The 72,089-nt window shown below is 40.1% G+C and overlaps 1 protein-coding gene, 1 long non-coding RNA gene and 2 pseudogenes across 2 annotated transcripts; 1 reads left to right on the plus strand and 3 right to left on the minus strand.

The window, feature by feature from the left end:
- Window positions 1-22,399: 22,399 nt before the first annotated feature.
- Window positions 22,400-23,995, minus strand: LOC126593150 (uncharacterized; annotated as a pseudogene).
- Window positions 23,996-28,302: 4,307 nt separating this feature from the next.
- LOC126593153 (RING-H2 finger protein ATL70-like) lies at window positions 28,303-29,209 on the plus strand (annotated as a pseudogene).
- A 15,402-nt stretch (window positions 29,210-44,611) lies between these two features.
- LOC126593152 (uncharacterized) lies at window positions 44,612-55,770 on the minus strand. Its single transcript, XM_050259060.1, has 2 exons — window positions 55,512-55,770; window positions 44,612-45,567 (listed from the first exon to the last, which is right to left on the minus strand). Exons 1-2 carry the CDS (start codon window positions 55,768-55,770, stop codon window positions 45,104-45,106), a joined length of 723 nt encoding a protein of 240 aa, XP_050115017.1. The 3' UTR covers window positions 44,612-45,103.
- Window positions 55,771-63,670: 7,900 nt separating this feature from the next.
- On the minus strand, window positions 63,671-64,494 carry LOC126593156 (uncharacterized). Its single transcript, XR_007612888.1, has 3 exons — window positions 64,200-64,494; window positions 63,998-64,101; window positions 63,671-63,900 (listed from the first exon to the last, which is right to left on the minus strand). It is a non-coding gene; the product is annotated as an uncharacterized LOC126593156 (long non-coding RNA).
- Between the last annotated feature and the right edge of the window lie 7,595 nt (window positions 64,495-72,089).

A 72,089-nucleotide genomic window follows, 5' to 3' on the forward strand; every position in this document is an offset into this window, starting at 1 on the left:
ATCTACTTGCACAAAGTTTGATTCAAACTTCTTATGACATGAATGATATTCAGTTACAACCTTTGAGGGAGCACGGCAAACACGAGACTAATGGTCATCTGAACCACAATGGTAGCATGTGTTTGTATCCATGGTATCAGGTGCTTTGTCCTTATTCTTGAAGTTCGGGGCTTTGTGAGTAAGGTTAGGGTGATTCTATAACAACCCGTTCCTAAAAATTTCAGTTTTCATAATTTTAATAAGTGAATTTATGAAAATGCCCTTCTAGGCAAAGTGTTGACTGTCATTTCGTGTCACGTAAGACTCATTTTCTTGGAATATCCTAGTAGTACTTGTTGCTACGAACGCGTGGACGCAAATGGAATGTAATTTGGAGTTATAATGAAGGAGTTATTAACGATTGAAGTTGAGGGCAAAATTGTAAAATTCTTATTTTCTGCGATGCTTCAGATTTTTGGAGCATTATCTGGTTATGCCACATGTGTGGTTGTGATGGGAAGGAAATGAGGATAAGGAGGGGTGCATGCCAATCAATGAAAGGGGGAGAAAGAAGGACCAATGAAAAGGCAGAGCAAGGAGAGAAATGAGGGAAGTGAGAAGCACCAAACGAGAATTTTATTTCCCTTTGACCCATTTATCCCGTCAAATCCGACCCGTGCCATGGGTTTTTCGATGATTTCCAGTCAATTTTCTGGCGATCCAAACCTTGTTACCACCTGAAAATTGGCCATCATCCTTCCTTCTTCTATTTTCACCGAAACTCCACTGAGTATAACCTTGATTTCGTGAAGAATCGAAACCTAGGGAGCCACGGCTATGGCGAAGACTTTTGGCCGAAATCCTCCAAATCTAAAATGGTTTCATTTAATTACCACCACCATTAGACTCCCCTCAACCTCATGAACAAAGCCCAAGCAGTGGTGGAAGTGTCGGAGTGAGTATGGAGGTCGAATCGAAGTACACCATATTTAGGGTTTCAGGAGGGTTTTTGTGAAATTAGGGTTTTTTTTGGCCAAATTGGCCTAAATCACAGGTATGAAAGTTGCTCCACGCATTGAGATCTACTTTCCTGTAAAATTTGGTAATTTTTAGAAATAGTTGAATTTTCCTGTGAGTCGGGGTGGCTGACCGCCACCGGAGGCATGCGTGTGGCGACGCATGGCTAGTGGGCCGCCGATGCTATTTTATGCTAAATCGATATATTGATCTCAGATTTGATATCTGTATGATATGGTTTGATTGGTTTGAATCTCGTTTGATTAAGGTGCGTTACTTGATAATTATATGAATCGACGATCTGACCATTGGATTGTCACCAAAATTCAATACATTATGGTATGTAATATTTGAGGGTCATAAGAACTTATGGGTCGGGAATCCGAAGTATGGATCTTCCCAAATTGGATTTGTAAGTTCATAGGATAAAACGTTAACCGCCACTTGAATTTGCAATTGGCAGAGATCCATCTGTTGGATCGTAATGAAACTAAGTATGATGTTTTAGAAGTATAATGTGGATCTTTGAAAGTTAAGGATCGGAGATCTGAGATGTGGATCTTCCAAATCGAATTACGTAGGGTTGTGGACCCTGCTGTTGATCTTTGATCGACGGTCGACTTTTGGTTAATAGGTCTCAAATCATTCTAGAACGTCCTTGGAGATGTATTTTATGTAAGTTACGTGTTCTATTGATAAGGATTTTGAGATGTGGTTTGATAATTGTTCTAGGCACCGATCGTTTGTGAAGCCTCGATGCTTATGCTAAAGAGTTGTAGCGCAGATTCTAGGTGAGTGGGCTTTTGGTTTTCTATATATATATATATATGCTTTACATTTTTCCTAAAAACTGTTTTAAATAGAATTACGTTTTTTTATGCCATAACAATTGCATTACATTTTAGTATATGCATTAGTATAGATATGCATAATATTCATTGATGTTGCGAAAGTGTAGGTAAGCTTCAGGTGAGTACTTATTGGTGATAGTGATTACATTATGTATGGTTGTGATTCGATGCATCTAGTGCTCATTATCTTGCACCCCGGTGTTAGTGCTTCGCCCGAGGCCAGGGCCTAGCCTTCACGAGATCGTTCACCTCCCGCACCAGACGCTCACCTTGGATCCAAGGCAGGTGCCAGCCTGTCGTACAGACCACATTAGGTGGTTTCAACTTGTAGGTGACTTGCGATACTTCGCACAACCTTCACGTGATCGTAGCACTTGAGCGTACTTATTTACACCTAGCCTGTCGTACATACCAGATTAGGTGGTTCTGACTCGTGTCCAGAAGTTGATAGATGAGCTATAGGTTCAGCCGTACAGGTCATATTAGATGACTACGGCTGACATATCATTTTGTATTGATTTTATCACCTGGCTTACACATTTACTGCTGAGATGGTTGACATGGCATATACTTGATTTCCATTGTTCTTGAATATGATTTCTATATACGTATGTAGTATTATTTTCTGGGAAATTATACGGGTTTTAAGGTGAGGGGTTGTTACATTTTAAAAAGAAAGATGCTTTCAAAAACTTTGTTTTTGCCCACTCACGTTTTCTGTTTTTCACCCTTCCAAGTTTTAGCTACTAAAAGTTCATATCGACGAGGATTCCTGGCGAATTGCAGTATAGATGGCTACCTCTGAAGGTATGATCCTTACCCACATTACTGTACTTTACTTATGCTCTAAGGTCGCGTGTAAAATGGGTTCATTCCCGCTCACAGCGCTCTTTTGTCTTTAGGCACTTTTAGGTTTAAATTTATTCACATTTTCCACATCACTATATTTTATGGCTTCGTCACCTTCCAGGTGTCGGCCAGCACATCTTAATTTGGAGTCTTAGTGGACATTCTGAGTCGGGATGTGTAAGTTTGGTATCAGAGCATATGTTGGGCAGTATTGCATTCATCACACGCATGATGTAAGCATTCTTGATTCTTGAGCCTAATGTTCGAATCTTGCCACATCGTCGAATAGGAAAAATGTGTTAGCTTTTCTTGAGTTTTTGGTAGTTTTGTCGACTTGTTGATATTTAGAAAGTCGTTTTGGCGAACGCTTTTAGACTTAAAGCGAAGAACTTCCCTACCAAGGAAACATGTAGATTTGGGACAAGTTGATGGCTTTAAAGCAGGGCTAATGTATCGATATTGGTGGATCACCAGGGAACTGTAAATCAATCCCATCATTATTTTGACGCCATCATTATCAACATTTTTGAGATAGGAAACCAGAATTGATTTTGATTCCTTGGCAATACCAGTTAGCATACCATTTATTGGAATTCCTACGAAGTTTACTTCGTCAAGAGTCCAAAATTGTCTTGAGCGACACTTGGTGCTAAAGTGGTAGCACTCGACAAAAGAAACATCTGGGGGAACTGTCACTTTGGTCCTCGATGGTACTTGCCTTCTCAAACACATTGGTTATCATTTTGGATCTTCAGAAGAAAGATCGACTTCTGTTTAAACCCATTCTAAAGTACATTATTAGTAAATTCATTTTTTCCGGCTTTAGGACATCTTAACCAATACTAGTTTCCAAATTTCTTTTGGTGATATACTCGTCATTTCGACGAGTATATGTACCGAAGTACGAGTTGTTATACCTATTATTAGTATAAAATCTCTGTGGTAATGAGTTTTTCTCCTAGAATTATGAAACCACCTCACATGACTAGTTCCTTATCAGTCGTCCAAAACTACCCACTCGAGCAGGCTCTAGTCTGTAATCAATCCATGGTGGCGCTACTAATTGACGATATTGTCCGATATCCAGAAATTGCTAACCAGTATTCAGCAGTATGATTTTTAATACCGGACACAGGTGCTGGTATCTGGGAGTGATACCTTTATACCAAAATGTTTGTTCACAGTTTCAAGATAACAAATAATATCAAAATATCATAAATATATTAATTAGCGCGTGAATAATAGACTAATCAACAGTGACTGCTGGAGCCGAAGAAACTAAATCTCGAAACGTTAGAAGCATGCTTTGTATTAGGATAGTAAACTCATAGTTGTTTTTACCTTATCACCTATCTAGGTAAACATAACCTCTCTGACTAGCCACCTTTTCGATCACCTTCACAGGTAGACAGTAAAATCGAAGTACAAGTTAATTTCTCACTGTTAGAGTGAATTAAGTATCGAGGAAGCAGTGAAGATCTATTAGCATATGGCATAGTGAAAAGAAGTACTATGGTACGTTCTAAGGACGTACATTCAGGCGTCACATTCCAAGGTCTTACCTTAGATATTATCATCGATCCACTTTCTCATACTACATTAGCTTCCTTGCGCCTTTATGAACAACTCCTACCATTTGGAAGAACTTAGTTACTAAAGCTTACCGATTAGGAATTTATTTAACCAAGCCCGTTATTCTCTACTTCGAGCTGATGATCTAATCGACCAACCTTTGTAACTAGAGTTTGCCTCCATGGTCTGATGAATTCATAGTGGTCTTATCGACTACCTTCTTATCTACCTCGGCAATGAGACCAAATCCTCTGAACTCTGTTAGTCAGCTTTATACCAGATTCCTCGACTGTAAACTTTGATTAAATTGATACTCTTTTTGGGAGACGTGATCTCAGTGAACGAGATTCTTTTCTTTTTCCTAAAAGATTGTAGTGGAAGAAAGTGGGAATTCTTACAAGATACTGTGAATTTCGAGATATCTTTAGACGATTGGTTAGCGATTTTCAACTATAGTGTTTTTCCTCACTCACAACCGAGGAAAGTTAATTTAGTTGTGATGTTGGTATGAATAAAGTTCTAACAACTGAATTATTGTCTCAGTCTACCTTTGTGTTACGCCTTTCGAGGACATTGATTATTTTGGAAATGCATGATGATGTGTTCTTTGGATGTTCGACTGTACAGAGATAACTTGACAGAGTATCGCTTGTATAATTTTCAACGGTTGGAACCGTATGAAGTGAACTACCTTATCCATGACCCAGAGTCAATTGTTATCATCTTCATTTGGAAAATCAAATGACATTTCTCTAAGGAGAAGCATGTTTAAACCCCTTACCAACCTTAGATTTCTCAAATACATCTTCATTAGAGATAAACTAAAATTTCTAATAGCAACGTTGGAAGTACCAAATCAACGCCTACGATTACACTATCGTGTATTACCCTGTTGGTGCAAACGTAGTTATTGAGCACCTTTAGCTTGTCTTATCCCACTTCAATTGGAACTCAAAAGTATTGTTTTAACGTTACTCGTGAGATATCAATAAATTGTTTGGATGGTTATAATCATTTCCTGTACTTGTATAAAGATGAGAAATATCAATATAAGCTTATGGTATGAGGTATCTTGTACATATGGAGATTATGATGATGTTTCAATGGTTATAGATCGATTTGACAAGTCAACCCATTTTTTTATTGGTCAAGAGGGACTACATTTTAGACCACTTGGTAAAATTACCCATTCTTGAATTTATCAGATTTTCTGGCATTGTGATCATCATTTTTTTTATTGTGGCTCCATAGTCACTCCTTTCTGCTGGAAAGACATTTTAGTCAACTTTGGGTACGTGTCTACTCTACTGCAGTTTGTGTTATTTCGAAGACATGTAGACTGTTTAGAAGAATTGCTTGGATATTGAAATTTAGTTGTGATTATTAATTCTTCAATCATCTGTCAAATACTTTGTTAGATGGATCGTTACCGTTGGTGATTGAATATTCTGGAAGTTGTTTTGTAGTGTGATGGCAGGCAATCAATCTAGATATCTTGAGCTTCAAATTTGATGAACTTGTTTTGACTCTCAAATTCTTGAGTATTCTTTTAGCCTTCCCGACATGGTTTCTCGCTCAATCAGTCAGGAATTCATGATAGGTCGACTTGGCGGATGTGTGCGCTAGTTTCATATCGATGATAGCAGGAACCATTGGAGTATAATCTTCTTGCGACTAGACTTACCCAGGAAAAATTCCAAGCAGCTCTGAAGATTAAGCAATATTTCAGCATGGTATTGGTGAAGGTATAAAGCTCGACAATTGTGGCATCAATCTCCATATGTGGCTCGAAACTGCAATTGTCATTCGAAGAATGTCGTCAGAGATATGGGTTCTCTAATTCAGGATTTCAGAGGTTATACCCCTTGATTTGGTGAATAACATTAGTGATTAGTCACGAAGGAAATATTTTACGATATGTGTTCGTTTCTACGTATCTTTTCATTACATCACTCTAGAACTTATTGGTTCGAGTGAACATGGATTTCGAAGCACTTCTAATAGCTAAATTGGTGTGCTCTGGAATATTACGGCGCCGCGATTGAGGCATGAATAAGACTATCTAGGCATATTCGCACATGAGGATGAAAAATGATATTTTGGCATCCTCGGGAACTTCTCACTAGTTTATTGAGACAACAATGGGTTATCGGCGTTACAGGCTGCAGACTGCAATATCAATGGCTTAATTGTTGAGTTCACTAAGCAAGTGGGCGAGACGCATCATTTACGGCAACACTCACTAGCTAACTATGGTTCAGACTTATTCTCGAAGTTCATGACATGACGAATGTTTGTTGAAGTCCATTTTCATTTTGAGTTTTGATTTTTCGTGCAAATATATTTCTACTACGTTATTTTATTTATATGGGTATTTCTGCCATTACAAAATTTGGAAGAGTTATTTCCACCTTTAATTTCAAACTTGGTATCAGTATTCAAATCGTACGTTTTTGCATATCTAATTTTTGTCATCGTATTTCCGAATTTATATTTTATACAAGTATTACACTACTATATTATCAAGGAAGGAAGAAGGTAAAAACTTGGAGGCATGAAAGAGGAATAATTGCAATCTGATCTTGACGGAATGGCATTCTCTTTTATGCAGCCGCTCGAACTCAATTTCTTCCTTGTATATGTATCTATATACATATCATCTCCCTATTTTCAAGTATTTTACAAGTTATCTTAAATTTTGGGGACAAAATTTTTTTAGGGGGGAAGATTGTGACGACCCATTCCTAAAAATTTCAGTTTTCATAATTTTAATAAGTGAATTTATGAAATGCCATTCGAGCCAAAGTGTTGACTTTTGTTGACTGCCATGTCGTGTCACACAAAACTTATTTTCTTGGCATATCCTCGTAGTACTCATCACTATGAACGTGTGGATGCAAACGAAACGTAATTTGGAGTTATAATGAATGGGTTATTAACGATTGAAGTTGAGGGCAAAATTGTAAAATTCTTATTTTCTGGAATGCTTCAATTTTTTGGAGCATTATTTGGTTATGCCATGTGTGTGGCTCTGATGGGAATGAAAGGAGGATAAGGAAGGGTGTGGACCAATTAGTGAAATGGGGAGAAAGAACGACCAATGAGAAGGCAGAGCAAGAAGAGAAATGAGGGAAGTGAGAAGCACCAAACGGGAATTTTATTTCCCCTTGACCCATTTATCCCATCGGATCCGATCCGTGCCGTGGATTTTCTGACGCTTTTTCGTCGATTTTCCAGTGATCCAAACCTTGTCACCACCTGTAAACTGGCCATCATCCTTCCCTCTTCCATTTTCACCCAAACTCCATTGAGTATAACCTTGATTTCGTGAAGAACCGAAACCAAGGGAGCCGCGGGTGCAGCGAAGACTCTTGGCCGAAATCCTCTAAATATAAAATGATTTCATTCAATTACCACCACTATTAGACTCCCCTCAACCTCATGAACAAAGCCCAAGCAGTGGTGGAGGCGTCAGAGTGATTATAGAGGTCGAATCGAAGCACACCCTCTTTAGGGTTTCCGGGGGTTTTCACGAAATTAGGGATTTTTCAGGCCAAATTGGCCTTAGTCACAGGTATGAAAGTTGCTTCACTCACTGAGATCTACTTTCTTGTGAAATTTGGTAATTTTTAGAAATAGTTGAATTTTCCGACGAATCGGGGCGGCAGATCGCAACCGGCGACGTGCATGTGGCGGCGCGTGGCCAGTGGGCAGCCGACATTATTTTATGCTAAATCGATATATTGATCTCAGATTTGATGTCCGTATGATGTGATTTGATTGGTGTGAATCTAGTTTGATTAACTTGCGTTACTTGATAATTGTATGAATCGACGATCTGACCGTTGGATTGTCACCAAAATTCAATACGTTATGGTATGTAATATTTGAGGATCGTAGGAACTTATGGGTTGGGAATCCGACATACAGATCTTCTCAAATTGGATTTGTAACTTCATAGAATAAAACGTTAACCGCCACTTGAATTTGCAATTCGCGGAGATCCAATCGTTGGATCGTAATGAAACTTTAGTATGATGTTTTATAAGCGTAATGTGGATCTTTGGAATTTACGGATCAGAAATCTAAGATGTGGATCTTCTGAATTGAATTACGTAGGGTTGTGGACCCTACCGTCGATCTTTGACCGAAGGTCAAATTTTGGTCAATGTGTCTCAAATCATTATAGAACGTCCTTAGGGATGTATTTTATGTAAGTTACATGTTCTATTGATAAAGATTATGAGATGTGGTTTTATAATTGCTTTAAGCGCCGATCGTTCGTGACGCCTCGATGTTTATGCTAGGGAGTTGTAGCATAGACTCCAGGTGAATGGGCTTTTGGTTTTCTATATATATATATATATATATATATATATATATATATATATATATATATATATATATGCTTTACATTTTTCCCAGAAACTATTTTAAATGGAATTACGTTTTGTTATGTCATGTCAATTGCATTACATTTTAGTATATACATTAGTATAGATATGCATAATATTCATTGATGTTGCGGAAGTCCAGGTAGGCTTCAGGTGAGTACTTATTGGTGATAGTGATTGCATTATGTATGGTTGTGATTCAATGCATCTAGTGCTTATTATCCTGCACCCCGGTGTTAGTGCTCCGCCGAGGCCAGGGTCTAGCTTTCACGTGATCGTTCACCTCCCGCACCATACGCTCACCTTGGATCCAAGGCAGGTGCCAGCCTGTCGTACAGACCACATTAGGTGGTTTTGACTTGTAGGTGACTTGCGATACTTCGCACAGCCTTCACGTGATCGTAGCACTTGAGTGTACTTATTTACACCTGGCCTGTCGTACAGACCACATTAGGTAGTTCTGACTCGTGTGCAGAAGTTGATAGATGAGCTATAGGTTCAGCCGTACAGGTCTGTGAACATGGAAAATTCCTGAAACGAAAGAGACAAGAACAACGTGCACAAAATAATATTTGTGTTTGATGATTTTGGGTTACAATCTCTCTCAAATTTGATCCTCTGATTCGATCTCCGTAAGGTGTTGATTTGTGGATGTTTCGTTGATCCAAGGGCCGTCGAGGCTTGATCTTGGATGAACTGTTGGAAGTTTCTTCAAGGGGCCGTGGGCTTGATCTTTGAAGGTGGATTTGAGCGGATCTTCAAGGAGCCGTTGGGGCTTGATCTTGAGGATGAGTGTTTCTTCAAGGGCCGTTAAGGTTTGATCTTGAATAATGGTGATGAACGGATCTTCAAGGGTTTTTGGGCTTGATCTTGAAGAACGGTTGGATGTGTGGATTTGTTGATGTTGTTGATCCAAGGGCCGTCGGGGCTTGATCTTGGATGAACAGATGATGAACGATGGTGCTTTCTTCAAGGGCCATCGGGGCTTGATCTTGAATTGGTGGAAGTTCTTCAAGGGCCGTTGGGGTTTGATCTTGAATTGGTGGATGGTTGATCCAAGGGCCGTCGGGGATTGATCTTGGAAGAATGATGAACGAGGAACGAAGAACACTTTCTTCAAGGGCCGTCGGGGCTTGATCTTGAATTGGTGGATGATTGTTGATCCAAAGGGCCGTCGAGGCTTGATCTTGGGATGAACAGTTGTGTGGATTTATTGATGTTGTTGATCCAAAAGGCCGTTGAGGCTTGATCTTAGGATGAACAGTTGTGTGGATTTGTTGATGTTGTTGATCCAAAGGGCCGTTGGGGCTTGATCTTAGGATGAACAATTATGTGGATTTGGTGATGTTGTTGATCCAAAAGGGCCGTCAGGGCTTGATCTTAGGATGAACAGTTGTGTGGATTTGTTGATGTTATTGATCCAAAGGGCCGTTGGGGCTTGATCTTAGGATGAAAAATTATGTGGATTTATTGATGTTGTTGATCCAAAGGGCCGTTGGGGCTTGATCTTAGGATGAACAGTTATGTGGATTTGGTGATGTTGTTGATCCAAAAGGGCCGTCGGGGCTTGATCTTAGGATGAACAATTGTGTGGATTTGTTGATGTTGTTGATCCAAAGGGCCGTTGGGGCTTGATCTTAGGATGAACAGTTATGTGGATTTGGTGATGTTGTTGATCCAAAAGGGCCGTCGGGGCTTGATCTTAGGATGAACAGTTGTGTGGATTTGTTGAACACTTTCTTCAAGGGCCGTTGGGGCTTGATCTTGAAGGAGAAATTTGACGAAGAACGAAGAGGGCTTTCTTGATCCTTCGGGATTTGCTTGAATTTGGGAGGTTGGATGCTTGAAAGCTTTAGAGTTTCAAAGCTTCAAGGATTTTGGATGTGTGGGGAGTATTCTCTTCCATTTTGGGAGTAGAGAGATGTATTTGTGAATTGGTTCATGATACCTTGATGTAGAAGCCTATTTATAGGCTTTGAGAATGAATCACCACCACAAAATATTTTTTTCTTTTCCAAGCACCATTGCCTAATTTCCCACTTAATACAATTTTAAACTTGAAGTGGTAATTTTATGGCCTAATTTTCCACTTAATATCATTTTAAACTTGATATGTGCATGCTTTGTCATTGCCCAAAATGAGAAGAAAACCTTGTTTTGATCTTCAATGGATTGAAATGTGCTTGCCTTGTCATTGCCCAAAATGAGAAGAAAAACTTGTGTAATCCTCCAAGGGTATTTCTTTTTATTTTGTTGAGTCACACACCATGTGTACAATTTGTATGACACGTGGCATATGCCATGTATGCCTTGACACGTCAAAATTTTAATGCGTTGGTGAACATTTATTTCACCGCAATTTCGATGTCTACAAGGTCACATTAGGTGACTCCGACTAACATATCATTTTGTATTGATTTTATCACCTGGCTTACACATTTGTTGCTGAGATGGTTGACATGGCATATACTTGATTTCCATTGTTCTTGAATATGATTTGTATATATGTATGTAGTATTATTTTCTGGGAAATTATACGGGTTTTACGGTGAGGAGTTAGTACATTTTAAAGAGAAAGATGTTTTCAAAAACTTTGTTTTTGCCTACTCACGTTTTCTGTTTCTCGCCCCTATAGGTTTTAGTTGCTGAGAGTTCGTATCGACAAGGATTCCTGGCGAATTACAGTATAGGTGGCTACCTCTGAGGGTATGATCCTTACCCACACTACTGTATTTTACTTATGCTTTGACGTTGCGTGTGAAATGGGTTCATTCCCGCTCACAGCGCTCTTTTGTCTTTAGGCACTTTTAGGTTTAAATTTATTTACATTTTCCACATCATTATACTTTATGGCTTTGTCACTTTCCAGGTGTTGCCAGAACAGTTCGATTCGGAGTCATATTGGACATTTCGGGTCGAGGTGTGTCAGCTTCTAGGTTTGGTTTCCTCTTTTAGATGGGCCTTGTCTTTGTTGAACTTGACGGGGTATTGGTGTTTTAGGTATTAGTTTGTGCTATAATGTGCTTCAAGAACAACAGTCGCCCCAGTAGGTCGAGCTTGGTGATTATTCATCAATAACTGATTATACTTTTCAGTGAGAAGTAAAACATAGATCAAATCTGAAAACTTAGTGAACTTCTGAGCCCTATATTGTTGATGCAGAATAACATTGGTAGCAGAGAAGGTTGAATAGGTTTTCTCTAGGAGATCCTCCTTGGTCAAGTTCTAGTTATAGAACTTGAGAAGTGATCGGATTCGACAAACTTCATAATTATATTCATTCACAGATTTAAAGTCTTGGAAGCGCAGATGCTGCCAGTCGTGTTTTGCTTCAGGCAAGAAGATGTCATTTTGGTGATCGAAGTGATCAGCCAAAGCGACCCAAAGTGCCCGTGGTCTTCTTCAGAAAGGTACTCGGTTTGCGTGCATCATGAATGTGTCTTCAGATGCTAACCAGTTTATCCGTCTCATCTTCAATGGTGGGCGCAAATTCTTGACGGTGAGATGGAGCTTCACATCTGAAGATCCACTTGAGGTAGTTTCTTCTAAAGACCTCTAAAGCGGTGAAGTAGAGTTTGTTCAAATTCAACATGTCTCTATCACAAAATAAATGGACATGAATATGGTTAGTGTAATGGAGAAAAATCAATCCATTCACATAGGAGTAGAACATTCATATTCTAATAGACATTTATTGGTTTAAAGTTACATAAAAAAACTTTGGGTTTTCATGGGTGATGTTTTTTTTAATGAAAACTTCAGGTTTTCAAACAAGGCATGTTTCTAGAAACTTCGGGTTTCAAAAGAATTATGAACTTCAGGTTCATATGTTCCTGCAGACAAACACAAATATATATACAGAAATATGGAACAATAAAATATGCAAATAGATCTTCATGTCTAAAATTATAATTGAATTGATTATTTGGACTTCGGGCCAAATTTAAAGTGTGGGTGAAAAAAATTATAAAACCCAAAGAGTGCCTAAAAAAATAGGCAATTAAAAACTCAAGGCTCACAGGTAGACTGAGTAATTTAAGGTAATGGGGGTCCAGGCCCAGAAATGTGTTGGAATAGGCATGGTTGGGCTGCAGGCTCAATAGACCAAATGCTCAGATTGGCATGGATCAAGTGTGGGTGGGAACACGTAGGCCCTAGATATGGGGCTTGTTCCAGTGCGGCGTAGACACAGGCACCAACAGAAGGCTAGGATTGTGTGTGGCGCGGTGCATGAGAGAAAGAATAAGCCCAGAACGTCTCAATTGGCTATCGGGCCAATAATCACCAAAGCCCAAAGGGTTGGTGATGTGGGTCAAGGTGATAAGCACAAGTAGGCCCAAAAAATAAGGGTGTTGTCCAATATGGACCAAAGGAAATTGTGGCCCCTTAGGGCTCGGGTTGGATTTGCAGGCTACCCCAGCGACGCTGGGTGTGGGAATCTACTGGAAATGGTCAACGGCACCACTTCAGGCTGTTTTCTATGGTCGAAGCAGGCCATGGTTCATCAGAGAACCAAGTTTTTTGGCGACAGAGGTAAAGTCTCAACGTTGTAGATGTGAGAACCGAAGGGATTCGAGGGGATCCCATGAAAAACTCAAGAAATTCTTCTAGAATTTTTGAAAATCGTTGTTGAAAACGATGAGTTTTGTCCTAAGCACACAATTGCCAATCGTGGTTTCGTCGAAATAATCAACGGGAAAGGCCTTAGCTTCAGGTCGGGTATGGATTAAGGATGGTGGTGCTGGAATGCACGTTTGGGTTCTTTGGGCTTGCAGCCTTGGGATTGGGTTGGGCTCACCAAGCCGATGCAGGTTGCTACCCTACTTACACGGTGGCACTACTTAAAACGGGCATTGCTAGGGTTTCACGAAAACCCTAATTTATTTCTTTAATTTTTTTTTTCGTTTCTAGATTATAAATTAATTCAATTTCATGCATATTCAACATATAATTTAATGCATGGACAAATATTTGATGCAATTCATGGCAATATCAATTCACATAATTCAACGATTATGGATGTAATGCATACACAATTTATGTAGAATCTAAAATTTGCAAAACGTAAAGTTGGATCATGCATTATGGTGAATGTTCATGCTATCAAGGCTGCAAAAATATTGAGTTAAAAACCATTTTTTGGAAGAACTTGATTGCGTGATGATATTGATGAACTGGTTTAATGCAGAAAACTTTCACGTCAGATTCCTAAGCACAGCAGTAGGAGCGTGCTGACAAGGAGAGAGGGAGGTATGTCAGCAGAAAGAGTAGGGAGAGAGATGCATTTGTATGATTGTGTAGAATATGTGTTATTTCCTCTACGCAGTGACTTTATTTATAGTAATAAGGGAGGGAAGAATCCTTTTCCTCCAAGGAATACAAGTCCTAATAGAGAAGAATAACTAGTATTAAATCTAATATAGGATTTACACAATCACACTTAAATACAATGTTTATAACATCATGAAGTTATTTTTTTGGAGTGAAAGTGCGATATTCATTGATAACGAAGGAATAAGTACATAACAAGGGGGTAAGGTGCTTACAATGGGCCTCGATAAAAGCCTTGCTGGTGATTTCAACCCAGACCAAGGGAAAAAGAGCATCCCACACCAATTAATTGACTAATATAACTCTCCTCAAATAGTAGATCCGAAATTACATCGGGGGGATTCTCAAGCCAAACGCCCGGATTAACTGAGACTATACCCATTCTCGCCAACCAATGAACCATTTGTTTTTTTTTTTAGCAAACCCAACCAATGAACCACTTTATTCGATTCTCTTGGACCATATTCGAACTTCCAATGGGGAAATGTCTGCAGCAAGAGATGAATATCACATAAATCATGAAGTTAATTATGGTTTATTATTTTGTTTTCTTTTGCTCTCGTTTCTATTAATGTTTCAGCCAATTATCAATAGATGACTTGAGGATTACTAGGAGTTTAAGGGAAAAATAAATTAAATTAAGAAAGAGAAAAAACGTTGGTGCTCAATGATTGTCTTTCTATTTTGGCAAGGCTGGGGTAGACGGGTTAGTTTGGAATTGGCAACTTAGCCCAAAGAGTGAAAAGAACAAGAGAACGATTTTCAAATTAAAAACAAATCCCTTAAAACAAATCCGTAGAACGCCATTGCGCTCGATTTTGTGTCATGTCCTCCGTTAGACCCAAGTACTCTAAGTATTTTCTTAGGGTCTCTTCCAAAGTTTTTTTAGGTCTTCCTCTACCCTTTCGGCCCTGAACCTTTGTCCCGTAGTCACATCTTCGAACCGAAGCGTTAGTAGGCCTTATTTGCACATGTCCAAACCACCGTAACCGATTTTCTCTCATCTTTCCTTCAATTTCAGCTACTCCTACTTTATCTCAATATATCCCCATTCCTAATCTTATCCTATCTCGTGTGCCCACGCATCCAACGAAGCATCCTCATCTCCGCTACACCCATTTTGTGTACGTGTTGATGCTTCACCGCCCAACATTCTGTGCCATACAGCATCGCCAGCTTTATTGTCGTCCTATAAAATTTTCCCTTGAGCTTCAGTGGCATACGACGGTCACACAACACGCCGGATGTACTCTTCCACTTCATCCATCCAGCTTGTATTCTATGGTTGAGGTCTCCATCTAATTCTCCATTCTTTTTCAAGATAGATCCTAGGTAGCAAAAACGGTCGCTCTCTGGTATTTCCTGATCTCTGATCCTCACCCCTAACTCATTTTGGCCTCCATTTGCACTGAACTTTCACACCATATGTTCTGTCTTTGATCGGCTTAGGCCAAGACCTTTAGATTCCAACACTTCTCTCCAAAGGTTAAGCTTCGCATTTACCCCTTCCTGAGTTTCATCTATCAACACTATATCGTTTGTGAAAAGTATACACCAAGGAATATCATTTTGAATATGTCCTGTTAACTCATCCATTACCAACGTAAAAAGGTAAGGACTTAAGGATTGTTGATGCACAAAATCAGTGAGGACTTTGGTACAACAAAAAGCATTAAGTTTGTGATATTCGCTAGATTGCTCCGGTCATTAGTTTGGATAAGTATGTAAATGGATAGAGACAGGAAAGCAAACACAAGATGTACGTGGTTCACCCAGATTGGCTACGTCCACGGAGTAGAGGAGTTCTCATTAATTGTGAAGGGTTTACACAAGTACATAGGTTCAAGCTCTCCTTTAGTGAGTACAAGTGAATGATTTAGTACAAATGACATTAGGAAATATTGTGGGAGAATGATCTCCTTTTATAGAAGAGAGTTTCTAGCCTTGTTCTGACATTGACACGTATTGTGTTGTGATTGGCTTCCGATGTTGGCACGTGTCACGCCATGATTGGCTTCTGATGTCAACACATGTCGCTCTGTGATTGGCCTCCTGGTTGGAGGGAAACTCTTCTGGGTCCTTGACGATGTAACGTTGACCGGTGCTCGGTAGTTTCAGTATTGGTCAAGTATGGTACAAACAGTGCTCCCCTAAGTTCCCAAGTGAGGAAAGCTCATCGGTTGGGGTCTTGCAAGATCCAAGCCGCTGAGTAATCACGAAACTTCTAAGTACCGAAGTGTGGTATCGTCTTCATTTACCTTATCTGTCTCATGGGTAGATGTGGCATCTTCTCTGGAAGTACTCTTCCTCCATCCAGTGGTGGTATCTTTAACTGGCGGAGATGCACAAGGTATATATCAATTTCACTTGAAGCTTACTTGTAGTTTCAAGCTTGGTCAAGCGCGATACAAACCATGTAGCCGGAGTCCCCCAAGTCGCCGAGCTAGGGGATCTGCTAAAAGAGGTGACATATAAGGTAAGCAATAAGAGCTCTAGGCAATCAGTGCCAGATCAGAAGTTTAATTTCGAGTTCCGGCTGATTGTTCTCATTCTCCCTATCTTGCAGGCAGCATGAAGGATAAAGAGAAGAAAAGGAGAAGAGATGATATGAGATACTTTTGCTTTTGAAGAAGTAACTTTCCCTAGGCTTATTCTTGAACTGGGCTGGAGGGTTTTCTGGTTTCCTCCAGAGTATAAGGCCAACTGAAGAATTTGAGGGTCAAAACAAGTTCATCAAATCTAGAGTACGTTCGACCCTGCTGATATGTGATACTTTTGCTGTTGACAAAGTAGTGGATGTATCGGCACGTGTTCTGTTACGCTTGTCTCCACATGCTTCCTTGTATCCTTGTCACTTGCCATATCTGTTCCTCAGACAGATGTGGTATCTTCTTTGGAAGCATAAGATGAAGATGAGTACTTGAAAGCAATGCCAGGTAGGTAATCAGGTAAGGGGTTCCAGGCAGTCAGTTCCTAACTGGAAGCTGGATTCCAAGTGCTGACTGATTGCTCTTTTTCTCCTTGTCTTGCAGGTAAGAACAAGGCCAAAGGAAAAGATAAGGAAAAAGCATGATATGGGATACTCTTGCTTTTAACCCTGATGATATGAGATATTCTTGCTCTGGTGTAGCTTGTTTGCAGAGGTATTATCGGGGGGAAAGAAAGCTGAGTATTTCGAGAGGCTTCGTAGGGAGTGCCCTCTCAGATATGAGGAAGGGTTAAGCATTTTTGCAGGTCTGCCTGTCCGTTGAGGATGGAGGTCGACATATATAGGAGTCTCCCTAACAACAAATAGTAATGCTATTCCTTTACCCTGCTTGGTCATAACACTGTAGTGAGAGCTGCCAGTTTCACGTGTTTTAACTCTGTCAGAGCACTTTGAAAAAGTGGTCTGTGGTATCTGGAAAGTTGATGTTGCGTGTGAAGATTACAGACAAGCTTTATCCAAGAAGATCTGGCTCTCGAAGTTGAGAAAGCGGTGCCTCTTCGGTTTTCAAACAAGCAATCCTGTCGGGGATCTGGCTCTTGAGATTCGGAGAACGGTGCATCTTTGGTTTTTGAGAAAGCAATCTTGCTGGGAGTCTGGCTCTCGAGATTCGGAGAGCGGTGTCTCTTCGATTTTTGAGAAAGTAATCATGTTGGGAGTCTGGCTCTCGAGATTCGGAGGGTAGTGCCTCTTCGATTTTGGAGTAAGCAATCTTGTTGGGAGTGTTTTCTCTAATGTGAGTAAAGGTTGGGCATGTTTGCTAGTCTACCTTACCACGGAGCATAGAGGTTGACACACAGGGACTTTCCAATTATCCAGCAGTGGTGCTGTTCCTTTACCCTTATGGGTAATAATATGGTAGCTAGACCTTCAAAATTTATGTGTCTAAACTTTGTTAGTGTTGTTTCTTTACTATTCTTTTACCCTTCTTGGTCATAACGATGTAGTGGGAGCTGCAAGCTTCACATGTCTAAACTTTGTCAGAGATCTTTGGCAAAGTTATCTGTGGTACCCATGAGCTGATGTTGCATGTGGAAAGTGGATGATTGAACAGTAAGATTCACATGCTTTATACTTCACCAGAAATCTTCGACAGAATGCCCGTAATTTTTGCAAAGCTGAATGTGCATGTGACAGGTGCTGACAAGGCTGAAAAAGCAGGTGCCTCTTCGATTTCTGAGATCGGCCCTTGTGGTCTTTGAGCAGCCCAGCTTTTGAGAAAGCAAGCGCCTCTTCGATTTCTAAGATCGGCTTTCGTGGTCTTTGAGCAGCCCAGCTTTTGAGAAAACAAATGCCTCTTCGATTTCTGAGATCGGCCCTTGTGGTCTCTGAGCAGCCCAGCTTTTGAGAAAGCAAACGCCTCTTCGATTTCTGAGCAGGCGCCTATTCGATTTCTGAAGCTCCGTCGAGTGCATATTTTTATAGAGGCTGGTATTAAGTTCCAAAGCACACTTGAATCTCTACTAGTAGAAGCTCCCTTCTTGCACTTCTAAGATCTTGATTTGTCCGACCTCTTCTCTCTTCAACACCTTTGAAAATGTCTGGCCCTTCCGACTGTCGTTTTGACTTAAACCTTGTTGAAGAGGCAGCCACGCCTTCTCCAGACAACATATGGCGCCCATCCTTCTTATCTCCTACTGGTCCTCTTACCGTTGAGGATTCCATAATGAAGAATGATATAACCGCTGCGGTGGTGGCCAGAAACCTTCTCACTCCTAAAGATAACAGACTACTTTCCAAACGGTTTGATGCGTTGGCTGTTAAGGATTCTCTGGCTCTCAATGTTCAGTGTGCAGGTTCTGTGTCTAATATGGCCCAACGCCTATTTGCTCGAACCTGCCAAGTTGAATCATTGGCGGCTGAAGTGATAAGTTTCAAACAGGAGATTAGAGGGCTCAAGCATGAGAATAAACAGTTGCACCGGCTCGCACATGACTATGCTATAAACATGAAGAGGAAGCTTGACCAGATGAAGGAATCTGATGGTCAGATTTTATCTGATCATCAGAGGTTTGTGGGTTTGTTCCAAAGGCATTTATTGCCTTCGTCTTCTGAGGCTGTACCGTGTAGTGAAGCTCCAAATGATCAACCTCCGATGCCTCCTCCTTCTAGGGTTCTGTCCAGTACTGAGGCTTCGAATGATCACCTTCCGGTGCCTTCTCTTTCTGGGGCTCTACCGACTGCTAAGACTTTTCCTAAGCAACCTTTGTGAAGGCTCCATCTTATTTGTTTATTTTGACTCATGTATATGCACATATTTGTAACTTATCGGAGATATCAATAAATAAGCTTTGCTTCATTTCAACGTATTGTGTTAAATATACCAAAGCCTTCTTCACTAAGTTCTTTGAATTTTTCTTTTGTTGGAGCTTGTATGTTGAAGCTTTGTGAGTGGAGCATGTAGGTTGAGGTAGTGTTCCCTTAATTTCCCGAGTGAGGAAAACTTCTTGGTTGGAGACTTGAAAAATCCAAGTCACTGAGTGGGGTCGACTATATGAATCTTAGAATGCCATTGTGCTAAGTCCTGTGTCATGTCCTTCGTTAGATCCAAGTACTCTAAGTATTTTCTTAGAGTCTCTTCCAAAGTTTTCCTAGGTCTTCCTTTACCCCTTCGGCCCTGAACCTCTGTCCTGTAGTCGCATCTTCTAACCGGAACGTCAGTAGGCCTTCTTTACATATGTCCAAACCACCGTAATCAATTTTCTCTTAGCTTTCCTACAATTTCGGCTACTCCTACTTTACCTCGGATATCCTCATTCCTAATCTTATTCTTTCTTGTGTGCCCACATATCCAACGAAGCATCCTCATCTCCGTTACACCCATTTTGTGTACGTGTTGATGCTTCACCGCCTAACTTTCTGTGCCATACAGCATCGCCGACCTTATTGCCGTCCTATAAAATTTTCCCTTGAGCTTCAGTGGCATACGGCGATCACACAACACTCCAGATGCACTCTTCCACTTCATCTATCCAGCTTGTATTCTATGGTTGAGATCTCCATCTAATTCTCCGTTCTTTTGCAAGAGAGATCCTAGGTAGTGAAAGCAGTCGCTCTTTGGTATTTCCTGATCTCCGATCCTTACCCCTAACTCATTTTGGCCTCTATTTGCACTGAACTTGCACTCCATATATTCTGTCTTTGATCGGCTTAGGCGAAGACCTTTAGATTCCAACATTTCTCTCCAAAGGTTAAGCTTCGCATTTACCCCTTCCTGAGTTTCATCTATCAACACTATATCGTCTGCGAAAAGCATACACCAAGGAATATCATCTTGAATATGTCCTATTAACTCATCCATTACCAACGCAAAAAGGTAAGGACTTAAGGATGAGCCTTGATGTAATCCTACAGTTATAGGGAAGCTTTCGGTTTGTCCTTCATGAGTTCTTATGGCAGTCTTTGCTCCTTAGTACATATCCTTTATAGCTTGGATATATGCTACTCGTACTCTTTTCTTCTCTAAAATCCTCCAAAGAATGTCTCTTGGGACCCTATCATACGCTTTTTCCAAATCTATAAAGACCATGTGTAAATCATTTTTCCCATCTCTATATCTTTCCATCAATCTTCGTAAGAGATAGATTGCCTCCATGGTTGAGCACCCTGGCATGAACCTGAATTGGTTGTCCGAAACCCATGTCTCTTGCCTCAATCTATGCTCAATGACTCTCTCCCAGAGCTTCATTGTATGACTCATTAGTTTAATACCCCTATAGTTCATGGAATTTTGTACATCGCCCTTATTCTTGTAGATAGGCACCAAAGTGCTCTTTCGCCACTCATTTGGCATCTTCTTCATTTTCAAAATCCTATTGGAAAGGTTAGTGAGCCATGCTATACCTGTCTCTCCCAAGACTTTCCACACTTCAATCGGTATATCATCTGGGCTTACTGCTTTTCTATGCTTCATCTTCTTCAAAGCTACAACCACTTCTTTCTTCCTGATTAGACGATAAAAGCAGTAGTTTCTACACTCTTCTGAGTTATTCAACTCCCCTAAAGAAGTACTCCTTTCATGTCCTTCATTGAAAAGATTATGAAAATAACCTCTCCATCTGTTTTTGACCGCGTTCTCTGTAGCAAGAACCTTTCCATCCTCATCCTTGATGCACCTCACTTGGTTTAGGTCCCTTGTCTTCTTTTCCCTTGCTCTAGCTAGTTTATAGATATCCAACTCTCCTTCTTTGGTATCTAGTTGCTTATACATATTGTCATAAGCCGCTAACTTAGCTTCTCTCACAGCTTTCTTCGCCTCTTGCTTCGCTCTTCTATACCTTTCACCATTTTCATCGGTCCTATCTTTGTATAAGGCTTTACAACATTCCTTCTTAGCCTTCACCTTTGTTTGTACTTCCTCATTCCACCACCAAGATTCCTTTTGGTGTGGAGCAAAGCCCTTAGACTCTCCTAATACCTCTTTTGCTACTTTTCGGATACAATTAGCCATGGAATCCCACATTTGGCTAGCTTCCCCGTCTCTATCCCACACACACTAGGTGATTACTTTCTCTTTGAAAATGGCTTGTTTTTCTCCTTTTAGATTCCACCATTTAGTCCTTGGACACTTCCAAGTCTTGTTTTTTTTTCTCACTCTTTTGATATGTACATCCATCACCAACCAGCGATGTTGATTAGCCAAGCTCTCTCCTGGTATAACTTTGCAATCCTTACAAGTTATACGATCTCCTTTCCTCATTAGAAGAAAATCTATTTGTGTTTTTGATGACCCACTCTTGTAGGTGATCACATGTTCTTCTCTCTTCTTAAAGAAGGTGTTGGCTAAGAAGAGATCATATGCCATTGCAAAATCCAAGATAGCTTCCCCATCCTCGTTTCTCTCCCCAAAACCATGGCCACCATGAAAACCTCCATAGTACTCACTCTGTGGTCCTTATTCGAATTTGAAGGACTCCCTCACAAGCCAGTACGACAAGATTTTCTAATGTAAAGGGTTTGTGCCATTAGTCTTGTAAATTTCCTACTACTCACTAGGTTTCCTCATTTGTTTCGTAGCGGTCGAGGCAAATATTTGTTGTAAACTAATTTAACTTTGAGGATCATGTTGTGTGGAATTTTTCAGGTCGACAGGCCGAGGACCCATTCCAACAACACCGATACTGTCCCCACTTAACCACTTGCACAATCCTCAGGTGTGGGGTTTTATCACAAAAGGCCTCGATGTTAGTTAAAGTAGGGTAATTCTATTTAAAGTACTCTTGACATTCAAACCACACCTTTTGGGTACGTGCTTTGAATTATGTTGTACTTTCCTTCCCCCTTATCCTCTTCATTTCTCCTTGCACAATTTCTAATTCCTCATTTGGGAGTTTGTTTAAACATTTTTATTTTCCAAGACACCCACAACGACTGCAGATACTCACGAGTAATGTAACCTAAAAGTAAAGATGAAACATGCATTGCAGAAATAGAGTTCGAAATTCGAATTGAATCTCACAAATATGCACAACACAAATGTAATGACATTCCCAAAATGTTGAAAACCAATTGTCCCACATTGGACAGAGGGAAGGAGAAAGATTACTTTAAATATAATTACCTCACTTTAACTAATACCGAAGCCTTTTGTGATAAAACCCCACACCTGAGGGTTGTGCAAGTGGTTAAGTGGGAACAATATCGGTGTTGTTGGAATGGGTCCTTAGCCTGTCGACCTGAAAAATTCCACACAACATGATCCTCAAAGTTAAATTAGTTTACAACAAATATTTGCCTCGACCGCTACGAAACAAATGAGGAAACCTAGTGAGTAGTAGGAAATTTACAAGACTAATGGCACAAACCCTTTACATTAGAAAATCTTGCCGTACTGGCTTGTGAGGGAGTCCTTCAAATTCGAATAAGGACCACAGAGTGAGTACTGCCTAAGGTTTGCAACTTCATACCATGAGTTCAGAACCGAAAGGTGCTTGTCCGTGCCAGAAAATGCCAATTGGATTTCTAGGCTGCAGTCCACAGAGCCACCATGGTTTATGCAGCTCGAGGTCTTGATCGCGCAGTGCTGATTGTTGAGGCAAACAAAGCTGGAGCTCCCTGAACATTTGGAGCACCCATCCTTTTTCCAGTACAAGTTCTGCAGCCTTGCCCTTATTGAACTCAAGCACCTGTGTAAACAAAACCTCACTCACTATATATAACATTAAGCTGAAAATCACAATGGCACGGAAATAATTCCAATTCAAAGTCCGATTTCGGTTCCAAAGTATTTACTTACAAGGGTAAAGCTGGTGACAGTGTAGGTAGCATTGACAACAAAAGTAGGAAGGGACCTTGCGGCATATTTACGCCCGGCAAACGCAACCATAAACCCATAAGTATCCTGATAATTCAATACCAAGAACACCGAATTAATGGCTTGTATTCGAAACTAGCAAAAACTCAATAGCTCCAATAATTTTTTTTTTTAAATTGCAATTATTCTAGTAAAGTTTGTAACTTTATTCAAAGTTTGATACTTGGAGGAGGTTCAAAATGTTCGTTTTCAAATATTGTAAAAAATGAAAAAAAAAATTGCAATTGATATACAAGCACATCAAGACCCTAATTCAAGCTAAAAATTGCAAGAAAAAGGAGGGATATTAGAGAGAGAACGAACCGGATTGAAGGAGGAGGAGTTGACGGAGAGGAGGGAGATCTCGTCAACTTTGGGTCGGAAAACGGAGATCTGGGCATTGGAGGAGAGAAAGAGTCTGGAGTCGCAGGGAGACAGCTGAACGGTGCCGTTTCGTTGGAAAGATTCCTTGGAGGCGAAGGCAATTCCGAAGGTGAACCCGTCGGACCTCTCCACCGTCGTGTCCGCGCACGGCGAGTACACGTTGTTGTTGTTGCTACCGTCGATTAAATCACCGCCGTCGTCATTGTCATGATTGTGATCACCAAGGTCGTCGTCCATGGGGGAAACACTGCCATGATTGATCCGACGTTTGGGGATTTTTGGAGGACAGAGAAAATAGGTTTTTTTGTTAAGCTGGAGAGGGGCCTTAAACAAGACTCGAAATCTATACGTATATGATTTTTTTTCGGGGTCGGAAAGATCCATATAGGCATTTCAACTTTCATCTGATCACCATTATATGATTTACAAGCGTTATGAATTAAACTCATAATAATTTTTAAAAAGGGGACTTTAAAAAAAATAAAAAATAAATAAGGGACTAACTTATGACTTCGCTATGACATTCCACCATTCTGGAGCCAGGAAGAATCACAGAGACATTTCAAATGTCACCATCATGTGATACACCAGCCCCATAAGTCGAATATATGACTTGCTATTTACATGATTAGAAAGATTAAAACATATCAACATGTAAAAAGCTTGTAACTCAAGTAATGAAGAACATCGTTGAAAAAAAAATAGTGATGAACATTTATCTCTACTCTCTATTCTTTCACTTGCATTCCTGCTAGCACTACAAAAAGCTCTGATCTTAATGCCCCTACTACTGTTGTGCAGCTTTCCTCGAGTTTGTAGAGTCGGGTTTCCCGTTCATCCACAACAGAGGAGCCACTCCCACTAGGCAGGCGGCCTCGGGTCATAACACACTCTACGAACAACAAATACAATTTGAAGTTGACTTATTTGCTCAATCAATTGTCAGAATGTGTATCAGATGCCATAAGGGCCCAATATATTAATAGCATCTTTGTCCAAAGCTTCGAATGAGACTTCGAGGTCATAAGTTTGATTCTTTATTCACATCGCTTGTACCCAAAAATATAACCGACAATATTCAACTAATGTTATAAGAGGTTGCCATTTACACTGCAAAATAGTCTTATAAAAGTATATTACCTTTTTATTTTTCTAGTGAATAATATGGATTATTATATCATTTGTGTGTTGATTAATCAATGAGTTGGCATGGACAGAAGACAAATATAAACTAGAAAACCTAAACACAAGCAATTGTCACCCATAAAGTGATTAAGAGTATTTATCATATATTTGATTTCGATTTAAATTTTCTTTCCAAATTCAGTAAATCAAAATAAAGAAGGTTAACTAAATTTGTTTATGAGGCCAGCTTTAAGGACATGTTTGGATGGGGAACGTATTTTCTCATAAAAATCTACTTGTTCCATGCTTCTTCGGCTTGTAGGTAAATGAAATTACAAATTTTATAAAGTCGGGAAAACTTTCAGAAACTATGTTGGGTATGGAGATGCTCTAATCAAACACTGTTTTCACCAATCTTCATGACACGTCTATTTATATTAAATTTGTGATTTTAATAACAATAACAAAGTCTTATTCTATTAAGGGAGATCCGTTATATAAATTTTAGAACGTTAATGTGCTCGATTTTTACACCAAGTCTTTCGTTAGCTCCACTTCATGTATTTCTTAAAGTATCTTTTCAAGTCTTCCTTAATAATTTTGTAATTCTTTTATTTTTCTTTTTGTTACAACATCAACCATCCAATTCATTTCTGATTCACTTCACATTGGGTTGGAACCGTTGGATGAATTAAAATTGCCCAGTTTAGACACCAATCAACAATATTGGATGTAACTTTCTCAAAATTTAAAAATCCAAACTGATTAAGAACCTTATTTCAGTTATGACACATAATGACCAAATTTAGACTGGATTGGATGACTCAATATAGTATGTGTTGATGGAAGAAATGGAGTAGAACTTCAAAAAATTTGTCAACGTTAAATTATGAAGATCGACTAGTCATGAAGAGAACTTTTTCTTTGAATCAGAGTTTTTGACAGTTCACGGTCCTTGCATCTTTGACAAAAATTTTAACAGCCAAAATCTCTAATTTATGGAATAACCTGTAGCATCACCAAAATATAAAAAACTAGACAACCCCAAATAATTATTTCTTTTAATTATTTTTAGAATAAGGCTGTTACCAAAAACAAATGCTAACTTCCAATTCATATCTTACCTATAGAGATTGGAGAGGATATTCTAATATCTGCATGTATCTTGTTTTCTGTGGGCACATAAAAATCAGCTAACCTTATTTTTTATAAAATAGCACTAAACACCAACTAACCTTGCAATGCATGGAACGGCCTTTGCACGCCAAAACAGATGGGGGGAAAAAACAAAAGAGAATTCCATCAGATGAGGACATGATTGGTTTGGATGAGAGAGAGAGAGAATTAATTAATGGAGAATCATTCAATGGCGTAGCCACCCACAAGGCTAAGGTGAGCTGTAGTTCAGGGATGTTTTATGTAAAGATAGTGTTATTCATGCATTCATTTTTACTTCTTACACACTTTTCTTAATTGTCGGTTGTTTGGATCGAATGAATTGAAAATGATCACTGACAAAATATTAATAAGACTGTGTTCAATGTAAAAATGGTTTGTGAATAGATCTATTCTTTTGTAAACTCATGCTTATAGCCTACTGAATTTCAATACATATTATTATTTAATGTATATTTAGTAGAGGAGAGGTAGTAAATAATAGTTTTATGCTAAAAATTATAAATTAGTTCTATCTCCAGTCCCTCTTTATTCTATTCTTTAAAGAAAAAGACCATTTAACCTATGTAATTTAGCCTTTGTGCTTCTTACTCAAGAACATATTAATAAGTTCTTTAAATGCACAATTAAATCTCTATCTCCGCAATTCCTAACTTTCCGTTGAAATGAATGTCACCTTTGGTACGTTCTTAATCTCTTTATTTACTTATTCTTGATTTAATTAGTAGGTTAATTATTTATATGGTCCTTGAATTTATCGGTTAGGGTTATGATTTTGAGAATATTTTATATTATATTGTTGTTCTTTTATATTGATTATTATATATTTTATATAAGCAAAAAAAATAAACATATGATTTTATGGTATTATTTTCAACTAGCCCACCCAAGAAAAAAATCCTGGCTCCGCCCTTGACCGCATTCACTTTTTCTTTTTCATTATGCAATGTTATATGATAATCAAAACTATTCATGCAAAAAATCAACTGTATTGAAAAATGAAAATCGGTTAGTCGTTTTACTAGTGTGATATTCCAAGCACTTAGTTCGATTATTTATTTGATAACAATTAGATAGCTAATCCGATTCTCCACGTCGTAGGATTTTAGCATAAATGATTTTATGAAATGTCGAGAAGTTAGACAATTTTGATCGTCAACCGAGTAGATGATGAATGATGAGAGGCGAGTAAGCTAGCTAGCAATTCCCTATGATTGATTAATTGAATTGCTCAAATAAGAAATAGAGATGCTAAGTTGAAAGAAAGACGTTACTCACAAGAGACAACCAGCTAAACCTGCAAAATTATATCACAAAACGTTGACCTTCAAAACTTGCAGACACATGAAGAAGGGGATCATCTACCGATCCCTTCCACCTAATTCTCTTCATCAAACAATCCGAATCCTTGAAATTTGATCTAACGGTTAAAATTATTATAACTTTTAAAGTGAGCCCCTGTTGTTAACCGTTTGATCAAATTTCAAGAGCCCATATTATTTAATGAGGAGAATTAAGTGGAAGGGATCCGGAGATGATCCCTTTCCGACACATGATCCATAATCTAACGCAAAGAAATTCACATGTAATGCCTCATTCACCCCTCTAAGAAATTTACATGTAATGCCTCATTCACCTCTCTCTCTCTCTCTCTCTCTCTCTCTCTCTCTCTCTCTCTCTCTACTTAGCTCCACCTGCATTTTATCGTTTGGTATGCAGACGGGACGGGACGGAACGGAATGGGACGGGACAGGACGAGACGGAACGGAATGGGACGGGACAGGACGGGACGGAACAGAGAGGGAGCAAAGATGCTCTTGGATGGAAACAATGAGGAAGAAGAAGGAGACGGAGAGGTTATAATTTTGTGTTCCACGGATGTGGAACAAGTCATTCTAAGGGGTGAGGTGGAACAAAAATTCACCCAAAACTCGTTCTGTGGAACAACGCGTTCCACTCGTTTTAGGCGTACCAAACGTGGGACGGAACGTCCTGTCCCACTCCGTTCCGTCCCGTCCCACGTACCAAACTGTACCTTAATTATAACTCCACCAACCCTCTTCCTCCTCTCTCTCATCTAGTAGTTGACTACGCAAAACTTGATTATCTAAACAAAAATGCAAGAGATCAAACTTTTAGATTATCTTTTGTAAATCAAATAATGTGACGGTTGGTAATTGAGTATCCTTTTATTAATTTAAAAAATAATGTATTTATTAATCGTTACATCATGTGGTTTACAAAAAAATAATAAAAAATAAAAAATAAAAAAATAAAAGAGAAAAAACTATAACTTTGTTCTCTAGCATCACCCTTTCCCAAATAACCAATTCTTTTGTCATTGAGGCCATGGCTGACCAAACCAAAACCACTTCTATCATCTGCAACTCCTTCTTCCCTTTTTTTTCTTGCCTTTTTTCAAAAGGAAGAGAGAGAGGGAAAGATCATGAACGCCACAAGCAACTCCGGCGGCTTCCTTGGCTCCAACAACATTGGTGGTTTTGGTTATGCCATTGGTGTATCAGTTGGTATCCTCTTCCTCATAACAACCATCACCCTTGCCTCCTACTTCTGCACCAAAACTCAGCAGCCTGCTGTCCCGCCCAGACTCAGGATCGCTTACAACACCCTTGATCCGCCCGGTTTACAGAACTTTGTTGTGGACATAGGACTCGATGACAACACGATTGAGAGCTACCCGAAAATGCTCTACTCCGAGGCCAAGCTCCAAAAGAAAGACTCCACTTCCTCCTGCTGCTCCATATGTCTTGTGGATTACAAGGGCAATGACACGCTGTGGCTGCTGCCAGATTGTAGACACGCTTATGACACCCTACATGTCCAGTCTGCAGAAAGTCTCCACTCCCAACGCCCTTGTCAACTCCTCTAGCAGAGGTGGTACCATTGGCGAGCAGGCAAGACTGATGGAACCTCCTCGCCTATGAAACAGATTTGATTTTTTGTGGTCTTTTCCATTGCTTGTATATTGAAAAATTCATTAGAATGCATAACATTGGAGTTCTGTGCCAACTGTTGATGGAGCTCTATTTTTTCTCCAATTCTTTTTTATGTAGCTTGAGATCTGGTTGTACAAATTCGGAATAATTTGGGATTTCATTTCGTACAGTATTTAAGGAGCATATGGTTTCCTGTGGCAGGAACAGAAACTGGTCCAAAATTATCTGACATGTCTGGAAGAAATATAAACATGCTCAGAAAATGCTTTGAGAGTTAAATAAACACCCTTAGGAGAAACATCGGTTTTCCCTTAACAATACACCAGATGCTGTATAAATTTAGCTGCATATCTGGTTTGTTCCCACCCCTTTACCACAATAACTCCCTAAATAACTAACTGAATTTATATGTTCAGCATACGAGTGAACGACACACAAATAATTCTCGACATGAGATAGATTCTGCCCCGCTTCATCTAACTATATGAGGACCTTAACAAAAGAAAATTACGCACTGTCCTCCTCATTGTTTATTCTAGATCACCTACCGAAACCGCCTCCACCTCTCAGTCTCCCTCGTTAATTTTAAACAAATTCCTATTCCATTAATTCGTCATGTGCAACCAGATCAATAGTTGGTGCTATGTTGAGCACTTGTCAACCCTCCTCCACCTCTCAGTCTCTCTCTTCTTTCCTTTTCCAAACACATGTTTTGCATTCTAATTTTGGCACATTGATAGCAACGTAGCATTTTCGTGTCAATGTTTTTGCCCGGTCGTCAACCAGAAACATTGCTTCCCAATACAATAATGTGGCATTCATTCATGTTTTCACTGGCTGCAGTGCTACCTAGTGACTAAGACAAACTCGAATTGAATGCCGAGTGAACATCGTGTTCGTGGCAGGAATTTCCGCTGGGGATGTTTCTTGGCCGACGAGCACACAGCTCCCCTGGAGGTTGGCGCCGGTTGAGGGCTGCTGTCGGGCTTCTGCTTCGTTTCTGGGCGTTGTCGGGCAAGTCTCGTCGGGCAAGACTCTTCAGGCAAGGCTCTTCGGGCAAGGCTTAAAGAGAAGGACAGCGTTAACTTTGAGAGGTGCCTTTGTGGGGCCTTAGGTATAGGCCTTGAGGCTCACAATCAAGGTTAACATTCAGGTGCTCAGGCGTGCCACTGCCATCTTTAGCATGGCAGATGTAAAATGGTTGTCGTTCTTTCATTGTATATATATATATATATATATGTATCCAAGAAACCGTGTTAGTTACAACAGGTGCCTTTGTGGGGCCTTAAATGTAGGCCTTGAGGCTTCCCATCAATAACTAAACCAGTGCTCGAACACATCATATTTATTCTTGTGATTGTAGGAGTCTTCTAACTATTATATTTCTGATTACCCGAATCCAAGGAATAGAACGAACCCAACTGGGTGCCTTTGTGGGGCCTTAGGTGTAGGCCTTGAGGCTTCCTATCAGAGTTCATTCTTATGCTTAGACTCTTGAGATCGCTGAATAGGATGAATCCAAATGGATGCCTTTGTGAGGCCTTAGGTGTAGGCCTTGAGGCTTTCCATTAGAGTCCATCCCATAGTTAAGCGTTCTATGATAATCATGATATAATAGAAAGAAAACTAGAAGGTAGGTCGATTACTTGCGCCCCAAGTAACTTCGGACTTCTCGTTTATCAAGGATTGTCGTGGATGGGTTAAGTCCACATAAAGTTCTTTTTTATGCCTTGAGGCCAAGGACTTTCAAACTAATCAAATTTACATGCCTGCGGGCTTAGGACTTGGATCTAATTTAAGCATTGAAGATATATTTAAATCGGATCCAAGTATTGAGAAAGCTTTGTCATAGTGATTTTGCTAGAAACAGACTTGCATATAACTAAAAATATACAACATATTGCTAGACTTTAAAGAAAGAGAAGACAAAGACAGAACAAAGCAGGTCGGGCAAGATTAAACCTTATCAATTAAGGCTGATCGTCTTGCAGGTCCCTATCTTTGTGGTTCTGTCACAGGTCTGAAAGCTTAGAGGTGGAGAGGGGAAGGAGAATACAAAAGGGTGAATCGATACTACAACAAGTTAGAGCAGGGTAGCAGAGCTATTACAAAGTTTAGGAGAAAAGAGTATCCCGCGGGGGATAAAGGCTGGTCCCGAATGGGATGAAGGCTTGGCTGACTACAGCTTCGTTTGGAAGGCAAATCTGGCTTTGAGCAGAGTTTTGGCTTGCAGTTGTTTGTTTGTTTGAGTGTCCTTGCTCCTGTCTTCTCTTCCTCCTTTTATAGACTACTCGGTTCGGCTCCTGTAGCGACAGCTTTGCCCGAATGCGGTCTGAGGGTGATGACTTATCAGCTTTGTTACATGCAATGCCACCATAAAGTACTTTATGGGCTGTGCAGTCTGATCAGTCTACACCACTTGGTCTTTGGGTAGGTAGGCAAATGGCCTTTGTGACTTGTATCAAGTCAGAAAAGGCCATTTCCTGCCTTCCCAAGTTTTGGCTGGGCTTTGATCTTCTATGTTCGTCCAGGCCTCCTTTTGGGCCGACTCCATCCTTGGGCCAAAAATCAAGTTTTAATCCAAACAGTGCCCCCTTCAATTAATGTGAAAGTTGGAATCCCAAGTGTCGACATTGATTGAATACCCGCATGCATGCATATCCGTCCTTGGGAATTGGTGCTTCTGGTGCCCCTTGCTCTTCTCATGACCCTTGAACTGTCCTTTGAGCCCTATAAAATCTAGCTCGGGACTTCTCCTATCAAACTACCAACTTTCCTTTGGCTCTGGCCTTCAACTTCCATCCAACTTGAGCGTTCTTGTTTTCTCTTAGCATCTGAGAAATGGGTTTCTTATGTTTTGAGTGGAGTTTCCTAAAACTCCCCTTTCGCGAGAAAAGGAGGTTTCACCTGATGACCGCTTTCTCCAACACCCTTGGTCGACCGCCCCTCTATCTCCAACACCCCTGGTCAGGCGGCTTCCTCCCGATGGCTTGCCTTCCCGCAAGTTGTGGTGATAAGTTGGGCTTCACCATCACATATGGTGACAGCCCCGTCGGAGGATCCTCTACCAGGCTCATGTTGGCCGCACAATCCGATCACCCGATTGGGTTCCATCCATGAAGACGTCGGGAAACCAGCTGAAGACACCACCATACTCAGAGAGAATTAAATGTAATACATAGGATTGGAACTCTGTAATTTTCATCAATTTGTCGACATGAAATAAATACTATTTTAGCAATTTCTGTCTTTCTTCCTTCTTCGAATGTTTGATGAACAAAAAACACTGCATATGAGATTCCCGAAGCTCGTTTCACTCTGCCCCCTCTTCAATGTAACAATCCCTAACATCCCATAATGTAGGACAATATTTCTTTAAGAATCTAACATTAAAGGGATGTTTCTGCCCATTTCCTTCGAGGTCCGCTAGGTAGTATCCTCCTTTATTCAAGACTCGACTAATAATAAAAGGACCTTCCCATGTCGGGCTCCACTTTCCAAAACCCCGAAGCTGAGCTCCTAGCGGGAGAACTGTTTTCCATACTAAATCTCCCTCTTTAAAGGACTTCACCTTCACCTTCTTGTTATAAGCTCGGGCAACAACTATCTTTCCTTCTTGAATCTGGTTCAAGGCTTCAATTCGGGGTACATCCAGGTCTTCAATACCTTGACACATGGCTTCAATATATTCTGCACTATGTAACCCAAATTGGTTTTGAATTCTTACGGAACTAACGTTGATCTCCATGGGGAGCACTGCATCTTGCCCGAACGTCAAGGCATAAGGAGTTGTGCCTGTCCCCGCTCTTTTGGAAGTCCTGTATGCCCACAATGTGTTCCCCAACATCTCATGCCACTTTTTTGGACTATCTATCACCATTATTTTAATAATGTTGACCAGGATCTTGTTGCTAGCTTCGACCTGCCCATTTGACTGAGGGTAGTACGGACTAGATTGGATCATCTTTATCTTGTACTTGCTTGCAAACTCCTCGACTTCTTTTGAAATAAAAGATGGCCCACGGTCTGTCACTATAGTCTCGGGCACCCCATATCTGTGCAGGATCTTGGTCTCGATAAAATTCTTGACTACGGTGGAAGTTATGGATTTTACTGCTGATGCTTCCACCCACTTGGTGAAGTAATCCGTCGCTACAATTATAAAAGTATGCCCTTTACTGGAAGCTGGATAAATTTGCCCGATGAAGTCCATCGCCCATCCTCGGAACGGCCAGGGCTTGACCACTGGATTCAAAGGTACTGAAGGCACGTGTTGGAGAGGTCCATGCCTCTGACATTCTTCACAACCGCGGGCATAAGACTTGCAGTCTTTTTCCATGTCGGGCCAGAAATAACCATACCTTCTGAGTAGCCATCTTATCTTTGTCCCTGCTTGATGTGCTCCACATATTCCCTCATGTAGTTCGGCCATCACTCTCATGGATTCTTCCTGGCCTAAGCATTTTAACAGTAATCCATCTGGGGTTTTTCTTAACAGGTTCTTCGCCCATAAGACATATTTGGTTGCTTGCTGCCTATTCTTCTTACTTGTAGGTGAAGAGGGATCCTTCAAATGATGAATGATGGGTGCCCTCCAATCTTCCATCTTGGCTTCTAGAACCATTACATCCAAACTAAATCCCCGATCTAAGATGGAAGGAAGGTTTCTTGTTTGAATCTCGACATCTATTCCATACTTTCTTTCCTGTATTGGCACTCCTGAGGCTAGTTGCGCCATTTCATTGGCTGCCAAGTTAGACCCCCTAGGAATATGATTGACCGATATCTCAGATTCCCAGAAACTCAACAATTGTGTTGCTGCCATATAGTACCCCGCCATAGTGATATGTCTGCACCTGAACTCGCCATTTAGCTGGTTTATTACCAACTCTGAATCACCAAAGACTTTTACTTCTGGTGCCCCCAAATCCAACAGGATTTCCAGACCAATAATCAACGCCTCATACTCTGCCCGATTATTAGTATTTTCTTGGTAATCGAGCAGGAATGAGTAATAATGATACACCCCCTGAGGATTTATAATCACAATCCCAGACCCTGCAGCCTTCTGAGTGTGGGATCCATCGAAATACAGCTTCCAAGGAGTAATCCAGAGGCCCGTTACTTTTCTTATCTCTTGCTGGATCCAATCTTCTTTACCCGAAACATCACTTCTTGGTGGGATCTAAACGCTAGTAACCTCCAAACTTCCTGGGATATTGATTACCTCACTTTGAGGTTCCTGATGCTCGGTCAAGAAATCAGCAATTGCCTGGCCTTTGACTGCCATTTGAGGTACATACTGAAAGCTGAATTCTAACAGTGCTAGAATCCACTTCCCAATCCTTCCTGCTAGCATAGGCTTTGACAACATGTACTTTATCACATATGTTTTGGCAATGATGTGTACGTGACAAGGTAACATATAATGTCTTAGCTTGCTGGCAGTAAAATATAGAGCCAAACACAATCTCTCCACCGGAGAATATCTTGTTTCTACTTCGGTTAAAATTCTGCTGAGGTAGTATACGGCCTGCTCCTTTCCACCTTCATTATTTTGAGCTAGCAAACTCCCAACTGACTTTTCCGAAGTAGAAATATATAGCTTCAAGGGCTTTCCCCTTTGAGGTGGTACCAGCACTGGTGGAGAAGTTAGGTAGGCCTTGATGCTGTCAAATGCCTGTTGGTGGGTCGGCCCCCACTCAAAATTCTCTTTATCTTTCAATCTTAGTAAAGGAGTTAGCGGCTGGATTTTGCCTGCTAAATTGGCAATGAATCTCCTCAAGAAGTTGATCTTGCCTAGTAGCCTTTGAAGCTGCACTTTGTTGATGGGTGGAGGTGACTCCAATATTGCCCGAGACTTGTTTTTGTCCACTTCCACACCTCTCTGATGAACCAAGAATCCCAAGAAGTTGCCCGCTCTTACTCCAAATGCACATTTCTTTGGATTCATCTTCAATTTGTGGATCCGCATCCTTATCAATGTTTGCCTAAGATCTACTAGATGCTGTTCCTCTGTTTTAGATTTCACCACGATGTCGTCGATATATACCTCCATGCTCTGGCCGATTAGATCATGAAAAATGGCATTCATTGCCCTTTGATATGTTGCGCCAGCATTCTTGAGCCCGAATGGCATGACCAGATACTCATATGCCCCTATATGACTAGGACATCTAAAAGCTGTTTTATGAATATCATCTGGAGCCATCTTTATCTGGTTATATCCGACATTTCCATCCATAAAAGATAAAACTTTATGCTTTGCTACTGCATCTATGGATAAATCAGCCATAGGCATGGGGTACTCATCTTTTGGTGTAACGCCATTAATATTTCTGTAATCAACACAACATCGTACTGCTTTTGTTACAGCTTTTAAAACGGGTACGATGTTGGCCAACCACTCCACATATTTGGCTGGTCTGATAAAGCCAGCTTTCACTAGCCTCTCAATCTCTTCTTTGACCTTTTCTTCTATCTCCTTTGACATCCTCCGTGGTGCTTGCTTGACCGGTTTATATCCTTCCTTGATGGGCATTCTATGTTCCACCAAGGTTGGATCTAACCCTGGCATCTCGGTATAATGCCAAGCAAAACAGTCTTTGAGTTCTTGCAAAAGACAAATAATCTTGGCCCGATCCTCGGCCCCTAATAAACCACTGATCTGTATTGGTCTTGGATCCTCCTCAGTGCCTAGATCAATAACTTCCAAAGGATCCTGTACTTCGGGTGATGGCTTATCAGGTTCTGTACATAAAAATTCGACCAACTCTGGGCTCTCGGGCAAGTCGTCTGGCCCATCTAGAGCATATATGCACTCTGCCATTTGAATGGCCCTATCCAGTTCTTCACTGCAAGATTCCTCTTCATTTTCATGCTGGCTGGTCGAAGCTTCTCCCTGCCATTCTTGCTCTTCCTGCTCTCTCTCTTGTCTTCTTCCCTTCCCATATACCAACAGTCTTTTAATCAGGGATCTGACTGCCATGACCTGATCTTTCTTCTTTTGTCCAGTCATTGATGGTGTAGGGATTTTGGTATGAGGCAAGGTCTATCCCACTGCTCCTTAGTAAGAAGCATTCCTTGTTCCAAAAGCTTTTGGGCCATCACCTTGGTAGGGCGGCCGTTCTTATCAGCTCCTGAACATTTCAAGATTCCTACGTTGGGATTGTAGAAACTTGCTTCCGCAACATTGGCTGAGGGGAGGAACGGCCGTGTTTCGGCCTCTACTATCTCCCAAAAGCCTGGTCCTTCAACACCCGCTTCATGATATACAGCCACTTGTTGATGAAGAGTGGAAGGTATGGCTAAACTTTGATGGATCCAATCTCTTCCGAGTAAGGCTCCGTAAGTGGAGGTGCAGTCCACCACAAAGAATGCCAGCATTATCTTTTTGGACCCCAAGTCCACCTCCAAAGGTAATATCCCATGAGTCTTAGTGATAGCACCTGAGAAGCTAGACACCGTAAGGTCCGTGGGAATAAGATCTTCCGTACCTCTCCCCATCTTCCTCATCTGCTTGGCTGGTAACACGTTAACAGCTGCTCCTCCATCAATCAAAACTTTTTTGAAGGGCACACCCTCTAGGTGAGCTGAAACATATATAGGCTTCAGATGGTTAGCCAACGAAATACTCGGGCGGCTGAACACCATCTCATCTGTGTAAATCCTTAGAGGACCACCTTTGGATGCTTCTGAGGGCTCAGCCTTGCCCGAGTCCTCTTCTTCCGCTATATCCACATTGACTTGTGCCATCATTGGCTCTGTTGTTAAGTAATCACCCTCCATAGTAGCAGGTTGATCAGGTTTGGCACCAAACGTGGCGGATAACATATACGCCATGTTGATGTGGAAATTACTGGGCTCGAGTACATCCTCCTTTTTGCTCCTAATTTGGTCCATGAACTCATTTAACCAGGCCATCGCATCAGTTGGAAGCAGAGGTTCTGGTATCCCCTCCTGTTGTGGTTGATCCATGCCCTCGTACAGCGTTTGTTTCGGAACTTCACCAAAAGGATCCACCATTGGCAGAGAAAGTGGTTTTGCAACAGTTCCCATGTGAATAGGCTCCGGCTTCCATCCAGGAGTTGGTACCATGATCAGATCTTCTTGAGCTCTTCTCAAGATCCTATACTTCCCAGGATGTTGGTTCTGCGGCACATGATCCCCCACCCCCTCTGCTTTGCTGTTGGCTTTCTCTACCTCCTTCTTATTTCGCCAACGGAACTGGCTACTACCTCCAGATGTCGCTCTTTCCAACTTTTGAGTTTTTGAGGTTTCAGAGGTAGTGGGGGTCTTTAAGGAATTCATGTAGGCATTGTGCTGCCTTTGAACCCTTCTGATCATAGAGGCTCCCATTGGTTTGGTAGGCTGTCCGTTCTTCCCGACCACATACCATTTTCTCCCGAGGTGGGCAGGATTCCCTTTTCTGTCGGGGTTAGCTATCCCATCAGTTCTTTTGACTTCCCTCCCCATCTGGCCATTCTGAGGATGATCTGCACCTCTTTGGATTGTGGCCTCCATCTTTTCTGCCTCGTCAGAAGCTTCATGGTTTCGAAACACTTCTGACAAAGCCTTGGGTTGGGAATCACCTCCTAAGCGTTGAAAAACACTTCGGGAGGTGTCCTTCCTTGTCGCCTGCTTATTTTTCTCGCGGGCTTCTCTTCTTGCATCTTCTTCCTTCCTCCTGATTAACTCGCGATCAATAAGAACTCCGGCCGAAGGAATCTCGAGCTCACACTCACACTAACATTTACTGCACATAACCATCCCCTTGATTATGGCAGCCTTTGGATACTCGGGAAGTTTGTCTATTCTCTCTGTAGGTTTCCCTTTTCCTTTCTCCGCCCACATCATATTGAGCATATTTATAGGGGCCTCTGAAAAGGGAAATCCAGGGTTGATTACGTCCATCCCGTCTGGCTGGTTGTTTTTACGTCTTTTTCCTTTGGGAGGAACCACATCAATATCACTTCTAGAGCCCGATGAGGCTTTCTCCAAGCGTTGCAGCATTTGAAATAACGTGGTCTGCAAGTCTTCTAGCATATCTGTTTCTCTATCTTCTGATTAGAGATCCCACCGGGCGTGCCAAAACTATGTTCGTGGCAGGAATTTCCGCTGGGGATGTTTCCTGGCCGACGAGCACACAGCTCCCCTGGAGGTTGGCGCCGGTTGAGGGCTGCTGTCGGGCTTCTGCTTCGTTTCTGGGCGTTGTCGGGCAAGTCTCGTCGGGCAAGACTCTTCGGGCAAGGCTCTTCAGGCAAGGCTTAAAGAGAAGGACAGCGTTAACTTTGAGAGGTGCCTTTGTAGGGCCTTAGGTATAGGCCTTGAGGCTCACAATCAAGGTTAACATTCAGGTGCTCAGGCGTGCCACTGCCATCTTTAGCATGGCAGATGTAAAATGGTTGTCGTTCTTTCATTGTATATATATATATGTATCCAAGAAACCGTGTTAGTTACAACAGGTGCCTTTGTGGGGCCTTAAATGTAGGCCTTGAGGCTTCCCATCAATAACTAAACCAGTGCTCGAACACATCATATTTATTCTTGTGATTGTAGGAGTCTTCTAACTATTATATTTCTGATTACCCGAATCCAAGGAATAGAACGAACCCAAATGGGTGCCTTTGTGGGGCCTTAGGTGTAGGCCTTGAGGCTTCCCATCAGAGTTCATTCTTATGCTTAGACTCTTGAGATCGCTGAATAGGATGAATCCAAATGGATGCCTTTGTGAGGCCTTAGGTGTAGGCCTTGAGGCTTTCCATTAGAGTCCATCCCATACTTAAGCGTTCTATGATAATCATGATATAATAGAAAGAAAACTAGAAGGTAGGTCGATTACTTGCGCCCCAAGTAACTTCGGACTTCTCGTTTATCAAGGATTGTCGTGGATGGGTTAAGTCCACATAAAGTTCTTTTTTATGCCTTGAGGCCAAGGACTTTCAAACTAATCAGATTTACATGCCTGCGGGCTTAAGACTTGGATCTGATTTAAGCATTGAAGATATATTTAAATCGGATCCAAGTATTGAGAAAGCTTTGTCATAGTGATTTTGCTAGAAACAGACTTGCATATAACTAAAAATATACAACATATTGCTAGACTTTAAAGAAAGAGAAGACAAAGACAGAACAAAGCAGGTCGGGCAAGATTAAACCTTATCAATTAAGGCTGATCGTCTTGCAGGTCCTTATCTTTGTGGTTCTGTCACAGGTCTGAAAGCTTAGAGGTGGAGAGGGGAAGGAGAATACAAAAGGGTGAATCGATACTACAACAAGTTAGAGCAGGGTAGCAGAGCTATTACAAAGTTTAGGAGAAAAGAGTATCCCGCGGGGGATAAAGGCTGGTCCCGAATGGGATGAAGGCTTGGCTGACTACAGCTTCGTTTGGAAGGCAAATCTGGCTTTGAGCAGAGTTTTGGCTTGCAGTTGTTTGTTTGTTTGTTTGAGTGTCCTTGCTCCTGTCTTCTCTTCCTCCTTTTATAGACTACTCGGTTCGGCTCCTGTAGCGACAGCTTTGCCCGAATGCGGTCTGAGGGTGATGACTCATCAGCTTTGTTACATGCAATGCCACCATAAAGTACTTTATGGGCTGTGCAGTCTGATCAGTCTACACCACTTGGTCTTTGGGTAGGTAGGCAAGTGGCCTTTGTGACTTGTATCAAGTCAGAAAAGGCCCTTTCCTGCCTTCCCAAGTTTTGGCTGGGCTTTGATCTTCTATGTTCGTCCAGGCCTCCTTTTGGGCCGACTCCATCCTTGGGCCAAAAATCAAGTTTTAATCCAAACACATCGCAAAATTCAAATAGAACCTTGACCTTAGTTTTGAAAAATAATATTTGGAGTACTACTTTTAATTAACTGAAAGAAAATTTGCCAAGAAAACTATGTAACTCGTAAGGACTACATCATCTTGTCAGACTCATTGTAAAATAATGAAACCAAACAATCCTCAATCCGAGAAAACCAAAGCAAATGACAATCCTTGATGTTAAAACCGATGCCATATCACTTTATTCCACATCTCCGTGTGCCTCTTCATTCTGCCTCTCAGTATAGTCAGAAATGTGTCAAGTAAAAACTGATACAATGCGTCAAGTTTTCTGGCGTAGGCTTACGCCAGACCTTTTGAAGATAGCCCACCAACGAACCTTATAGAACTGCTCGACGAGCTCTGGACCCGTCTCCAGTTATGCTTTGAGATTCTCTAGTCCCTTATTTTGAGTCGCAGTGCCTCACATTCTGATTCTTCAGTGAAAGGCTTGAACGGTTTGAACGATTGAACCTGTCTAATATGTTTTTGATTTCTCTGATGGTGTGCTCAATCATCCTAGTCTCGCCCTTCACTCATGCAACATCCACGTCGAGCTTCCAAAAGGGCAAAACCACTTTTAAGATCATCCCTGTCCCCTTGCACCCAACCATTCCCTTCTTCAATTCGGTCCTCCTTCGCCTCCATTGTCATAGGCATCCATCATTGTTGTTTGTGTATTACTCTCTTTTCCTCTCCACTCTGAATAACAAGCAAGCTTCTGTGTACAAATCAAACTCAATCCCGAGTTTTGTTAATTCATATCAACCCAAAGTTTCAAAATAACAATCGTAAGTAAGTTCAGAGCTTTTACATCGGCAGGCAACAAATCTAAATTCTATTAATTGGGAACTACATTAGTCCAAATCCCAGGTGGCATTCGAAATCTATTTAGAAACCTAGAAAAAGAAAATTAAACCCTATGTGATAAGGAAAGAACATTTAATTCCAAGGTTAGGGGCGTATTGTTTGATAAAAGGATATATTTAAACTAAGAGAGTGAAAATAAATTGGTTGTTAACTCGTCATTCCTGAAATTCAAAATGTACATCACAAAACAAAAGTTTGATGCATAGTTGGCCTAAAGCACTATTGCTATATTTACCCCGTTAGAGCATCTTCATTCATGTTTTCTATGTAAAATTCCATTCATGTTTTCTATGTTAAATTTTAGATAAAAACACTAAAGAAAAGCCCCGAATCGAAGCTCCCTTGGCCAGAAATGCAAACTCAGGCGTACTATTTAGCAATAAGGTGACAACAAGCGCCTATATTTGGTAGCGATTTTCTTTTGAAAATATAAACTCAGGCGTACTATTTAGCAATCAAATAATTAACAAGTGCATGTTGAAATAAAAAATTGGAATCTCTCATTTTAACAAGTCATTTGCATTATCATAATGTCAACACTTCATTAATAATACAATCAACGTCATGTTGAACATAACGCGAAAAAGAAGTATGAAGTTACAAGCGAAAGAACTGGGCAGAAGACAAGATGTACATCGCCACAAAAATTAGTTATTGGCCGCTGGAACGATCGCCAGTGCCCTGTCCATTCAGCTTTAATCATATGTATGCTTGAAACTTTTATCCTATCCGGTACTATCAAATTCGGGCAATGCAAAACACCCAATGTCCGGAGTCTGGGCATGACTCCATTCTGATTCAAGCAATCCATGAAGAAGAAATTTGAGATGAGGAAAGGCTCCTGTGGGGCCGAAAGATGAGTTGTGTTGATAAAAGTGTTTTCTCCTTTCAGTTTTAGCTTTGAATTGTGAGAAGCTAATATCTCTAATTTTCCAACTAGATTCAACATGTATAAATTGGAAAATACCATGAACCATAATTATCCCTTCTTTGATATAGGACGACTTAGAGACTCAAGATGGTCACATCGGATACTACGTTGTTCACCAATCTAATGGTAAAAACTGTCAGTTACTACCAATTTTTTAACATTAGTTAACTCAACAAGAAAACTCCGCCTGTGTAAGTTTATCTTACATTGCCGGTCCCAAGCCCGGGTAAAGGAGGAGGGGGAGGGCGTCAGGTAGTCGACAACCGGCACTCCTCAATTACGTCGAATCCTTATGAAAATGAATCCAGAACGAAATCGCGCTAAAGCTAGGGCGTCACCCGTAAGTGGCGCGCTGTGTGGCCCAAGCACAGTGATAAGTGAGCAAGGGTTGCTGTATCTCCATCGGCACCCGGATGCAGTGTTAAATGAGCAAGGGGGCCATAGAAACTTCTTTTCAAACGACTCCACTCAAAGTTGTTTGAGAGCATATGCTCCTATCAACTTTACACAGGACACACAAAAGAAGTACTTTGATCCTATGGGACAGGGGATGGTGAAGAAGCTAGGACAGAAGGGTAGAGTTCAAGAGAGTAGAATGCGTTTAGGAACGTGGAATATAGGAACCTTAACGGGAAAATCTATGGAAGTAGTGGAAGTTATGGTGAGGAGAAGGATAAATATTATGTGCCTACAAGAAACTAAGTGGGTTGGCCCTAAGGCAAAGGATCTAGAAAACTCAGGGTTTAAACTTTGGTATTTGGGCACAAATAGAACGAGAAACGGTGTTAGCATCATCATGGACAAGACCTTGACACAAGATGTTGTAAATGTCAAGAGGGTAGGAGATAGAATCATGGCAATCAAGATTGTAATAGGACAAGAACTCATCAATGTGATTAGTGCGTACGCACCTCAAGTAGGGTTGGATACGAGTTCGAAGGAGAAATTTTGGGAAGACCTTGGAGACTTGGTGCAAGGAATTGCCCAGACGGAGAAGTTATTTATAGGAGGAGATTTAAATGGACACGTGGGCAGGGAGACAGGCAACTATGGAGGTTTTCATGGTGGCCATGGTTTTGGGGAGAGAAACGACGATGGGGAAGCTATCTTGGATTTTGCAATGGCATATGATCTCTTTTTAGCCAACACCTTCTTTAAGAAGAGAGAAGAACATGTGATCACCTACAAGAGTTGGTTGTCAAAAACACAAATAGATTTTCTTCTAATGAGGAAAGGGGATCGTATAACTTGTAAGGATTGCAAAGTTATACCGGGAGAGAGCTTGGCTAATCAATATCGCTTGTTGGTGATGGATGTACATATCAAAAGAGTGAGAAAAAAAACAAGACTTGGAAGTGCCCAAGGACTAGATGATGGAATCTAAAAGGAGAAAAACAAATCATTTTCAAAGAGAAAGTAATCACCCAGTGTGGGTGGGATAAAGAGGGGGAAGCTAGCCAAAGGTGGGATTCCAAGGCTAGTTGTATCCGAAAAGTAGCAAAAGAGGTATTAGGAGAGTCTAAGGGCTTTGCTCCACACCAAAAGGAATCTTGGTGGTGGAATGAGGAGGTACAAACAAAGGTGAAGGCTAAGAAGGAATGTTGTAAAGCCTTATACAAGGACAGGACCGATGAAAATGGTGAAATGTATAGAAGAGCGAAGCAAGAGGCGAAGAAAGCTATGAGAGAAACTAAGTTAGCGGCTTATGACGACATGTATAAGCGACTAGATACCAAAGAAGGAGAGTTGGATATCTATAAACTAGCTAGAGCAAGGGAAAAGAAGACAAGGGACCTAAACCAAGTGAGGTGCATCAAGGATGAGGATGGAAAGGTTCTTGCTACAGAGAATGCAGTCAAAGACAGATGGAGATGTTATTTTCATAATCTTTTCAATGAAGGACATGAAATGAGTACTTCTTTAGGGGAGTTGAGTAACTCAGAAGAGTGTAGAAACTACTCCTTTTATCGTCGAATCAAGAAGGAAGAAGTGGTTGTAGCTTTGAAGAAGATGAAGCATAGAAAAGCAGTGGGCCCAAACGATATACCGATTGAAGTGTGGAAAGTCTTGGGAGAGACAGGTATAGCATGACTTACTGACCTTTTCAATAGGATTTTGAAAACGAAGAAGATGCTAAATGAGTGGCGAAAGAGCACTTTGGTGCCTATCTACAAGAATAAGGGCGACGTACAAAATTGCATGAACTATAGGGGTATTAAGCTAATGAGTCATACAATGAAGCTCTGGGAGAGAGTCATTGAGCATAGATTGAGGCAAGAGACACGGGTTTCGGACAACCAATTCGGGTTCATGCCAGGGCGCTCAACCATGGAGGCAATATATCTCTTACGAAGATTGATGGAAAGATATAGAGATGGGAAAAAGGATTTACACATGGTCTTTATAGATTTGGAAAAAGCGTATGATAGGGTCCCAAGAGACATTCTTTGGAGGATTTTAGAGAAGAAAAGAGTACGAGTAACATATATCCAAGCTATAAAGGATATGTATGAAGGAGCAAAAACTGCCGTAAGAACTCATGAAGGACAAACCGAAAGCTTCCCCATAACTGTAGGATTACATCAAGGCTCATCCTTAAGTCCTTACCTTTTTGCGTTGGTAATGGATGAGTTAACAGGACATATTCAAGATGATATTCCTTAGTGTATGCTTTTCGCAGACGATATAGTGTTGATAGATGAAACTCAGGAAGGGGTAAATGCGAAGCTTAACCTTTAGAAAGAAGTGTTGGAATCTAAAGGTCTTCACCTAAGCCGATCAAAGACAGAATATATAGAGTGCAAGTTCAGTGCAAATGGAGGCCAAAATGAGTTAGGGGTGAGGATCGGAGATCAGGAAATACCAAAGAGCGATCGTTTTCGCTACTTAGGATCTATCTTGCAAAAGAACGGAGAATTAGATGGAGATCTCAACCATAGAATACAAGCTGGATGGATGAAGTGGAAGAGTGCATCCGGCGTGTTGTGTGACCGTCGTATGCCACTGAAGCTCAAGGGAAATTTTTATAAGACGGCAATAAGGCCGGCGATGCTGTATGGCACAGAATGTTAGGCGGTGAAGCATCAACACGTACACATAATGGGTGTAGCGGAGATGAGGATGCTTCGTTGGATGTGTGGGCACACGAGAAAGGATAAGATTAGGAATGAGGATATCCGAGGTAAAGTAGGAGTAGCCGAAATTGTAGGAAAATTAAGAGAAAATCGGTTACGGTGGTTTGGACATATGCAAAAAAGGCCTACTAACGCTCCGTTTAGAAGATGCGACTACGGGACAGAGGTTCAGGGCCGAAGGGGTAGAGGAAAACCTAGGAAAACTTTGGAAGAGACTCTAAGAAAAGACTTAGAGTATTTGGATCTAACGGAGGACATGACACAGGACCGAGCACAATGGCGTTCTAAGATTCATATAGCCGACCCCACTCAGTGAAGAAGGCTTTGGTGTATTTAACACAATACGTTGAAATGAAGCAAAGCTTATTTATTGATATCTCCGATAAGTTACAAATATGTACATATACATGAGTCAAAATAAACAAACAAAAGGAAGCCTTCACAAAGGTTACTTAGGAGAAGTCTCAGCAGTCAGTAGAGCCCCAGAAAGAGAAGGCACCGGAGGGGGATCATTCGGAGCCTCAGTACTGGACAGAACCCTAGAAGGAGGAGGCACCAGAAGGGGATCATTCGGAGCCTCAGTACTGGACAGAACCCTAGAAGGAGGAGGCATCGGAGGTTGATCATTTGGAGCTTCATTACGCGGTACAGCCCCAGAAGACGAAGGCAATAAATGCCTTTGGAATAAACCCACAAACCGCTGATGATCAAGTAAAACCTGACCATCAGATTCCTTCATCTGGTCAAGCTTCTTCTTCATGTTTGTAGCATAGTCATGTGCGAGCCGGTGCAACTGTTTATTCTCATGCTTGAGCCCTCTAATCTCTTGTTTGAGACTCATCACTTCAGCCGCCAATGATTCAACTTGGCGGGTTCGAGCAAATAGGCGTTGGGCCATATTAGACACAAAACCTGCACACTGAACACTTAAAGCCAGAGAATCCTTAACAGCCAACTCATCAGATTGTTTGGAAAGTAGTCTGTTATCTTTGGGATTGAGAAGGTTCCTGGCCACCACCGCAGCAGTCATATCATTCTTCATCACGGAATCCCCAACGGTAAGAGGACCAGTAGGGGATAAGAAGGATGGGCGCCATATGTTGTCTGGAGAATGCGTGGCTGCCTCTTCAACAAGGTTCAAGTCAAAACGACGGTCGGAGGGGCCAGACATTTTCAAAGGTGTTGAAGAGAGAAGAGGTCGGACAAATCAAGATCTTAGAAGTGCAAGAAGGGAGCTTCTACTGGTGAAGATTCAAGTGTGCTTTGGAACTTAATGCCAGCCTCTATAAAAATCTGCACTCTACGGAGCTTCAGAAATCGAAGAGGCGCCTGCCCAGAAATCGAAGAGGCGTTTGCTTTCTCAAAAGTTGGGCTGCTCAGAGACCACGAGGGCCGATCTCAGAAATCGAAGAGGCGTTTGCTTTCTCAAAATCTGGGCTGCTCAAAGACCACGAAGGCCGATCTCAGAAATCGAAGAGGCGCTTGCTTTCTCAAAAGCTGGGTTGCTCAGAGACCACGAGGGCCGATCTTATAAATCGAAGAGGCACCTGTTTTTTCAGCCTTATCAGCACCTGTCATATGCACACTCAGCTTTGCTGAAATTACGGGCATTCTGTTGAAGATTTCTGGTGAAATAGAAAGCACATGAATCTTACTGTTCAATCTCCACACGCACCATCAACTCATGGGTACCACAGATAACTTTGCCAAAGATCTCTGACAAAGTTTAGACACGTGAAGCTTGCAGCTCCCACTACATCGCTATGACCAAGAAGGGTAAAAGAATAGCAAAGAAACAACACTAACAAAGTTTAGACACATAAATTTTGAAGGTCTAGCTACCATATTATTACCCACAAGGGTAAAGAAACAGCACCACTGCTGGATAATTGGAAAGTCTCTGTGTGTCAACCTCTGTGCTTTGTGGCAAGGTAGACTAGCAAACATGCACAACCTTTACTCACATTCGAGAAAACACTCCCAACAAGATTGCTTGCTCCAAAATCGAAAAGGCACCGTCCTCCGAATCTCGAGAGCCAAACTCCCAACATGATTACTTGCTCCAAAATCAAAGAGGCACCGTTCTCCGAATCTCGAGAGCTAGATCCTCGATAGGATTGCTTGTTCGAAAATCGAAAAGGCACCGCTTTCTCAACTTCGAAAGTGTAATCTTCACATGCAACATCAGCTTTTCAGATACCACAGACCACTTTTTCAAAGTGTTCTGACACACGTGAAGCTGGCAGCTCCCACTACTGTGCTATAACCAAGCAGGGTAAAGGAATAACATTACTACTTGTTGTTAGGGAAACTCCTATATATGTCGACCTACATCCTCAATGGACAGGCAGACCTGCAAAAATGCTCAACCCTTCCTCATATTTGGGAGGGCACTCCCAACGAAGCCTCTCGAAATACTCAGCTTTCTTTCCCCCCGATAATACCTCTACAAACAAGCTACACCAGAGCAAGAATATCTCATATCATCAGGGTTAAAAGCAAGAGTATCCCATATCATGCTTTTTTTCCTATCTTTTCCTTTGGCCTTGTTCTTACCTGCAAGACAAGGAGAAAGAGAGCAATCAGTCAGCACTTGGAATCAAGCTTCCAGTCAGGAACTGACTGCCTGGAACCCCTTACCTGATTACTTACCTGGCATTGCTCTCGAGTACTCATCTTCAACATCTTATGCTTCCAGAGAAGATACCACATCTGCTTGAGGAACATATAGGGAAAGTGAGAAGGATACAAGGAAGTATGTGGAGACAAGTGTAATAGAACACGTGCCGATACATCCACTACTTTGTCAACAGCAAAAGTATCCCATATCAGCAGGGTCGAACGTACTCTAGATTTGATGGACTTGTTTTGACCCTCAAATTCTTCAGTCGGCCTTATACTCTAGAGGAAACCAGAAAAATCCTCCAGCCAGTTCAAGAATAAGCCTGTGGAAAGTTACTTCTTCAAAAGCAAAAGTATCTCATATCATCTATTCTCCTTTTCTTCTCTTTATCCTTCATGCTGCCTGCAAGATAGAGAGAATGAGAACAATCAGCCGGAACTCGAAATCAAACTTCTGATCTGGGACTGATTGCTTGGAGCTTTGATTGCTTACCTTGTATGTCACCTCTTTCAGCAGATCCCCTAGCTCGGCGACTTGGGGGACTCCTACTACATGGTTTGTATCGCGCTTGACCAAGCCTGAAACTATAAGTAAGCTTCAAGTGAAATTGATACATTACCTTGTGCATCTCCACCAGTTAAAATACCACCCCTGGATGGAGGAAGAGTACTTCTAGAGAAGATGCCACATCTACCTATGAGACAGATAAGGCAAGTGAAGACGAGAGCTTGAACCTATGTCATTTGTACTAAATCATTCACTTGTACTCACTAAAGGAAAGCTTGAACGTATGTACTTGTGTAAACCCTTCACAATTAATGAGAACTCCTTTACTCCGTGTACGTAGCCAATCTGGGTGAACCACGTACATCTTGTGTTTGCTTTCATGTCTCTATCCATTTACATACTTATCCACACTAATGACCAGAGCAATCTAGCGAAGATCACAAACTTAATACTTTCTGTTGTACCAAAGTCCTCACTGATTGTGTGCATCAACAATCCTTAAGTCCTTACCTTTTTGCGTTGGTAATGGATGAGTTAACAGGACATATTCAAGATGATATTCCTTGGTGTATGCTTTTCGCAAACGATATAGTGTTGATAGATGAAACTCAGGAGGGGTAAATGCGAAGCTCAACCTTTGGAGAGAAGTGTTGGAATCTAAAGGTCTTTGCCTAAGCCAATCAAAGACAGAATATATGGAGTGCAAGTTCAGTGCAAATGGAGGCCAAAATGAGTTAGGGGTGAGGATCGGAGATCAGGAAATACCAAAGAGCGACTGTTTTCGCTACTTAGGATCTATCTTGTAAAAGAACGGAGAATTAGATGGAGATCTCAACCATAGAATACAAGCTGGATGGATGAAGTGGAAGAGTGCATCCAGCGTGTTGTGTGACTGTCGTAGGCCACTAAAGCTCAAGGGAAAATTTTATAGGACGGCAATAAGGCCGGCGATGCTGTATGGCACAGAATGTTGGGCGGTGAAGCATCAACATGTACACAAAATGGGTTTGGACATGTGCAAAGAAGGCCTACTGACGCTCCGGTTCGAAGATGTGACTACGGGATAAAGTTTCAGGGCCGAAGGGGTAGAGGAAGACCTAGGAAAATTTTGGAAGAGACCCTAAGAAAAGACTTAGAGTACTCGGATCTAACGGAGGACATGACACAAAACCGAGCGCAATGGCGTTCTAGGATTCATATAGCCGACCCCACTTAGTGGGAAAAGGCTTTGTTGTTGTTGTTGTAGTTAACTCAACAAGAAGTGTCCCCAGTTATGAGATTCAATATTGCCTTCAATAGGGAATGGCAGTTTGAACTCTTCACTTTTCAATATGGAGGGTAAATATAAGTGGTTCAACAGTTTCATCTTCGAAAAAATGTGTCAAATTCTCATGGTTTTTACCCTTTTTTACCACGTAAATCCAAAATCTCTAAGCACATTAAATTCGCCAAAGATGATGGCAACTTGGAAAACGAGTAACTTTAAGCTCAAAAACTCACTTGGTCACCAATATTATTTGAGACATTAAACTTTGCCATATATTTTCTAGCTTCAATACCCTTAGCAATTTTAAGTTTTTGACCAGTGAATCTATTTTCTTTTCCTAAACGATTACTGTAGCCAAAGTGAAAGAAGGACCTAACATACGTGCATGACAATAGATGGCAAGTTCTTTGAATTTTGGTAATTGTTGCTTTTTTTTTTTTTTTTTTTTATCGTGGCTCCAAATAGTTGACAATATGTAAGAAGTTCACCTTTTTTGCTTTCAAGACACACAAGTCTCGTATAAGATCATGGTAACAGCAAGTTTTGATCTTCCTATCAAGTGAACTCATTCTTCCAATTTGAACCAAACACCGGGATTTCAACTGAATTTAGCAATCATGGAAAATTTAGAATATGAATGTTTATTTAATTGAAATCCAGGTGTTTGGTTCAAGTTGGAAGAATGGATTAAGATCAAAACTTGTCGCATCCATGATCTTATGCGAGACTTGTGTATCTTAAAGCAAAGAAGCTGAACTTCTTACGTATTGTCAATTGATTTGGTATCATGATAAAAAACAAACAACAATTGCCGTTTGAAGATTTACCATCTATTGTCCTAGAATAAGCAACAAATATGTTCCAGCAAAAATTGAAAAACATGTTAGGTTTTTACTTTGACTATAGTTATCGTTTTGAAAAAAAACAATATATTATTACCGTCATTGTTAAGAACTTAAGGGTGTGTTTGTTGCACCAGACTATCTCGAATTGGACTAGCTGCAGGGACTAAGTTGGACTGGCTTAGACTAGACTAAGTTGGATTAACTTAGTGAAGCGTTTGATGCAGTATCGGACTAAGAAGCAGGATAATGAAGAAATAAAAAATAAATAAAAAAACCCGATGATATATAACAAAATATTAAAGTTATTTGCTTCAATCCAATAAAAAGTAGCAAATCCGCAATAAAAAGAAATTGAGGAACAAAGCTAAACATAAGCAATTCTTGGAAACGAAATTGAGAAAACAAAGAAACAATTCCAGAAAATACAACAGTTGACTCTAAGCCACTTATCCTTTACATTCCCAATTCTTGTCTTGCCTTGGGAGTGCAAGGAAGGAACAGAGGTTCTCTGCCATTAACGAAACTTCATCCAATTAACAAAACCCAGAATCACCATTTATGGCTACGAATCCCTACATAGCCAGAAGGGGAAATTGCAAAATAACCCATAATCCACTCCAAGTTTCATCTTTTAATCCCATAAATTAACGAAATTTCATCCAAATTAACAAAATCCAGAATCCAAAATAACTAGAAGAAAAATAACCATAATCTAGAATAACTAAAACCCATAACCCAATTCGAAAACAAGTAATTAGACGCAAAAATGGAGACGATGATCAAGTTAGAGAGAGGAATGAGAGAGAGACGAACAGGAAAGTGAACAATGGACGCATGGGCTATGACGACGTTGGGTTGTCTAGGGGTTTTCTTTGCATTCTCAAATGAGAAGTTGAGCCGGACGAGGACGCATCGAGCAGGAGGAGGACCAAGTCGAGCAGTACATGGACACAATCAAGCAAGACGAGGATGCAAGCAACGATGGTCTTAGCAGTTCGCTGGTTTTCGGAGTGCCTCGCTAAGACCGTTTAGATATGGATTTAGTCGGGGCGAGTCCCCCCTAATCCCATTAAAATTAGTCCCTCCAGCTAACAAACAACAGACTACTCTAATCTTTAATCTAGTCGAGTCCAGTGAGGACCAGTGAGGCCAAACAAACATCCCCTAAGGGGCGTTTGTTTGTCCTTCTTAACTTTCACTAGACTAGATTGAAAATTGGAGAAATTAGGTTTTCATCCTTCAGTTTGCTACTCCATTGATTAAAATCCTATTGCTTTTCAATTTTTGATCAAGGTCCTTGGGTATTAATAACATCATTAATTATTTCAATAATAAAATATTTTTTTATTTCTAAATATATTCATTTAATGTTAAAAATATTACAATTAGTATATTTATATTTATGGCTAAATTTATTATCATATATTTTTAGTTTTAGTTTGTACCCATTTTTAATTTATAATTATTTTTTAATTTGTACCAATTTTCTTTTCAGTTTTAATTTGTACCCATATATTAATTTCTTTTTGTGCCCATATTTTTTAAAGTTTATTTGTATTTGTACCCATATATTTTTTTATTTGTACTTTTTAGTTTGTACCCACTTTTAATTTGCAACATTTTTTTTTTAAATTTGTAGCATTTTCTTTTTAGTTTTATTTTGTACCCATGTATTAATTTCTTTTAGCAACTCCGCCTATGTCTTACATGGCCGGTCCCAAGCCCGGATAAAGGAGGAGGGGGAGGGCGTCAGGTAGTCGACAGCCGGCACTCCATGATCACGTCGAATCCTTATGAAAATGAATCCAGAACAAAATAGCGCTAAAGCTAGGGCGTCACCCGTAAGTGGCGCGCTGTGCGGCCCGAGCACAGTGATAAGTGAGCAAGGGTCGCTGTATCTCCATCGGCACCCGGATGCAGTGTTAAATGAGCAAGGGGGCCATAGAAACTTCTTTTCGAACGACTCCACTCAAAGTTGTTTGGGAGCATATGCTCCTATCAACTTTACCCGGGACACACAAAAGAAGTACTTTGATCCTATTAGACGGGGGAGGGTGAAGAAGCTAGGACAGAAGGGTAGAGTTCAAGAGAGCAAAATGCGTTTAGGAACGTGGAATATAGGAACCTTAACGGGAAAATCTATGGAAGTAGTGGAAGTTATGGTGAGGAGAAGGATAAATATTATGTGCCTACAAGAAACTAAGTGGGTTGGTAGTAAGGCAAAGGATCTAGAAAACTCAGGGTTTAAACTTTGGTATTCGGGCACACATAGAACGAGAAACGGTGTTGGCATCATCGTGGACAAGACCTTGGTACAAGATGTTGTAGATGTCAAGAGGGTAGGAGATAGAATCATGGCAATCAAGATTGTAATAGGACAAGAACTTATCAATGTGATTAGTGCGTACGCACCTCAAGTAGGGTTGGATACGAGGTCGAAGGAGAAATTTTGGGAAGATCTTGGAGACTTGGTGCAAGGAATTGCTCAGACGGAGAAGTTATTTATAGGAGGAGATTTAAATGGACACGTGGGTAGGGAGACAGGCAACTATGGAGGTTTTCATGGTGGCCATGGTTTTGGGGAGAGAAACGAGGATGGGGAAGCTATCTTGGATTTTGCAATGGCATTTGATCTCTTCTTAGCCAACACCTTCTTTAAGAAGAGAGAAGAACATGTGATCACCTACAAGAGTGGGTCGTCAAAAACACAAATAGATTTTCTTCTAATGAGGAAAGGGGATCGTATAACTTGTAAGGATTGCAAAGTTATACCAGGAGAGAGCGTGGCTAATCAACATCGCTTGTTGGTGATGGATGTACATATCAAAAGAGTGAGACAAAAGAACAAGACTTGGAAGTGCCCAAGGACTAGATGGTGGAATCTAAAAGAAGAAAAACAAGCCATTTTCAAAGAGAAAGTAATCACCCAGTGTGTGTGGGATAGAGAGGGGGAAGCTAGCCAAATGTGGGATTCCATGGCTAGTTGTATCCGAAAAGTAGCAAAAGAGGTATTAGGAGAGTCCAAGGGCTTTGCCCCACACCAAAAGGAATCTTGGTGGTGGAATGAGGAGGTACAAACAAAGGTGAAGGCTAAGAAGGAATGTTGTAAAGCCTTATACAAGGATAGGACTGATGAAAATGGTGAAAGGTATAGAAAAGCGAAGCAAGAGGCGAAGAAAGCTGTGAGAGAAGCTAAGTTAGCGGCTTACGACGATATGTATAAACGACTAGATACCAAAGAAGGAGAGTTGGATATCTATAAACTAGCTAGAGCAAGGGAAAAGAAGACAAGGGACCTAAACCAAGTGAAGTGCATCAAGGATGAGGATGGAAAAGTTCTTGCTACAGAGAATGCGGTTAAAGACAGATGGAGAGGTTATTTTCATAATCTTTTCAATGAAGGACATGAAAGGAGTGCTTCTTTAGGGGAGTTGAGTAACTCAGAAGAGTGTAGAAACTACTCTTTTTATCGTCGAATCCGGAAGGAAGAAGTGGTTGTAGCTTTGAAGAAGATGAAGCAAAGAAAAGCAATAGGCCCAGACGAGATACCAATCGAAGTGTGGAAAGTTTTGGGAGAGACAGGTATAACATGGCTCACTGACCTTTTCAATAGGATTTTGAAAACGAAGAAGATGCCAAATGAGTGGCGAACAAGCACTTTAGTGCCTATCTACAAGAATAAGGGCGACGTACAAAATTGCATGAACTATAGGGGTATTAAGCTAATGAGTCATACAATGAAGCTTTGGGAGAGAGTCATTGAGCATAGATTGAGGCAAGAGACACGGGTTTCGGACAACCAATTCGGGTTCATGCCAGGGCGCTCAACCATGGAGGCAATCTATCTCTTACGAAGATTGATGGAAAGATATAGAGATGGGAAAAAGGATTTACACATGGTCTTTATAGATTTGGAGAAAGCGTACGATAGGGTCCCAAGAGACATTCTTTGGAGGATTTTAGAGAAGAAAGGAGTACGAGTAGCATATATCCAAGCTATAAAGGATATGTATGAAGGAGCAAAGACTGCCGTAAGAACTCATGAAGGACAAACTGAAAGCTTTCCCATAACTGTAGGATTACATCAAGGCTCATCCTTAAGTCCTTACCTTTTTGCGTTGGTAATGGATGAGTTAACAGGACATATTCAAGATGATATTCCTTGGTGTATGCTTTTCGCAGACGATATAGTGTTGATAGATGAAACTCAGGAAGGGGTAAATGCAAAGCTTAACCTTTGGAAAGAAGTGTTGGAATCTAAAGGTCTTCGCCTAAGCCGATCAAAGACAGAATATATGGAGTGCAAGTTCAGTGCAAATGGAGGCCAAAACGAGTTAGGGGTGAGGATCGGTGATCAAGAAATACCAAAGAGCGATCGTTTTCGTTACCTAGGATCTATCTTGCAAAAGAACGGAGAATTAGATGGAGATCTCAACCATAGAATACAAGCTGGATGGATGAAGTGGAAGAGTGCATCCGGCGTGTTGTGTGACCGCCGTATGCCACTGAAGCTCAAGGGAAAATTTTATAGGACGGCAATAAGGCCGGCGATGCTGTATGGCACAGAATGTTGGGCGGTGAAGCATTAACACGTACACAAAATGGGTGTAGCGGAGATGAGGATGCTTCGTTGGATGTGTGGGCACCCGAGAAAGGATAAGATTAGGAATGAGGATATCCGGGGTAAAGTAGGAGTAGCCGAAATTGAAGGAAAGATGAGAGAAAATCGGTTACGGTGGTTTGGACATGTGCAAAGAAGGCCTACTGACGCTCCGATTAGAAGATGCGACTATGGGACAGAGGTTCAGGGCCGAAGGGGTAGAGGAAGACCTAAGAAAACTTTGGAAGAGACTCTAAGAAAAGACTTAGAGTACTTGGATCTAACGAAGGACATGACACAGGACCGAGCACAATGGCGTTCTAAGATTCATGTAGCCGATCCCACTCAGTGACTTGGATTTTCCAAGTCTCCAACCGAGAAGTTTTCCTCACTCAGGAAATTAAGGGAACACTACCTCAACCTACATGCTCCACTCACAAAGCTCCAACAAAAGAAAATTCAAAGAACTTAGAGAAGAAGGCTTTGGTGTATTTAACACAATACGTTGAAATGAAGGAAAGCTTATTTATTGATATCCCCGATAAGCTACAAATATGTACATATACATGAGTCAAAATAAACAAACAAGAGAGAGCCTTCACAAAGGTTGCTTAGGAGAAGTCGCAGCAGTCGGTAGAGCCCCAGAAAGAGAAGGCACCGGAGGGGGATCATTCGGAGCCTCAGTACTGGACAGAACCCTAGAAGGATGAGGCATCAGAGGTTGATCATTTGGAGCTTCATTACGCGGTACAGCCCCAGAAGACGAAGGCAATAAATGCCTTTGGAACAAACCCACAAATCTCTGATGATCAAGTAAAACCTGACCATCAGATTCCTTCATCTGGTCCAGCTTCCTCTTCATGTTTGTAGCATAGTCATGTGCGAGACGGTGCAACTGTTTATTCTCATGCTTGAGCCCTCTAATCTCCTGTTTGAGACTCATCACTTCAGCCGCCAATGATTCAACTTGGCGGGTTCGAGCAAATAGGCGTTGGGCCATATTAGACACAGAACCTGCACACTGAACACTGAGAGCCAGAGAATCCTTAACAGCTAACTCATCAGATCGTTTGGAAAGTAGTCTGTTATCTTTGGGAGTGAGAAGGTTCCTGGCCACCACCGCAGCGGTCATATCATTCTTCATAACGGAATCCCCAACGGTAAGAGGACCAGTAGGGGAGACGAAGGATGGGCGCCATATGTTGTCTGAAGAAGGCGGGGCTGCCTCTTCAACAAGGTTCAAGTCAAAACGACGGTCGGAGGGGCCAGACATTTTCAAAGGTGTTGAAGAGAGAAGAGGTCGAACAAATCAAGATCTTAGAAGTGTAAGAATGGAGCTTCTACTGGTGGAGATTCAAGTGTGCTTTGGAACTTAATGCCAGCCCCTATAAAAATCTGCACTCGACGGAGCTTCAGAAATCGAAGAGGCGCCTGCTCAGAAATCGAAGAGGCGTTTGCTTTCTCAAAAGCTGGGCTGCTCAGAGACCACGAGGGTCGATCTCAGAAATCGAAGAGGCGTCTGCTTTCTCAAAAGTTGGGCTGCTCAAAGACCACGAAGGCCGATCTCAGAAATCGAAGAGGCGCTTGCTTTCTCAAAAGTTGGGCTGCTCAGAGACCACGAGGGCCGATCTCAGAAATCGAAGAGGCACCTACTTTTCCAGCCTTGGCAGCACCTGTCACACGCACACTCAGCTTTGCGGAAATTATGGGCATTCTGTCGAAGACTTCTGGTGAAGTAGAAAGCACATGAGTCTTACTGTTCAATCACCCACTTCCCACACGCAATAGTAGCTCATGTGTATCACAGATAACTTTGCCAAAGTTCTCTGCCAAAGTTGAGCACGTGAAGCTTGCAGCTTCCACTACATCGCTCTGACCAAGACGGGTAAAAGAATAGCAAAGAAACAGCACTAACAAAGTTTAGACACATAAATTTTGAAGGTCTAGCTACCCCATATTATTACCCACAAGGGTAAAGGAACAGTATCACTGCTGGATAATTGGAAAGTCCCTGTGTGTCAACCTCTGTGCTTCGTGGCAAGGTAGACTAGCAAACATGCCCAACCTTTACTCACATTCGAGAAAACACTCCCAACAAGATTGCTTGCTCCAAAATCGAAGAGGCACCGTCCTCCGAATCTCGAGAGCCAGACTCCCAACATGACTACTTTCTCAAAAATCGAAGAGAGGGTAAATGAACAGTACCATTGCTGGATAATTGGAAAGTCCCTGTGTGTCAACCTCTGTGCTTCGTGGCAAGGTAGACTAGCAAACATGCCCAACCTTTACTCACATTCGAGAAAACACTCCCAACAAGATTGCTTGCTCCAAAATCGAAGAGGCACCGCCCCCCAAATCTCGAGAGCCAGACTCCCAACATGATTACCTTCTCAAAAATCGAAGAGACACCGCTCTCCGAATCTCGAGAGCCAGACCCCCAGCAGGATTGCTTTCTCAAAAATCGAAGAGACATCGTTCTCCGAATCTCGAGAGCCAGATCCCTGATAGGATTGCTTGTTCGAAAACCGAAGAGGCAACACTTTCCCAACTACAAGAGCCGGATCTCCTTGGATAAAGCTGTCTGTAATCTTCACACGCAACATCAGCTTTCCACATACCACAGACCACTTTTTCAAAGTGCTCTGACAGGGTAAAGGAATAGCATTACTACTTGTTGTTAAGGAGACTCCTATATATGTCAACCTCCATCCCCAACGGACAGACAGACCTGCAAAAATGCTCAACCCTTCCTCATATATGAGAGGGCACTCTCAACGAAGCCTTTCGAAATATTCAGCTTTCTTTCCCCCCGATAATACCTCTGCAAACAAGTTATACTAGAGCAAGAATATCTCATATCATCAGGGTTAAAAGCAAGAGTATCCCATATCATGCTTTTTCCCTGTCTTTTCCTTTGGCCTTGTTCTTACCTGCAAGACAAGGAGAAAGAGAGCAATCAGTCAGCACTTGGAATCAAGCTTCCAGCCAGGAACTGACTGCCTGGAACTTACTTACCTGGCATTGCTCTCGAGTACTCATCTTCAACATCTTATGCTTCCAGGGAAGATACCGCATCTGCCTGAGGAACAGATAGGGCAAGTGAGAAGGATACAAGGAAGCATGTGGAGACAAGCGTAACAGCACACGTGCCGATACATCCATTACTCTGTCAAAGCAAAAGTATCCCATATCAGTAGGGTCGAACGTACTCTAGATTTGATGGACTTGTTTTGACCCTCAAATTCTTCAGTCGGCCTTATACTCTGGAGGAAACCAGAAAACCCTCCAGCTCAGTTCAAGAATAAGCCTGTGGAAAGTTACTTCTTCAAAAGCAAAAGTATCCCATATCATCTCTTCTCATTTTTCTTCTCTTTATCCTTCATGCTGCCTGCAAGATAGGGAGAATGTGAACAATCAGCCGGAGCTCTGATTGTTTACCTTGTCTGTCACCTCTTTCAGCAAATCCCCTAGCTCGGCAACTTGAGGGACTCCTACTACATGGTTTGTATCGCGCTTGACCAAGCCTGAAACTACAAGTAAGCTTCAAGTGAAATTGATACATTACCTTGTGCATCTCCACCAGTTACAGATACCACCCCTGGATGGAGGAAGAGTACTTCCAGAGAAGATGCCACATCTACCTGTGAGACAGATAAGGCAAGTCAAGACGATACCACATTCCGATACTTAGAAGTTTCGTGATTACGAGATCATTCTCCCACAATATTTCCTAATGTCATTTGTACTAAATCATTCACCTGTACTCACTAAAGGAAAGCTTGAACCTATGTACTTGTGTAAACCCTTCACAATTAATGAGAACTCCTCTATTCCGTGGACGTAGCCAATCTGGGTGAACCACGTACATCTTGTGTTTGCTTTCCTATCTATATCCATTTATATACTTATCCACACTAATGATCGGAGCAATCTAGCGAAGATCACAAAAAGCGACCGTTTTCGCTACCTAGGATATATCGTGCAAGAGAACGGAGAATTAGAGAGATCTCAACCATAGAATAGAAGTTGGATAGATGAAGTGTAAGAGTGCATCCGGCGGGTTGTGTAACCGTCATAGGCCACTGAAGCTCAAGGGAAAATTTTATAGGACGGCAATAAGGCCAGCGATGTTGTATGGCACAGAATGTTGGGCGGTGAAGCATCAACACGTACACAAAATGGGTGTGGCGGAGACGAGGATGCTTCGTGGGATGTGTGGGCACACAAGAAATGATAAGATTGGAAATGAGGATATTCGAGGTAAAGTAGGAGTGGCCGAAATTGAAGGAAAGATGAGAGAAAATCGGTTCCGGTGATTTGGACATGTGCAAAGAAGGCCTACTGACGCTCCGGTTCGAAGATGTGACTACGGGACAGAGGTTCAGGGCCAAAGGGGTAAAAGAAGACCTAGGAAAACTTTGGAAGAGACTCTAAGAAAAGACTTAGAGTACTTGGTTCTAACGGAGGACATGACACAAAACCGAGCGCAATGGCGTTCTAGGATTCATATAGCCGACCCCACTTAGTGGGAAAAGGCTTTGTTGTTGTTGTTGTTGTTGTATTAATTTCTTTTAGCGCCTATATTTTTTTTAAAATTCATTTGTACTCGTAATTTTTTAATCTTTTATCTATACCCTAATTTATTTACAATGTACCCATTCTTCTTTATTAATGTATCACTTTGTTATATGTGAAATGTACCAATTTTTTTGTAAAATGTGCCAATAATTTTAACACTATGGATACATTTGTTTGCCATTTATTATTTCTTATTTTTACATAGTTTTTATCCATTTATTCAATCAAAATGTTTGAATTTTTTTATTGTAACCGTTTATAATAGTATTATAATGAGGGATTTTAAATTTATAGGATTATAAATCTCATAAAATATCAAACGATTAATGTCAAAACTATAAAAATATAAATATTAATTGTAATATAATGAGGTGTACAAAGGACTTTGATCAAACTTTGAATACCATTAAGGTTTTAGTCAAAGAATGTTAAGGATTAGGGACCGCATCCAAAGTATCCCTTGAAAATTAGTCTAGTCTGATCTTGTATCTAGTCTAGTCTCATGTTTGTTGCTCGGCAGAATTAACATTAATGGGATAAAAGAGGACTCGCCTCGACTAAGGACCGCGCTAGGCGGTCTTAGCAAGGCCCCCCACATACCATGGGACTAGCTAAGAACTAGCTTTGTCCTCCTAGCGTCACTTCCTGCTCCATCTGTTGAGAGTTGTTCCACATCGCTGAAGGACAAGGTTTGCTATGTGCTTATATAGTCTTGGGCTACTCCCTATATTGCCAATTGGTTTTATAGTGGACGCTCAATTTTATCATGGTATCAGAACGGGTTGTCCTCGTGTGAAGTCAAAAGGCCAAATTCACTCCACATCACCCTGTTGTTGTCCACATGTAGGCTTGAAAATCTGCCACATGTGCGGATGCGTGTTGAGAGTTGTCCCACATCAGTGAGAGGCAAGGTTTACTATGTGCTTATATGATCTTGGGCTACTCCTTATATTGCCAATTGGTTTTATGGTGGAACCCCAATTTCATCATGGTATTAGAGGGGGTTGTCCTCGTGTGAAGCCAAACGGCCACACGCGCTCCATGTCACCCAATTGTTGTCCACGTGTAGGCTTGAAAATCGGCCACATGTGCGAGGGCGTGTTGACAGTTGTCCCACATCAATGAGGGACAAGGTTTGCTATGTGCTTATATAATCTTGGGCTACTCTCCATATTGTCGATTGGTTTTATAGTGGACCCTCAATTTCATCACCATCATCTCTCGCTTCTTTTCCCTTTCTCCTCGTCCCGAACCTAGAATCACGAACGAACAAGACCTCAAATTTGACTCTCAATCGGAGAATCCATGAGCTCCGTCATTCGATTCACCTCTAACCCAGATTAGACAAGATATCGATCACGCCTCCGTCATTTTGGACCTCGATTTTCGACGGCACGGGCTTTGGGCTTCGTCTTGCTCGACCTCATTGACTTGCTTCATCTACTCAACCTTCATTTCTCAATACCCTTTTCTGGGTTCTTCTTTTCCCCTCTGATTACAAACTTGAAGCCCTTAAGATCCATTCCTTATTATTGTACATGCAATGACTCTCAGCAAATTAGCAGCATCTGCGGATTATCATAATCCCGCTTCCCTGTGGGAGCATCTCAGCCATGCGGCCATGCCCATCTCTGCAGAAGCTCAATCAGGTTAGAAAATGTTGCATCTTCCTTGTGATTTTCAGAAAAGGCACATATTGCATGGGTAATTTGAATTTTGGGTAAATGGATTTTGTTTAAAATGTTTTTTTTGTTGTCATTTGGGGCAGGTGATGAGAAAAAGGCGATTTGAGATTTGTGCATCACTATCAGAGAGAGGGGATTATCCTTCCCAGACACTACAACAAATATGGGCACTGCACACAATAAATTATCTGTGCCCTTTGAGGTCAAAGAGCACCCACAATTGTGCCCATAGACCAATGGCAATAGTGCAACAACTAAAATATTGTATGTGCCCTCTATGGGCGTCACCATTTGTCAAAGGGCACAATTTCGTGTTTCGTGCTAAAGATGCAAGCACAAATTAAGGGTCTTTTGTGCCTCAATTCTGACAATGCTGTCAGAGTACTTCTCATCCAATGTTGGCACAAATTTTATTATTGTGCCCAATAGGTCAAATATTTAAAAAAAACATAAATTCAAATATCACATAATAAAACGAAATAGTAATACCGGCGCACCCATTTTTTCAATTGCTGAGAGAAATAATAGTTGCAAATTTAACTAATTAATATATTTATTAATCTTTAGGTGGCTTGTTTTGGAGTTTTCAGTTATCTTTGCTTCTACTGTTTGGCACTTGTTTACAGTTGAACTCACAATTTGATAACAAAAGTTAATGAATAAGTTTAATATGTCAACTGATTAATCATTTTTCAAAGATGCAATGCAACCTAGTACTTAGCAGATGACATCAAATATTTTGCAGATGCATGTAAACATTCAGATTTGATGTTATCATTTGAGAAACAATCAAAGAACTAAGTTAACACCCATAGGCTTATTCCCTGTATTCCTCAAGAGGACCTAATTAACTTTTTAATTTTACTCAGTAAGCATAAACACTTTACAATTTATATACAGCCTAAAACAATAGAGCAATATAAGAAAATGTAGAAAGCAAACATTAAATTTGCCATTACCCCAATCTTCTACTTGATCATATAACAAGTTATTGAAGCTGACATTTTTAATCTATAAGCTTAGAAATCATAAGAAAAACAAATGTTTGAGTTGATAGTAATCTCAAATAGCAATCTCTAACAAAAATTTGACCATAAAAATGTATATCCTTCTCTCAATCAATATCAATCTTCATCCTCAACAAAAAGTTTCAAATTTTCTTGCAAAAACACACATACCCCAATGCTTAGTTTTCCAAAGATTGTAAGCAAATGGTGCAGCTGCTAGTGTTGGTGCCCAAAGAGCTGAAAACTGAAATTCACCCACCAGAAATCCAAATAAACACAACCTTGTAAAGCAACTAAACTAATTTCAGCAATTTTACCTAAACATAAATAGAACAATTACACAAACCTTACTACCAAAGGTCTAATTTTTCAACTACATACAACAAACTCGGATCATTTCAGTGTGAATCAAAATCATAACTACCCAAGTCTAAAATAGAGACTTTAAAGACCCTATTTGAAATTAATATAATGTATGCTTTTAGTTTCTAATCATAATGGAAATGACATGGAAAATTTATTCATTGAAACACTGCATGAACATCACAACAGTATCACGCCACAAATTCCCAATTACAATGATACATGCTTGATCACACAAACTTTCTGCTCAGCAATCCAATTATGAAACCACCAAGATACTTAGTCTGAGGAGTTTTAGAACTAAAATTCTAGTGGGTAAAGGGTGATAACATTTTTGAGGTAAAATTAAAGATCAGTAAACATATATTAGCACAAAGAAAGATATACAACTAAACATGGCATTGACATGCATATTAAATCCCACTAGAAGTCAACTGATTATTTCTAGTCTTCTTGTTTGTGTTTGTCCATGGTTCATCACTTCTGGCTTCCTATAGATTTAGGATCACTAGTTCATCTAGACTATCAACCAAGAGACTTCTGAAAATTTATCAAAAATAAACTCCCAACACAACTAAGGCAGAGTCTAAGCCAAAACTTCTGAGAACAAAAGTCTGGTATATTTGACATGAAATAACAGCAAGCTAGCTTCGATGTCACATCATTTCTTTGGCAACACTTTAGCCGAATTACCAAATGTTGGTTTGGTAAAAACTTTCATACCATGTTCTATATAGTTTTGAGCTATTTTCAAATTTCGGAAACTCTGAAAAGTATAGCTGAGCCAAGAATGACTAAATGAGTACAGATAAAGAGGTTTTGCAAATGGGTTTGGTATAAGATATGCATATTTGAAGAAGGTAAAAATATCAAGAAGAAATTTAGACTCAGTATATATCCAATCAAATTTTATGTAATCAGAAACTCACTCTTCAACTCCAAGTCATAAAGTCAAACTTTCTGACATCAGAAACTCTTCCATCGCAATTTTCTGTCAAAAAACGAATTAATATTAGCTATTTTCATTCTACATATGGGAGAGCTAAAAGACTGTAATCATCCTAGTAAATTTGAAGCTCAACATGAGTTAATTACATGTTTAGATACATGTGGGAAATAAAAGGATATTTATTAACCCTTCCCATTCGTTAATGTATTTTACACTTTTACCTTGTATTGTAAGATAAAAAAAAATTAAAAAAAAAGCTATGAAAGTAACAAGTGAAATGAGTTTGCAATTATCTCAAATAAGCTACTATTTCTTTTATGTAAAAATGATAATTTTCATAAGCTATCTAGCTTTGTTGTTGTTGCTGTTTGTATCAAACCAAATAAAAATATAATTTTGAAGCGGAAAATAATAAGAAGGTTCAGTTGTTTTAAAACCAGCCCCTACCTTGGAAAAATATACAAACAGTTCTCTTAATCTAGTGATTAACTGAATCATAAATGCTTCCTTATTTTTGTTCCTTAGCATACATAACCATATAATCAAAATACATTGATTGAAAGACTAACCCAGGATTATCAAACCCCAAACCATTAGTGTGGATTTTTGCAAATTGAAAAATGCAAGACACGTTGTTTGGCATGTTCCAGATTCAGTAGTCTCGAAAAGTCAGTGCAAGATCTGTAATTTGGGAACTCAATATAACAAAATAAAAAATAATTGATGAAATAAAGATGCAGAGATGTACTTACACTCCGGAAATGGAGCAATCGGAGACCTGCACTTCACATATTCAAATCTTCTCTTAGAATCAACATGCACTGTACCCAAACAATCACCCCAGAAGTAAACTACATATTAAAAAATAAAATAAAAGAAATCTGAAATCATAATTGCAACTTTAAGCTTCAGAAATACCCATCTATATGAGGTTGTGGCTGGAAGCTGAGAGTAAGAAAGAGATACAAAATATAATCCCAGATCCATCCATCAAAGCCTTCATCAAATCCAGATCAACATAGCTTGAAGAAGACAATCCCAAAAATTAAATAGCACAAAAGAAACTCAAACTTAAAAATTAACTAATACTTGAAGAAGAGAGTGGCAAGAGGGATCTTACTCTTAATTACAACTTGTAAACTTACAGAAAACATCCGCCCAAACCCATCTAGCGGCGAAGTGGCGGATTGATGAGATTTGTTTTCCCCACCCCTGCAACCCACGATATTTTTATTGATGTGCAGCCTTGGATTGGTTCATCAAAAACCACCAGATCGGGAAAGGGAAGCGAGATGAACCAAATCTGGGATTAGTTCATCAAAAATCACCAGATGGAGAAGGAAAAGAGAGATGGATGAATCCGGGAAGGTAGAGAGAGAAAGGGGGTCGGAGAGAGAGACATAGGTGAGAGAGAGAGAGAGAGAGAGAGAGAGAGAGAGAGGGAGTCTGAGGGAGGGATAGTCGATAGATGAGAGAGAGAGACAGAGAGAGAGAGAGAGTAAGAGGAAGGGGAAAAAGGGAAAGACGAGAGAGGGACGGTAAGTGGAACTGTGGAAGAGAGATTGAAAGTGAGTGAAAATTTTGAGTGGGGTGCGGTGGTGGGCCTTGATCAATAAAAAATAATATTAAAACGATTTTGTGTCCAGATTTGTTTAGTAAGACACATATACTTATGCGATTATAAAAGTAGGACACGTACAATTGTGCGCTTAAGTCTATGTATGGACACAAATATCCCTTTGTGTGTATTTTTTATCAAAAAGTTGTCAGCCTAATGTGTTTGTGTCCATTTTCTTTTACATTGGGCACAATGCATTGTGCTCTTTATTGAATGGACACTGTTCCATTGTATTGGTGTTCTTAGAGACACAAACTCTTCATTTGTGTCCTTAGTTTTGTACCCAAAGCCCAGTTTTGTTGTAGTGAGAGACCCCCCAATCCTGTCTATGCAGAGACCTCCCAATCCTGTCTATGATGTGCTTACATATTCATGGCTAAATTGTTTGTTAGTGACTGCTGTCTATGATGTGAACTTTCTGTGATCAAGTTTTTTTTTCTAATTTTGATGCGAACTTTGTGTGATTTAAGCTTGTAGTAGTTTAATATTTTTCTGTGTCTGAGACCAAAAATTCAGTTTGTTGATCACTTTTTGTTTTCTTTCATCATTTAGTCTAGGATATAGTCTGGTAGTGCATCAAACACTTCACTATTTTTGTTCTGCTTAGTCTAAGCCAAGCCAGTCCAGATTAGTCTTTGAAGTTAGTCCAGTTCGAGATAGTCCAGTGCAACAAACGCACCCTAAAATTGCTCAGGGTATTGAAGTTAGACAATGTGTAGCAAAAACTTAATATCCCAAGTAATATTGGTGACCTAGTGCACTTATAATTTTTTTCTTAAAGGTTACTTGTTTTCATGTTATCGTCATATTTTCTAATTTGGTGTGCTTAGAAACTTTGGATTTACGTGATGAAAAACCGATAAGAATATGGGACATTTTTTTGAAGATGAAAACGATGAGGCCCTTATATCTAGCCTACATATTGAAAAAATGAAACTTCAAACTGTTATTCCCTACATATTGAAAATGTTGAAGCCCTTATATCTAGCTTAGGGATCAACACTTTTCCACCACTGTGGTAAAAGACCACTTGCTTTTATTTACTAGGGGCTTTTAGATCCAGGTCCAAAAAAATAATTATAAAAAAAATCAATTAAAATCTTGTAATATTATGCATTTTTCAACTCCAAAATATCTAATTAATATCTTATAAACAAAAAAAAATTAATATACTAACATAAATCTATCTGTAAAACATTCTACCCTAACTCAAGTAGCAAATATATGAATATATATTATACCTATAAGTGAGATATGAAACTTAACTAAAAGGTATAAAAAAAACATAATATACCTACAAGCAAGACACATTAATCTGTGACAGGTTGACTATGAAAAATAATCTATCATATAGGTAGATAAATACAATTAACCTGTGATATAGGTTGATTATAAAAATTTAAAAAAAAATCTATGAATGGGTTAAAGCAGGAGGAAGAACAAGAAATAACAAAAAAAATATAAAAATAAATAATCAAAGAGACAATTAGGAAGAAATTTGATTTTTACAATAAGTTTTTTCTTTTAAGAGATAATTATTGATAATAAAATAATTAAATGTAAAAAATTGGACTTATTTTAATAAATTGGTCCATTCCTACTATGAGCTCAAAAAATTGGAGTTATATCAAGTTTCCTCTATTTACTATTTGTTATGTCGTTTCTTTTAGGTTAGGATTTCTTTAAAACTTCTTCTAGGCTTTCTATTTTTTTTTTCTTGTCTTTTATTTTTGTTCATTGTTTTTGGTTTTTACTTATTTTCTTTTTATTTTTCATACCTTGAACACAACGTGTGCTTTAAGTTTGGGGGTGAGAAGTAAATTTTTAAGTTTTTAAATTTTGTGTCAGTTCAAAATTTTCAACTTTTTAAGTTAATATCTATAGATTATTTTAAACATTAAAACAAATAGACAAGGTGAAGGTTACTTCCACCATAGAGTTGGATCGGAAGCTTAAGGGAACTAACATTGCATGACCACCACTGTTTTCCTAAAAAAAAAAATATATTAAAGTTAGTATGTGTGAGTGAAGGATAAATTAAATAAATAAGGCAAGAGGTAGAGATTCTAGGAGGCAGAGATTCTAGGAGGTAGAGATTCTAGTCGAGTCTCCTTAATTATGTAAGTTCACTTTACACTAAAGAAAGTTTATGAATTCTTTTCTAATTGACTCAAAATGGCTTGGACTTTATGGTGAGATTAGTTATATATTTTTTGGAAAGATGTTTAATTTTTAACTTTTTTTATGAATTGCGACTTGAAAGACAAAGTTTGCCTTAGTAAAGGCTTGTAAGTTTTTAGTTTGTTTGTTTAGTTTTTGTTTTTGAGTTTTGTTTTGCTTGAGGACAAGCAAAAGTTTTTGAGTTTTGTTTTGCTTGAGGACAAGCAAAAGGCTAAGTTTGGAGGTATTTGATTAGTCGATTTCATATTATATATTTTACCCCATTCTTGGTATGTTTTGGTGAGATTGATTTATATTTTTAATGTAGGACATGAGACTTTTTCTTGAGCAAAAAGTAATCAAACAAATGAATTATGGAGTGATTTTAATTGGAGAATGTTCATGAGCCTCTCAGCTTATTTGTATCAAAGTTTCAGGTTTTTCTACCAAGCGGTTATTTTATGGCAATGAAATAAAAGACTAGCGCGCGAAGCTATCAAATAGACGTTTTTCTACCGAGCATATTTTTATTATGATTCTCGACCACCCATGCAATGCCACGTGTCATTATCCATTAGCCTTATCCGTTGAGATTTATGTTAAGATTTCGACAATTTATACAGTGCCACGTGTCCTTATTCAATCCTATGATTTCCTTTTTTTTTCCATAAAAACCCTTCAAACCAGTGGATATCACCCCCAAGCCCCCTCCTTCATCCTCTCTAATCATACAGCTCTCAATCTCTGCAATTCTCCCTTATCTCTTCGTCGGCACTCTCTAATCTCGTCGATTCTCACCTCCATATTCGTCTCTTGACTCCAGCTGTCCATATCATGCTCTCCGCAGTCCATATCATCTATGTCTCTTCAACGGCTCCGTCTATCAAGCTTAGTTTGTGATTTGGGTTTTGAATGAAGAACACTTGTGATTCGTTTTTAGAGATGCTGGGTTCTGTCAGCAGTTTCCCATCTATTTACTCATCCTTGTTAAATATCTGCATTATTTGTAGTTGTTTTTAGGGATGCTTGGGATTTGTGTTCAAATTCATCTTAGGCAGGAATCGAATCTAAGATCTTTTACTTATAAGTTTTCATTAACTAAACAATCCTAAATTTTTACTTTTCGTTTCTTAAAATTATAAACTATTTTACATTTGGTTTGTAACAAATATAAACTAATTTGCTGATGATCATGACTTTTTGTTAGGTTTCCTTTGCATTCACCAAGTATTCAACCAACGTTTTTTTTTATTCTTTTCTAATTCAACATATTAATGTTTAATATCGTAAGCATAAGTTTGCCTAATTTTTTGTAGCCTCAGAAATAAGTTGCACTTCCATATTGTCTGACTTTTTTTATGCCACATAAGCGTTACTAGTTGAAAGGTCTTTCGTAATTTTTTCGATTTTTGAACCAACCTTGTGAGTATCAATTCCTTCATTCAAAATGCCAAAATACCTTTTTCACAAAATGTTTTATTACCCTTTCCCCTCTTGGAAGTCACTTTCATTCCAAAATTTTTAATGAAATCCTCCAAATCATACGAGATGGTTTGGAGGATATCATTATAACTTTTTCAATGACAATGGCTTCTAAGAGCAGAAAGGGTATGAAACATTTTTTGAAAAATGTATTTTTGCATTTTGAATGAATTGATAAAAGATTTTTCAGAAATCGAGAAGATTACGAAAGGCCTCTCTACAACGAGGTTGTGCTTGCAAAGTTGTGACATAAAGGAAGTAAATGGCACATGGTATGTAGATACAACTTCTTTTCTGAGCCTACAGGAAATAAGGCAAACTTTTCCTCACGTTATTGAACATGAATTTGTTAGATTACAGAAAAACGAAGAGATATTGATTAAGCATCTGGTGAATGTAAAGGAAACCTAGCAAAAAGTCAGGATCATCAAGGATTTGAGATTCAATTCCTTGGTTCAAATGATTTGAGTATATGTGGATCCATATTCTAGTGGACTTGGTGTTGGGTTCTACCCACGTGTCCTGAGTTCTAAAATCTCTTCCCCTAAATTATTGTATTATTTTCGAATCCTTCGGCACCTCGTAATAATAGAATAATACTTGGGTACTCCTTGGGGAGTACTCAATTTACTAACCATTTAATTTGGCCCAATAATTTTAGAACACATGTTGTTTAATTCTCTTCCAATATTTTGCCATCCCTGTAACCAAACACATTTTATACCTGAGACCAAACAACCCTCTTCTTCTCCATCTTCTTTCCTTGCCCCGCCCAATCCCTCCTCTTCTCTAGCGACCATCTTCATGCTCTCCGCAGATCCACCAAAGGTTCTTCATCTGCCCAACCACCCATGTCTCTTATCCCTTGGGCCTATAGTTCCTACTCCACCACATGTGAAGCATGTGGGTTACAAGTGGGTTTTCATAAGGAGATACAAAGCATGCCTCATGGTGCAAGACTTCTCTCAGCACCTTGGGATTGATTACGAGGAGACGTATTCCCTTGTAATGGACGTCATAACGTTCCGCTACCTTATCAGTTTGGTAGTTTCCGAAAAACTTAATATGCAGCTTATGGATATGGTAACCGCGTATCTTTATGGGGATTTAGATACGGAAATGTACATGAAAGTTCCAGAAGGACTTCCATTGACTGGTTCAAATAGTTCTAGACCACAGAACACTCTCTCGATTAGATTGAGGAGATCACTCTACGGATTGAAACAATTCGGGCGGATGTTGTATAACCGTCTGAGTGAATATTTGACAAGTCAGGGTTATGTGAACAACGAACTATGCCTATGCGTGTTCATTAAGAAGTCACATTCCGGATTTGCAATCGTTGCAATTTATGTCAATGACATATACCTCATCGAAACTCCCACAGAGCTTGAGGAAATTGCTATGCATTTGAAATCGAAATTTGAGATAAAAGATCTTGGGAAAACTTGATATTGTCTCGGTCTGTAGATCGAACATTGTTCGGATGGAAGTACTCCAATGCTCGTTCGGACTCTAGATGCTAAATGAGATCCATTCCGTCCAAAGGAGGACGGGGAAGAGGTTTTGGAGCCTGAAGTTCCATACCTAAGTGCAATTAGTGCTTTATTGTACTTGGCTCAATGCACTAGACCCGATATCTCTTTCGTTGTTAATCTTTTAGCTATATACAACAACACGCCTACATGCAGACACTAGAATGGTGTTAAAGATATTTTCCACTACCTTAAGGGTACGACAAATTTGGGCTTGTTCTACACTCATGAATCCTCAAGAGGAGCCACCGCCCCACTCAATCCTCAAGTTGATTATAGCCTCGTTGGTTACGCAGATGCTAGTTATCTGTCTGACCCATGTAGGACACGTTCTCAAATGGATTATGTCTTTACCGTTAGAGACACCACTATATCTTGGAGGTCAACCAAGCAAACCCTAGTTGTGACTTCTTCGAACCATGCTGAGATTCTCGCGAGAGTGCTTTTGGTTGAGAGCAGTTGTGAAACATATTTAAAGCACTAGTGGTCTTACATCTGTCGTTGACCTTCCTACAACGATCTTTGAAGACAATGCCGCATGTATTGAGTAGTTAAAGAAGGGATACATCAAGGGAAACAACACCAAACACATAGCGTTGAAGTTCTTTTACTTTCACCAGTAACAACAACATCAGAACATTGAAATCAAACAAATCTGTTTCCATGACAACTTGGCCGATCTCTTCACCAAGTCATTGCCCAAATCTACTTTTCAGAAGCTCCTCCAATGAATCGGTATGCGTAAATTGTCTAAATTGAATTGCTTGTAGTTCTCTTATTTAGAAGTTATGTCTAACTCAAGAGGAGTATCCAGAAGCATACTCACTTGATCTTAATGTACTCTTTTTCCTACGATTAGGAGCATTTTTCCCATTATTTCTACACAATTTCTCACATTATTTTTTACCTTTCCATACTATCTTACCTCATTTTATTCAATTCTTTAGACTCCTTAAACTCCTAATTTGTTGTAATCTTTAATAGCTAAGTTGTTGTAATTTTTTTTTTTGTCAAACGATAAATTTTGTTAGATTAACCACCGACGGGATTTGAACCCACGCTGTCATGCAAGAGCTCAACATCTTTCCACCACTGTTGTAGTTTTAATATTTAAGATGTTGTATTTCAATTAATTGTAATTCAATTAAATTGTGATCTTTGAATTAATGTCTAAGTTGTTAACATGCAAGTAAAATTAAAATATTTAATAACATGAAACTTAAACAACATTTAGCAAAACGTGTCACTCAAAATCATATCCTAAAAATTATTGAGATTATATATAAGATAAGAAATCTAGAGGTTTATTCATTTAGAGACAAGTGGTACTGATAGGATTAAAAGCACACCAAAAATTAGCACACAAATGTCCTATTGATTTTCCTTATTAACACTAAGATTTGTCAATTGTAGCATATGAAAATAAGGGTCTTTCCTGCAGAAGATTGTTTTATCTAACTACTTTAAATGTCACAAAAACTGGGCTGCTGTCCCTACTGACCAGCCACCGAAATAATATTATTAGACCAACTTGCACTTATTTAAAGTCTACAAAATTTTATATGAAGATACTAGACATATAGAGCTACACTCACACAAATGTTTGAGATTTTTAGAGTTGATTTTCTATTTAAATTAAATTGAACAAAAACAGGATAGAAACATATTTTAAGTAGTTCACAAATTAAGAAAAATGAGTTAGGGGAATTGTTATACACAACCAAATAATCATGCAAACATGTTATCTTTCATTCAAATTCCTTTTATTTCCGAATGAAGATGCTCAAGTTGGCTCAATGTTAGAACTGAACCTATTACTCTTTTTTATGTAGTATGTTAAGAGAATGACGTTTTCAACTTAACTTAGTCTCTAGCATGCAATCTAGAATGGCGTGTTCATAAATTTAACAAGTATAAATCATTAAGAATGAAAAGAGTTTAAGTCATCACAAGGCATTGTAAGTACTAGCGTTACCTTACATATCCTAGAAATTGGTTCACATGTTAATCGCAATTAACAAGAACTACTTTAGAACATATGTAGATCCTCATTCGACAAGGGCATGCACACACATATTCATGCATTAGAATCCTAGATATGCTTATTAAGTATGCATCCGTAGAAAACACATAAAAAATTCATCACTGACATAAGTAGTGAACCAATTTTCATCCATTCATAAAAGTAATTCAAATGAAATGTCATAACAAACTT

The sequence above is a fragment of the Malus sylvestris genome, chromosome 12, assembly GCF_916048215.2.
Source record: "Malus sylvestris chromosome 12, drMalSylv7.2, whole genome shotgun sequence".
Classification (NCBI taxonomy): domain Eukaryota; kingdom Viridiplantae; phylum Streptophyta; class Magnoliopsida; order Rosales; family Rosaceae; genus Malus; species Malus sylvestris.

Coding starts and splice junctions, on each gene's coding strand:
- LOC126593152 (XM_050259060.1), bottom strand. CDS start 55,770: ATGTCTGGCCCCTCCGACCGTCGTTTTGACTTGAACCTTGTTGAAGAG. Junction 45,568..55,511: donor TCTCAGTGTTCAGTGTGCAG/GTTCTGTGTCTA, acceptor TTCAGTGTGCAG/GTTTTGTGTCTAATATGGCC.